Raw genomic sequence first — 60,948 nt, 5'->3', positions numbered from 1 at the left:
TTTAAATTATTGACAACTGAAGAAACAACAAATAGGTGCTGTCAATATTAAGTTAGCTAAAACCCGCATCTAAGCTGAAAATCGCAACTTTTCTTATTAGATTTTTGTTTTGATCAATTTCAAAGGGGAGACCTGAATTTCGTTATTATTTTGTATAATTGGTGCATTATTTATTTACATTCATTTATTTTACCATATTTGCAGTATGGTTAGCTTAATATTTGTTTTAAATAAATCATTTACGATGTTACGCAACAAAACAAAGATAAAAATTAAACTGAGTCGAATAACCGACTCTCAGCAATTGCACGACACGATTCACTCAACAAAAAAACGTAAGCAAAGGAGCACCGGCACCACTTTGCAAAGCAAAAATTAAATTAAAATTTTAAATAACAAACGAAAATGTTTGCATTTCACTATTATTTTGTTTTAAATGTATTAAATTAACATACGTTATGTTATTTCATAATTTATAAACATATGCATTTCTTTAAATTAAGCATTTGCGATTAACGAACGCGAAATCGACCGGCCGACAGTTAAAATTGTTGACAACTGAAGGAATACACGAGCAAGTGTAATAGTGTTGCTAATACTACATTTGCTTAAGAACGCCAGTTTAAAAAAGGAGATAATATATTGACAATGACAAATTTATTTAAAAAGGTCAATGATCAGCATTAACATACTTGAACTTAAGTTTCATGAACATGTGTAAGCATGGTAGAAGAATATAGGTAGACGCGTCGACGCAGCTGCTGGGACAATGAACTATCAAACCAATTTTGGAATTGAAAATGTTGAATGAAAAATTATTTAAATTTGTAAAAATTGTTGAAAAACGCAAATTATAATAGCCTCCGAATGACGTAGTATAAGAAAACATATAAAAATCTATTTATATTTGAAAAAACATTTAAATTTTTTGACATATCAATGCCCCCAAGCGTTGATGCATCTACCTGTATTCTTCTGCCATGTGTGTAAGCTAGGGCATAAAATATAATAGCTTTTATAAATTTAAGCAGAATTTTTAAATAATTAAAATTTTCAAAGAATTTTCATAGAATTAAAAACCCAAAAAAATATCATTCAGTAAATGGGCGAAAATATCGTATGTGTTCAATATTTAAACTTATTGCGAATGATAATTTGTCAATGTTCAAAAAATTGTGTGTAAACATACTATTATAGCCGTTAATAAACTAAAAGTTTATTTCGGTCTTTATGAAGGTATCATGGTAGAAGAATGCAGGTAGTCGCATTATTGAAATTTGTAAAAATTGTTGAAAAATGCATATTATAACAACCTCCGATTTGCGTCGTATAAGAAAACATATAAAAATGTACTTATTTTGACAAAACATTTTAAAAGATATTAAATATTTTTTCTGAACATATTTTTTTTATTTTTTAACATTTTTTTTATTATAGAAGTTGAATATTTTGTTAAGCATATTTATGTAAAAATGCCTCCTTATTTTAGTTATTGAGAGAATTTCCCCCATATATTGCCGAAAATACTATATAACTAAAATATACAGATTACTCTCAATCCAAAAATATCACAGTTTCCAACTTAGTTATGTATTTTTTAGGCATTTAATTGAACGGAAGTCGAGGTAAACATGTCACAGTATAAATAAATAGGCTTGCGATCTGTCTGTTTTATTACTTATTTGTACATATGCTTCAGATAGCCTTACCTCTTCGATTGTAGCGTCCATTCAATTCAATATTTGCTCCTAAGCGAATCACCGACCGAGTAGTTCAGATTTATTCCTTAAAAATTATGGTTGAAATCCTTGATAATAATCGCATATATAAAGAAATTGCACATACATTTGTCCACGATGTTCTATGATATGGTCCTTTTTCAACATTATTTTAATGTTAGTTTATATTTTTTTAAATCGTAGATCATCCTCTTATTAAATTCCGTAATTTTTGTCTAGCCCATTAAAAAATTCTATACTTCACAATAAGAAAATTGTTGTCATTCAGTTCATCTTAACGTTTTTTATATTCTATTGACAACACTGATATTTTGTTGACATCGTCTGGTTTCTCCAGTTACGGTTGATACTCGGCGTTTGATATTGTTATTTTTTGTTTTCTTTTTTTTTTTCTTTTTTATGGAAATTTAAAGAAAAAATGTATACATTTCCAAAATTCTATTCGGAGACTACTATGAATTAATATTTTAAAATGATTTTGATGAAATCCATTTTTGTTCTACTATATATATCACAATATCATGGTTTATAAGTACAAATCAAAACTTCAAGTAAATATAAAAATGCATCAAATAATTTAAATATTTAAGAGTATTTATCTTTATTGAAAATAACTATAGGTATAATATAGATATATTAGTTCCATTAATCGTATATAGACTCATTGTGGACCGTAGTGAACTAAAGAACGCAGCAAGGAACGAGTAGAAATATTGGTCAATCTAAATGAAATTAATTTTTTATGACAAAATTGAATACAACATATCGTTCTTCATTATCATCATAGTAGGCTATTCTATGGAATAACCCACAGTTTGAGAGTAACTAAAAATCTAAATATACATGCATTTTTCATTTCAGTCGTGTATCCAAAAAAACATTTTAGTTTCCCTGTTTTTTGTTGTTGTTTCAAATTGTACAAAAATTGCTTTTAGCTTGTGTTCGTAATGATATAATTTGGAATTCCAATTTTGTTTATAATTTATATATATGTATGTATGTATATGTAGATATATCTAAGGGAATGACTCTATAAGGCTAGAAAATCTTTTAAAGATTAATAATATATTGAGGAATAAAAACTATCTCATCAAATAGCAAATACACGCAACTAGGCGTTATTGTCTTTGTTTAAAAAATATACTACTTTTTTGCAAAATAAAATGGGATATGAAACAAATAAAAAAATAATAACAAAACAGGAACAATTTGCGAGTTTACATAAAATTATAAATCCAATTCGGGTTCTCTTAATCCATCCGAATGCATATTGCGACCCGACAACTCCAACATAACACGATCTTCTAGATTTTTATCCAAAATTGAGCGTTTATTGGTGCCCTAAAAGTGAAAAATAAATAATAAATAGCATATATTTATAGGGAAGAAGTGAATATTGGGCTTACATCTCCCTCCTCATCACTGTCATCGCCTTGCTTGGGCTCATCACCAATACCCCAAACTTCCAAATTTCTAATACGAAAATCTTTACGCTTACTCAGCTGATTGTAATCTTTGAATGTGGTACAGCTTTCACAACTCTGTCCGATACCGTATTCACAGTCTAGCCAAAGGCCCCAGTAGCCGAATTGGCCACCCATACCCTATAAAGGTAATGAAGAACAAAATTTTAAAATTAAATTTGAAAAGATATGTTTTATGTTCTAAAACATAGTAGGGAATAGTTTTCTTTATGAAGAAATACTTTTGGAAATGTATTCTTAGTAATTCTACTTACCAAACCATTGGGCATTGTCTGCTGGCCCAAATTCAAATACTGATAATGATCGTTGTAACCGGTGGTATTAAAACAACGCATGGCAGGACTTAAAGTAAAAAGCATGGCGCTATCATCACCTAGAAAGAAATTGGTTTCATGAATTGTCCAGAAGTCGTAAGGAGTAAATTTTTAGACACAAAATATTGGGGAATGTTTCTGTGTAACGATACGAATTAATCCTTTATATGGTAGAAGAACAAGTAAATAGTATCAGTCGGTTATAAAAATATTGGTATATGCAAAATTTGAAGGAAATCAAACATTTATATAAAACTTTATGCGAAATCATATATTTCGATAAATTACATATTCATATAAGATTTCTGGTTTAGAGAAATACATATTTAGATGTGTGAAATTTTAAGAGAGTTGGATGTTCATTTCGCTTTCTTTGAGCGTTTTTCAAAATCTTGAACCCTATGTGGGGGATGTAGAAATGGTCCGATCTCTTCCATCTATATAACAGATCTTGTGTTGATGGAAAATAAAATATGTAATATAATAGATTTAATGGAATCCGATGTTAATTTCCCGTTTTACGAGCTTCATGAACATTCAAAATTTTGATCCTTTGTGGGGGAGGTACCAGAAGGGATGAACCGATATATTCCATATTCACATCAGACCGTGGGTTAATAAAAATATTGTGATGTGTGTAATATGAAGTCCGGTTGACTTATTTTTGGATTTTAAAATCGTTTTGGTTATTCAAAACTTAGACCCTTTGTGGGGGAGGTACCAGAAGAAATGTTCCAATCTCTACCATCTTTATAACAGATTTTGTGTTGATGGAAATATTGAGATATGCCAAGTGTGAATAAAATCCGATGTTAATTTCGCGTTTTATGAGCTTCGTGGATATTTAAAATTTTGACACTTTGTAAGGGAAGTACCAGAAGGAGTTGACCGATATATTCCATCATCACACCAGACCTTGGGCCAATAAAAATATTGCAATGTGTGTAATTTGAAGAGAACGGATTTTAAAATCGTTTTGGTTATTCAAAACTTTGACCCTTTGTGAGGGAGTTACCAGAAGAAATGGTCCGATCTCTACCATCTTTATAAGAGGTCCTGTGTTGATGGAAATATTAAGATATGCCAAGTCTGAATAAAATCGGATGTTAAATTCGCGTTGTATGAGTTTCATGGATATTCAAAATTCTGACCCTTTGTGGGAGAGTTACCAGAAGAAATGGACTTGATTGAGTGGACCGATATTATCCATTTTCGCACCTGACCTAGCACTGATGCAAATATTAGGATTTGTAAAGTCCGAGCAAAATCGGATTACCCTCTCACTTTCTGTGCAGTAAATTATTTTATTTGAAAATGTTGACATATTGTGGGGGAGGTACCAGAAGGAGTGGACCGATATTGCCAATCAAAAATTTCAAATTTTAGATTTTCTCTATTTAATCAGAAGCTTCAAAACCGCAATTCCTTTGTATTGTCATACAGGAACAGGTCCCATTTTCTTCTTGCAATTTTCAAATACATGATGGGAATTAATAATCTGATTATTAAAAAGAACTCAACATTATATTTGTTTGGTTCGTTTTGGAGAAACAGACCATATATAGTTATATTAAAAATGTCATACCTATAAAATTTGGACCCATTGCCCATGAATGCGGTGCATAACCCGCAAAAATATAATGATCCTCGTCTTCAACTACCAATAGGGTTGGTCCCTTTTTCAGCAATTTTCCCAACATTGTGGAAAAACTTTCACCCATAATTTTTGAGGAGAACAAAAAACGCCACTTGTGTTGCAGATCCACAGGCACATTGCTATTTACAAATATAACATGGGGTATATCCAGCATGGGGGAATAGTTGGTGCCAAAGGGTAAACCTGTATTTAAAAGAGGAATAATTAATCAATATTTGTTCATATTGTTTGAGATTACAAACCTTCCTGCATTGGCAGAATTTGACTGCTGGGTGGATTACCCAATTTACTGATTTTCCCATTGCCCGCATAACCATATAGATATGAGAAAACACAACGCCATATAATCAGAAACGTGGGATTGACCTGCAGCCACTTTTCCAAATCACTTGTGGAGGCTGTGGAATCCGAATCCTTTTTGCATAGATGCCTTACCAAGCCCTTGGCAAAACACTGAGCCGAACGATCATTACAGTGATAGCCGAATTTGTGCCATGACTCAAATGCAGGGGTATTTTGGGATTTCAACATGTGCAAATAGCTGAGTAGTAATGCGGTAATGTACTGAAAAGGAAGATACCACAATTAGGGTTTTTATTCAAAATCAGGGAGGTAAAATACTCTCACCATTTCAAGTTGTTTCAAATCAACATCCTCTGTAGATCTATTATTCAACGAGGTCTGAATAAAATGTATCTGTTCATCAATTGTACCCCGTTCAACAATGTAGTAGGGTTCTGCATATTTGCGAAATGTTATGGTACCAATATGCTGTGAATGATGATGTGTGAGGGTCTTTTGTGGCGTCGACTGCGGCGTTTGGGTAAAGAGAAAATTTGCTGTGAACTGAGCTAGATTTTTATCAATGATTGATGACCATGATTCCTGAAAGTAAGCAAAATAAAAAAAAGGATTTTAATTAAATTGTTAAGACATTATTTCACCAAAAATTCGACAAGGAATACAGGGTGAGATGAAAAAACTGCAACTAATTTCAGACTGCTGTCATTTCTAAGCCACTCGTCCGACAGCTGTTAAAATTATTCCAGTGCCAGCTCATTATATTGTTTACAAGCGTACAAAAGCATTATCGTGATAATTTTCCAGAAAAAAAGTTTTTCGTAATGGAATTCAAGCATGATAGTGTGATTTCTTTATATTTGGCTGGAAAACCACAAGTGGCTATCCCCAGAGCACTCCAGCATTTAAATGTGAATAAATCTTTTGTGTCTCGTACCATCGCTCGTTACCGTGATAATGGTAATGTAGCCCGACGTCAGGGAAGTAGACGGAAGAAAACAGCACCATAAGCAGAAATGGTTCTAAAAGAAATGAAGCAACTTGATCGAAACCCAGCTCACAGTGGCCAAAAAATGACTCGTGAGCTGAACATATCGCAATATTCCATTCGGCAAATATTGAAAAATGAGCTCGGGGTAACGCCATTGAAACTCCAAAAAGTGCAAGAAGACTTACAACACAACAGAAAGAAAATAGACTCAAAGAGCTAAAGAGTTACTTCGCTCGAAAAGTGGTGAAAGTGGTGAACTGTCAAATTTGGGTTTCTCTGATGAGAAAACATCCGTTGTCCAGCAATTTATAAACAAACAAAATGATCGTGTTTACTTGCCAAAGAGGTCAGCTGAAAATGTGCACCTTCTGTTGGCCACCAGAACTCAAGCGCCGGCCATGGTAATGGTGTGAGCCGCCATAACAGCCGATGGTCGCTCTCCGCTCGTATTTATCAACTATGGCATCAGAATAAATGCCGAATATTATCGCGAAAATATTCTTGGGCAGGAAAACATTTTGGCCACAGTCCTTGGACATTCCAACAGGATTCAGCACCATCGCCCTCAGCACGCGCCACCCAAGAATGGTTACAAAATGAGGTTCCTCGCTTCATTTCCAGCGCACAATGGGCACCAAAATCTCCGAATACCAATCCGTTGGACTATTGTGTCTGGAGTATTTTGGAAAGCAAAAGCCCTAAAAATACCAATGTGTCGATCACCCCAAGCAAGCGCTTCGCTGGGAAATGGGCCAAAATACAGCAGGCCAACATTCGGGCAGCCTATGACGGTTTCATTGGCCATAATTCGTGCCAAAGGTGACCATTTCGAACAAATTCTAAATATTCTAAAATTTGATGCTATTTCCGACATATTTTTGCATTCATTCAATAAAAGTTAAATAAAATGTAGAAATTATGGCGTTTAACTTTGTTGCATTTTTTTTTTATCTCACCCTAACGTCCTTACTGATACGCCTAGCTGGCGGTATTTTATCCACCAAATGACGGTTTCGAGGACTTCCTCGATAACACCCAAACAGGTACAAATGGTTATGCTGACGTACAAGAAGGACTTTCGCCTCCTCATATGGGTGATCCACTAGTGTCATGGGGAGGCATCATGCTGCAGTTCTAAGGTCTGCATTCTGGCAGTTCTGAATGTTCTTCCACTGCGTAGCACTTACATTCGCAGACCAGACCGACCAATCGCATTATTCGCTGTCCTTATTTTTTGCTATTATTTTTCATAAAAATTCAATTTATTTTTTTAATTCAAATAACTAAAAATATTTTAAAAATATTTATTTATTTTTTAAAAAATAATTGTGAGTTTTCTTACTTCGCAGAAAACCTATTGAGAGAGGATAAAGACCCGAATACGTCTCCTTCCTGTCCATATTAAAATGGCCTTGACCGCAATGAAATGAAAATATGATCTACAAACCACATCAACAAATCCATTTTCATACCTTTCCTCAAAATCTCCCAGACTTCTCCCAATTAAAAAATCACATGTTTACAGAAATCCCCCTATTCTTAATTCTGACACACGTTTGCATTTGAAAATTTATTATAAAATAAATTATCTAAATTAATGGCATTCAAATGCCATCAAGTACCTCTATTTAGTTTAGTCCGAACATACAATAGAGTTGTTAATTATTCAATAAATGTTTTATTAACTAATCATAGTCAGCGTTATTTTTCGTTTGTTTATTCGCTTGCTGCTTCTCCATACAACTGCATACACTGTCAAAGTTGTATAATACCTATTATCTCTGCGAACTAGACCATTTGTACACACACACGAACAGCGGGCGGGTAGGTATGTAGTCTTGAACTTGCAAGGAAAACTTATCTGTCAACGACGACGACGGCATCGTCGACAAAGCAAATCACAGTTGCCGACAAATCAAAATAAACAAAAAAGAGGAAGGAAACTCAAAATGTGCAAATATTGGGTAAAATCGAAATAATTTCAACGCAATACATTGATGTCGAATGAATTTGGTGATTTTTTAAGGGAATTCCTTCCATTCAGTAACATAAAAACCCAGAAAGGAAAAGACAAAAATCGGACGCGGCGACTGTGTGAAATCCTATACTATACTTAGAGGAGATTTTCGTAAAAACTGTATGTTTGTATAGGCTTTTACAAAATGCTTATTTCGGATAGACTATGTATGATATATACAGGTTGAGATAAAAAAACTGCAACAAAGTCAAACCCCATAATTTTTACATGTTTTTTTTTTAAATTTTATTGAATGAAACCAAAAAATGTCCTAAATAGCATCAAATTTTGGAATAAGTTTAGATTTGTTTGGATTAGTCACCTTTGGGACGAAAATGTTTACGTGCCCAAGGCTTTAATACACCCTCCAGAATATTTTCGAGATAATATTCTGCATTTATTCTGATGCCACGGCTTCATGGGTATTCAATATTTTGACCCTTTTTGGGGGAGGTACCAAAAGGAATGTTCCGATCTCTACCATCTTTATAAAAGATCTTGTGTAGATAGAAATATTGAGATGTGCTAAGTCCAAATTGAATCGGATATTAATTTCTTGTTTTATGAGCTTCACGGAAAAAATTTGACCCTTTGTGGGGGAGGTACCAGGCCGATATATCCAATCTTCACACAAGACCTTGGGTTTTTAAAAATAATGTGAGGTGTGTAATTTGAAGAGAATCCAACGCTTATTTTGGATTTTATAGTCGTTTTGGTTATTCAAAACTTTTACCCTTTGTGGGGGAGGTACCAGAAGGAATGGTCCGATCTTTACCATCTTTATAACTGATCTTGTGTTGGTTGAAATATTAAGATCTGTCATGTCTGAATGGAATCAGATGTTAATTTAGGGTTTTATGAGCTTCACGAATATCCAAAATCATATTATCCTTCCTCTTTCTGTGCAAAAAAATATTTTTTTTTGAAAATGTTGACCTTTTTCTGGGGTGTTGGAGGATTTGGTACAAAGAGACCTAGGTTCTAAAACCGTTATTTCTATGAGACACGTTTTGGCCGTATCAAATGATATATACCATGTGAGGGCATAATAGTTTGTAATACACCAGTGGGAGATTATCGTGCCGTCTTTAGGCACTTTAATATTTGGCTATGTTGCAGAATGAAAACAGATCGTACATAATTTGCGCCCCATAAGCCTGTGCCTTACATTGATGAGAGTTGGACAGAATTAAACACATTGCATCTCAGAACCGTATAGACTGCTACGAGTTACGAGTCCAGACGTTCCTATCAGTATGTGGATATCAAGTGGTTCGAATTTCAACCGTGGTGATATGTCTTCCTCGCCTCCTATACATTCCACACGGAATGTAATTATTTATGAATGAAATACCCAATATTCTTTCATAAATATGATCCAAACTGTTGAATCTTTTAAGTGCATAACAAAACTGGTTAATATCTTCAAAGCGCGCCCGGAATGAACGTTTCTTCCAATCATTAATTTTGAAAATTTGTTGGAATAAGAATCTTCTCATGTAAAACAACATCTCATTTGATTACACATGCTGTTAAGACACTAAAGCTACCTTAAATACGACGACGGTCCACACACGGGTACTTTCATGAAATAAGTATCATGAAACTGCGAAAAACACGGCCTCCTTTACCTAAAAATCCATACCTTTGGTCTGCTCCAGAACTACAACAATGTAAAAAATTTTACTACGATAACCGATTTTCCCTCTATGATATCAAAGAAATTTCTAAAACTAGTAGAATCTTTTATGTACTGGAACAGAGCCATTTTTTCAAATTTTTCCATGTAATTGCTTGTGTGTGAAACCAGATTTTATGAAAAAAATGCAAACAAAGAAAGGTTATTCTCCTTTCTGTTCATGATTTCTAATAAAATTTTCTTTGTGTGAATCCCTAACTTCATACTGCAAAGATAATGCGTAGATCAAGACAACGACAAATGATTTCCAAGGCTATTTATGTTTGACGACTGCCAAAAATAAACCGGTTTACATTGAAGCACGACATGGTATGTAATTGTTGTCTGTTTAAATATACAAATCTTGAAATGCAAGCGAATGATAAAACTCGATTGATTACTCTTATCGCTGCAAGGCAGCTGAAGTGCACACCATTGTCTTGCATTTAATGCCAAGAAATTAGCAATGGCCAATGAGCCCTTTGTTTACTTGGAGTTTGAGTATCCATAATATCCGTTCCACCCCAATCCACGCTATCAACAACATAAACAAGCCCATAACTTTATGGCCGTGCGAAAGCTTTGCACACATCAATCAGCCAGCCATGCCAGCAACAACAACAAACACATATGACTGACGACCACGGCGGCGATTGAAAAATCCAAGTTATACCCTAAAGAAATAAAAATACGACGCGCTGCATATAAGGAAAGGAGTCTTATGACTATGAAATTTCGTATTACGACAACGACAATTGATCCGCAACTAAAATACACTGAGCCAGCTTTTTTTCTTTGTATTGTTTATCAACATTTCATTCATGGTATTCGATTACATATTCAAATATTCAATGCAATGCAAAAACACACAGGAAAACATTGTTTATATTGCTTGCTTACCACCAATTTATTTTCGGTAATTTTTTCCGTATTTCCTCCATTGGCCAGGCGAAAGGATGTTTCCAATATTTTCAATTCTTCGCCGGTAAATAGATTATCACCTCCACCTTTTTTGGTCTGTTGATTGCCCATTGCTTAAGCTAACAAAAAACGTTTCGTTTAATTCTACTTCGTTGTGTAAACAAATTAAATTGCTACAAATGTTCCGCACCACCGATTTTTTACAAAACAAAACACAGAATGAAAAGTTCTGCTAGATTACAAAGTTCCATTTGAATAACGCCGTCGTCAATGAGAAACACAGACCAATGTGGGAATGAGTGATAAAGATGAAAACCAAAATAAAAACAACGATTGTATACAGGGTTCTAAAGATCGAAATGGATTCGGTGTATTAGGGGTTTAGAAGCGCAACTGTGATATTCAATGAATGGAACAGATAAACAAATCACCAAGTCGTCGTGCTTTTCTCATTTTTTAAGAAAAATTCCCCAATGTCTGATTACTTTTCCTGCAGGAATGGTCCAGCAACTTCTTTTTGTGATAATAAGGTACTTTTGTTCTCTTTTGCAAGAAATCTGTAAAAAGTAAACAAACGAAATTCTAGCATAAACTTGCAAGAAATCAGCAGATTTGTCTCAATGAAGCAGTTAGTGCAATCATAAACAGAGATTAATCATGCAGAAACTAAAAATAAGTCGAAAAACAAAACAATTGCCCTTGCGATTTCCAAAATAAAGATGTTATAGTTTGCTTGTCCGAATATTAACTACTGAAGTAGAAGAAAAAGAGTTGCAAGAAGAAATTTGTCCAACAAGAATTTGCAAACTCTTAGTAAATGAACTGTCAAAATTATTCTCTCAAGTCGCTCTCTTTTTAAGATCTTGTGCGTTAAAAGACTTCCAGTACCAATCGACTTCCAATCCAGGAATCTTATTACTCTCACCTTTAGGGTGTAGGTACATATGAAGCTTGAAGTCATATTTTGTGACATTTTTTAAAGGGATTACAGAGCTGTACTTAAATCCTGCTGTCGTTTTCCATTATAATTTGACATTATATACCTAGCCATGACTTTAAGCTTTTTATGTACTTGCACCTTTAAGGGCTAAGTCGTCGTTGTCCATTATAATTTGACATTAATATACCTAGTCATGACTTCAAGCTTTTTATGTACTTGCACCTTTAAGGGCTAAGTACATAAGAAGCTTGAAGTCATGGCTAGGTATATAATGTCAAATTATAATAGAAAACGACGGCTGGATTTTAGTGCGGCTCTGTAATCCCTTTGTGAAATGTCACAAAATATGCCTAGCCATGACTACAAGCTTCTTATATACTTAGCCCCTTAGGGTTACAAAAAGAAATTTGTTTAGCACAAATTTTGAGACCGTCAGTGAAAGAACTGAAAATTTCTCTTCCGAATCGCTTTCCAGTAACAATTTCGACATTTGTTACAAATTTTGACAGACACATCTATTATATCAATAATAATGACGCTACCGAACAGATGATGAATATAAAATAACAAAGATGAATATTTTGCGTTTTTCCAGATTTTATGATAAATTCCAATAAGAAATTGAATTATTTTGTTTTTTTTTACATTTTTCGCTGTCATTGAAATGTCAAATTCCATTTTTCCATGTAATAAGATGTAATAAGTTTCCAAAGGGAACATGCAAATAGTAGAAAGGAACGCAATTTTTCAACCCTTTGGAACTGCAAAAATGTAAAATCTTTTACTACGATAACCATTTTTCTCTTTACGATATGGTAAAAATGCAAAACCAGTTGATCCTAGCAGATTCTGGAACAGAGCTCTTAATAGTCAGTATGAAAGAGAAATTTGACCTCTGAAGTTATTAAAAAGTTAAAATTAGGCAGTCCTTCCAATAATAATCAAATTTCGACAACAATTATCTGAATTTCCTAAAGTTTACATTAAAGTTTTACTAGTCTTTCGCATAGTGGAACGTTGAAGAATTTTGGCTATAAAGGAACAAAGCTTATATCGTTAAAAATGATTCAAGTTCAACAATCGTTGATTTGGTTGAATGTCGATAAACGATAAATTTCGATTAATCGAAATAGGATTGTATTTTTTTATTTATTTCAGGCATTTTCGTTGTGAGACCTCTTAAATTTATTAAAAAAAAAGTTATTTAAAACCAAGAAGCTCTCCTAATTCCACAAATCTAGAATACAGTAATGAAACGGTGGTAATCTAGAAGTATAAAGGTAACAAGATTTCCAGTTTATAAAAGCAATTTCACGTCGCATATGACAAGAAGAGTGTATGAATGATTTGGAAAAAATTAAAGAACTTCAATTGGAAAATTAAAATATGTTTATACACAAATAAACTGCGGACACCATGAATATTAGACCAAGGTGTCGGGAATGGCTGCCACTGAGCACACAACAATTGCGTTTGAGAAATTTATCAGCCATACAAGGGATTAACATTGAATGCAATCAGACAGATTGTTGTAGCTGCAGTCCCTCCTCCTCGTCGTCGTCGACGTCCGTGTCCCCAGAAGCAGCGCAAGCAGATACGTATTGTGCCTGCCCAGCAACCTTAGTATATTTTACCCTACATGATCATCCGGAAAACGAGCCATTTTATGAAAGTGAAAAACTCCCATTACGTTTATATTTGCCCGTAAAATGGGCGGAGATTCATTGTCTGTCGATGATCAAATCCAATGCTAATTGTGTTTGCATTAAAGTCTGGGCAAAGGTGAAGAAGTCGTCGACAGCAACAGCAGAAGGCCAAAACAATAATAATGGGGCGGGTTTGGAGGATAATACAAAGCAACGAAATAAGGAGCCCATTAGGTAAGCTAGGACAATATTTCATAGGTTTTCCAATTTTGTGATTTTTTTATTTAATTATTATAGTGCCTTATCGCTGGAATTTGCAAAATCCAGAAGACAGAATATACCTCCCGACAAACTGCTCTTTACTTGGGGCGTTTTCTTTTCCGGACTCATTCCTTTGTCACAAAACAGTGAAGCAAAATTAAATAAGAACACCTTGATTTTCCAAATGAACGACGAGCTGTTTGCTTCACCTGATAACTTCACCACGGAAAACTTAAGGGAACAACTGGCCTTAAACTATGAACGTTACTCGGCTAGTGTGCCAAAGTGTAGCATACCCACACCCGACGAATTTACCATAAATTCTCCACATGTTAGTCGTAGCTCCAGCCCCACGTCCGTGGATTGGCAAAGGGACTTACTGCGTATGTCTCGCACCCGTTATGCCCAGTTGAACTGTGTGCGTACCGAGGTTAGAACCAGCTATGATTTAGTCAAACTTTTGAGATTACAACAGCTGCAACGGCAAAGGCTACAAACACAGCGAGAATGTGTTGAGTTGACAGCCGAAATAAAACGTCTGAGTTTAAGATGCATAACCAAAGAACAGTTATTACGTAAGCCAAGGACAACATCGTTAAGTTCATCGTCCGCATCATTGTCGGGAACTGCCTCTCAATACCATTCCATGGGACGTACCTTGAGTCTCTTGTTGGCCGAACAGCAGCGCATTGATCCGCATCAATTGTTACATGCCCAGCAGTTGCAGCAACAATTGGAATCTTTAAAGTCCAGACAAAGACTCTTACACAGTGTTTGTGATACTTTTTCTAAACGCATTGCCTACTTAAGCGAAAAACTGACGGCGACCATTGCGACGAGACAACAACTGGAAGCATGGCTAGAGAAAAGCCGACAGAATCTTAATAAAGAGAAGGCCGAACTGGAAGACCTCAGCGTTCAGCAGTTGGAACGACGACAACGTAAGCGCTCGGTAACGCAACATGTTGAGAGACGTATGTCCTCGCTGTGCATAGAATTAAGAGAAATTTATCCGATATGTGAAAGTGGTCGTGGCGTCTACACGATTTGTGGTGTTCCTTTTCCTTCGGTCGAAGGATATGTATACGATTCCAATAATCCCAATAGCGTGTATATATCAGAGAATATAACACCAATGGCCATAAGTGCCTCGTTGGGTTATGTAGCACATTTGGTAGAAATGATATCGGTGATAATAAATCGTCCTTTAAGGTAGGTCTATATCCAACAACGGCTTACAATTAAATACCAATCGTTTTGCTTTCTTTCAGAAATCCCATAATATATGAGGGCTCTCGCACACGCATAAAGGACATTATTAAAGATATTCCAACTTATACATTAAGAGAGTGAGTATATAAAATCGCGGCGGAATTCACTTTTTCTATTAATTTGTGTTTTGTTTTCAGATATCCCCTATATAGCCGATCATCAATACCAACAAAGGCTATGAAATATGCTATAAATTTATTGAATCAAAATATAGCTCAATTAAGTTATGAAATAACTGGCAAACGCTGTGACATACGCTGTACCATTGGCAATATTTTACATATTTTCGAAATGTTTGTTGAGATCGAACAGAACAAACGAGAAATACATTCAAATATACGAACATTGCCGCGTAAACGATTGATCATAAACGATAATACAAACGAATTATATTGTCTAACAAATGAAAATCATCATCACCATAATGAAGATCCTTACATAAACACCTCCATTAATAATGGCAAAGACTATTCATTGTCGAAATCACATTCATCTGTAGATATGAATCATATGCAACCCCCAACTATAACCATGCATCGTCATAATTTAACAAATTTCCCACTAACAGCAGAAAATTTGCGCTTATCTAGCCATTTGAATTCCAAGCCGATCGATATACAAAAGGAACACAATATAATGCTGCAAAATAATCAACAAAGGTGTGTAGATAAGATTCGATAAATTTGCAAAACATAATGAAGTAATTGTCTCTTTTAAGAATTTGCCGTTCTGCTGGCTCGTACACGGACAGTGAAGATGAAAGAGAATGCCATTCGTCAATGGCTAAAGGTTTTTCTAATTCAGACTCCAACTTAACACTGCAAAGTCAAAGTGGTCATATTTAAAGTTAATCTTTATGTGATATTATATTCTTTATAACTATTATTTGTTTATTTTTCTTGGACTCCTGCGACCCCCTCTTTCTTCCCATATATATATTCTGTAATGCATTATACATTATGCTTCATTTTTTAAAAGCTTACTTAGCTTTTTATGTTCTTAACATGCAAACAAAGTAAAGTAAAATATAACAAACAAGAAAAACAATTTGTAATATATAAATATTCTATATTGTATTTTAATCCCATAACTAATTAACTTGTAATAACTTGATTGTATTTATAGCAAATTTATGGTATTAAAATAATGAACTTTCAAACAAGAAACGTGGAGCGTTTGAGGTTTTGTTCCACATCTTCTGGGAGTGCTGTAAAAAAATTATCTTGACTCGAAAACCGGTCTATATACTAATGCTTTCGTTGTCTCATGTAATGCTCATTATTTCTTATTTGTCATTAGAAGTACCACTTCGAGGAAGCAAAAGTCGATTAAAAGTCTTAAAATAAGAAAAGAATAAAAAATCACTTTAAAATATTTTTAAAAAATCCAGCCGCCAAAAAAAAATGGAAAGCGCGCCGACTGAGAGGTGCAATGAGCCACCGCAGCCAAAAAACAACGTTCGGCTTCATTGTCTGCTCATCAGCTGTTGCGACATGTTGTCTCTTACCACTTTCTATACATTGTAAGTAATCGACGCGTTGCCTCTTCCTTACATACGCAATGCTCTGCGTGTGTTCAACAAATATGTTTTTGCCAACAATGTATATCATGATATATTAAGGAACGACTTTGATTGAGCTAGGCCAGTAGTTCATAAATGTGAATTGTTCATTTGAACTAGGCCAATCGAGAAATAATACATCTTTTCACATAATGCTAAGTTCACATGGCACGTGATTCGTTCTTTATTCGTTTTTCGACCATTAATTATGATATATTTACTTGATTCCCCACACAAAAGATGAGAACAATGATTTTTGTTCCATTCAAATCACAGACAGACATAAAAGCCCAATAAGGCAAAGTCTTAAATCATTCATGAATGAAAATTGTTAAATGAAGGATAAAGTAAATCTTTGGAGGAAAGACAATATCTTCTTCTATTATTTTTAATGCTAATTTCACGTATTTTCGTAAAAATTCCTATAAAAATAAACAAACAAAAAATTTGAAAAAAGGAATTATGTTACTATGAATTACGAATGAACGGGTTAATTTGTGTACCTAATTTTGAGAACGAACAACGTGATTGAAATTGGAATGAGAACATAGCATAAGTCGAAAAATCGACTATGAATAGTAGAGTACTCGGTTTTCACCCCTGTCCATAGTCGAGTTCGAACAAATTTAATTTGTAACTAGTTCCGCGCTCTTTTAGTGAATGTGTTCAATTTTCCTCATGTCTCATTCGTAAACAACAGGTCCCTTGGGGATTTTACTTTCTTTGTTTTATCAAGTATTCCTTTGTGGCCTTCATATTCGTTTTGTTGGGGACGACTTTCATTTTGGTTTCCCCCAGGCTCATTCGTTCTTTTCTGCAACAAAACAATAAATTAATAAATAAATAATTAAATTATATAAATAATTGCAAAAATGCAAATAAGATATCTGATACGACTTTGTGATGGCAGCAACATTACCCGGAATATACGATACATGGCCCATGTAGCCAACAGTGCGACACATGTTACAGCACCACCACCAATGACCAAAGATGTTATGGAAACCACCAAATCCAAATTGAAAATGAAAGGATGGCAAATCCACAGCTATGGCGATGTGGAGGAGCTGCAGTATTCCGATAAACTTAAAATGCCCCAGATACGTCAAGCAGATCACTGTTTGGTAAAAGTGTTGGCCACATCTGTAAATCCCATTGACGTTGCAATGTTGAGTATGATAGTCTAGAAAAGTAAATCCTTGACAATATTTAAAAAAATTATATTTTTACAGGTGGTTATGGCTCCAAGGTTTTGAATGCTATGCGTTGTCAGGGTAATTCCATTGAATTTCCATTAACATTGGGAAGAGAATTCTGTGGAGTTCTGGTACAAAAAGGAATGAACGTCAATGACAATTCCCAGCTGCCCCTCGGCCAAAGGGTATGGGGTGTTGTTCCCGTTCAAATGCCACAGGGTGCCCATGCCGAATATGTAGCCGTCCCAAAGCATTGTGTAAGGCTCGTAAAACTATATCTAAATTATTTACCTCCAAGGATTTCTAAAAGCAAAAGAGAAACTTAATTTGATGTGCGACCAATACGTTGTGTTCTAAATGACCTCTTATAAAGGATTATCTCTCAAGTTGAGTTATGAAGAGATGTATTATTCTTGTAAAATCTCTTCTGATAACTCTTAAAAACCCTTAAGACATATCCTGAGTTATAACGGGGATAACTTTGAAATTATAAAATAATTTCACCACTGAACGATCTTGAAAATACCCTTATAGAATGCCCATGACTTGTAAAGATTATGATGGAAAAATTGCTAGACAGTTTGATTAGAGAATACATTCCAAACCCCGACAAAGTACGACGAGGACGTATTCACAATCATAAAGAAAGGGACATAAATTCAACTCTGGACATCTTGAATTCTTATACTCCACAAATTCAATTTCAGATGGAAAAAGGGTAATAGAACGTCATTCTTAAATAGTGTCATAATCAGAGAGACGGCTCAATTTCACATCAAAATATTAGTGATAAAGGGTTTCATACTGACAATTTAAAAATTATTAATGATATTCTCAGGAAAAATGACCACCACCAAAACCATCGATTATGTAATTCATTGTGTAAAAAAGGCATAAGTGTATGTGCGGAAAAAGAAGAAAAAGATCTACAAAACTATGACATACACGACGGGGCTCTCGGAGATGTTAAAGGCATCGGATATGTAAAGGGTGAGATGAAAAAACTGAAACCAACTTTAGACTGCTGTCATTTCTAAGCCACTCGTCCGACAGCTGTTAAAATTATTCCAGTGACAGCTCATTATATTGTTTACAAACGTACAAAAGCATTTTGGTGATAATTTTCCAGAAAGAAAGTTATTTGTGATGGAATTCAAGCGTGACAGTGTGATTTCTTTATATTTGGCCGGTAAACCACAAGTGGCTATCGTTAGAACACTCCAGCATTTAAATGTGAATAAATATTTTGTGTCTCGTACCATCGCTCGTTACCGTGATACTGGTAGAGTAGCCAAACAACAAGGAAGTGGACAGAAGAAAACAGCAACATCAGCAGAAATGTTTCGAAAAGTAAAGAAGGGACTTGATCGAAACCGCGAGGCAGTGGCCGAAAAATGGATCTTGAGCTGAATATTTCGCAATATTCCATTCGGCAAATATCAAAAAATGAGCTTGGGGTAAAGCCATTGAAATTCCAAAAAGTGCAAGAACTTATACCGCAACAGAAAAAAAATAGACTCAAAAGAGCTAAAGAGTTGCTTCGCTTAGCCGAAAATGGTAAACTGCCAAATGTGTGTTTCTCCGACGAGAAAACATTCTTGTCCAGCAGTTTGTAAAAAAACAAAATGATCATGTTAACTTGCCAAATAGATCAGCTGAAAATGTGCACCTTCTGTTGGCCACCAGAACTCAAGCTCCGGCCATGGTGATGGTGTGGGCCGCCATAACAACCGATGGTCGCTCTCCGCTCATATTAATCGACGTCAGAATAAATATTGTTTTGCTTTCATTCAATAAAATTAAAAAAAAAAATTAAAAATGTTGCAGTTTTTTATCTCACCCTGTATTCTTAAGGTGTGGGTACATAAGCAGCTCTGCATAATGGCTATCTATAATAATGTCAAACTATAAGGAAAAACGACTGTAGGATTCGAGTGCGGCTTTGACATCCCAGTTTGATATGTCCCAAAATATGCCATATGACTTCAAGCAGTCCACACTTTCAAAAATGAACAAGAACTTATCACCACCATTCTTAAAATCTTAAAAATCTCTGCTAACCATTAAGAATATTCTTAAAAATATTTGAGAATATGGATCCAAAAACCCTTCGAAAATACTCTTTAAAATTGCACAAGATATACCCTTAATATATTGTTATAGAATTAGTACAACCATTCACGACTGCAACTCTCATAAACTATTCTTAAAAACTATCTTTGAATATTGTTCAATATTCCACAATCTTTGGCTCAAGACGTGATAATCTTCCAAATAATATTCCTTAACATTAATATAAATAATATAGTTTAATTCCTTATATCTCCCTTAGCTTTCTCCAGCCCCCACAAATCTCAACAACGAAGAAGCCGCCTCTGTATTATATGCCGGATTAACCGCTTGGTCGGGTCTATATGTGACAGCAAACTTGGGTGGTATATGCGGCAGCTTAACGGGCAGTGGTGCCAATTGCAACAACAAACGTATTTTAGTCTTGGGCGGATCAGGCAGTGTCGGTTCATTGGCCATACAAATGTTAAAGGCCCAGGGGGCCCAAGTGGTTTCCACCTGTAGTGAAAATGCACGTGAGTTGGTACAAAATTTGGGAGCTGATATTGTTGTGGATTATCAGAATCCCGTTGAAATGGAAACACTGCGTCAATATGCTCCCTATGATATTGTGCTCGATTGCAGTGGCCAAGGCCCCAATGGGGCGGAGGCGTTAAATTTCAAATATCAACAATATGTTACATTTTCATCACCACTTTTGCGAAATATCGACAGCTCTGGCATGGCTTTGGGCCTGTTGAAAAATTTCGGCAGTCTTTTGGAGACAAATGTTAAGTCCATAACACAGCAAAAGGGTTTGATCAAATGGGGTTTCTTTAGTCCAGCGCCACAGGGTATAAGCCATCTGAAGCAGTTGGTCGAAAGGAAAAAGGTGAGTATATTCTAATAATGGATTTTTGTACTCCTATTGCTATTATTTGTTTTAGCTTCTACCTCTCGTTGAGAAAACTTACAAAATGGAGCAAATGCCTGAGGCTTTTCAGAGAGTTAAAAATGGTCATTTGCGTGGCAAAATAGTTGTTAATGTAAATTAAAAAAATATACGGTGCAGTGACTTAGTATTTTTTTCGAATTCATGTGATATATGAAGGTAATCGCTATCAGGTATAACCTGGAAAAATGGAGTGGTATGACCTGAAATGGAAAAAATATAGATTTTTTTAATTTATTCAAAGCTTTAATTAAAAACACTTTTATAGTGGTCTGAATGAATGTAAATAAATGAAAGAAAATTAATCCTAAACAATTGTAGATCTGATTGTACAATTAATATAAAAACTCGGCGCAATTATCTGTCTTTAAAGTTGTATAAACAAAAAAATCCTATTGGTGATAATTACATTGTGTACAGGTTCAATTTGATTGTAATATTAAAAATCAAATAATCCGATTTGTGATAGGAATACAATTGACGCAACCACTGATCTCCTATGAGTCCACAATGCTTATAGAAGTACGTAAGTGTAAAACCAAAAACCTGCTATGAATGAAAGATAAATAAAATACAAATATCGAACGTTTGCTTCTTTAATATTTATAATATTTTATGCGACCTATATAAAATATAACCCAAAATATTGATTTTGAAATATATAAATATCCATATTGTTAAGAGATACTTTTTAAACTACCCTTGGCTTGGCATTATAAGATTTTATTTCTCGTTATAAACCGCTTGGCGAAGCAAAAGTTTCTGGGTTCCTTGACCAATATTTTCCTAGATAGAAAAATAAATGTAAGCAATAAATAAAAAGGGGCACGGAAGAATTTTCTGGTCCTTTGCTATACAATCACCTATTTGTATTGATAATTGATTTGAATACCACTGACGTTCATCGTGATGCGATAATATTCACCTTTATTTTGACCGATTGATTGATAATCACAAGTTTTTTTTTCACCAAAAGATTGATAAGAAATATTAGTTTCGGAAAACAAAAAACAAAACATAATCAGAAGTAGTTGTTTTATTTACATAAATATGTTGTTAAATTTATTATTTGCTTGAAAGAAAGAAGAACAAATAATTGTCAACAATTTTTAGCGAATGTCTGGCGATGCATCTTAAATTAGACAATTCCATAGTAGTTTGTTAGAATTGTTATTTTTGTCACAAAAAATGAACAACTGATAAGGTACTCAAAAATATAATGAAAATTGATTCCATTTACACGAATAGTGGCAATTACGTACCCGTTACTTACTATTAGTTCATGTTAATCCAAAGGGGTACTAATATTTTTAGAAATTTCGGAATAGCACGAAAATTCTGCGATTAAAGCATTAATGATCCTTGAAAAAATAATCTTAAAATAGTACATGATTATATCACTAAAATTCCTGATAGTCTTTAAATAAATATTCTTAAAAACCGCGATAGCAGCTCCCACTGTCCTTGAAAAAACATTCTCTAAAAAATCGAGATAACAGTTCCGACCGGCCTTGAAATTAATTAAAACCCCAAAAACATACACGATTTATCCCTGATTATTGAAAAAGTACAATATTATATCGCTGATGATAAAAAATGCACGATTTTATTCCTGATAGTCTTTGAAACAATCGCAGCTCTCACAGTCCTTGAAAAAACATTCTCTAAAAAACCGCAATAACAGTTGCGACAGTCCTTGAAATTAATGTAAACATTACCATCGTTCTCCACTAATAAGCAAACGTTGTTTATATAGAAACAACAATAAAGGGGTTAAACCTGACCATTTTGCAACAACAAAGCCCAAAAACGTCCACGGGGGTCAGTCCTGGATATTTGGATTTTTGGCGGGTAATAAGGCCGGGTTTTTGGGAATTCGTGCTAAAGGGTTAGAAAACTACTAAAATGTACTAAAAATGTAATGCTTTGTGTTGGGCAAACGGAACGAACTAGAATTCTGGAAATTTAGAATTATAGTCGCTGGTGGTGTGCAGGTTAGATGTACAAAAGGGTTTTTGAAAATTTTATCTTTTAGGTTACGAAAAGTTCTAAAATAGTGAGATAAAAAAATTGCAAAACACCATGATTTCTACACTTTTTTTTTTAAATTTTATTGAATGAATGCAAAAAATGTTGGAAATAGCATTAAATTTTAGATACAATTGGTCATCTTTGGCACAAATTATGGTCTTCAAACAGCAAATGAAACCATCACATACTGCCGAATGTTGCTCTGCGGTATTTTGGCCCATTCCCGGCGAAGCGCTTGCTTCAGTTCATCGACATTTTAGTATCTTTTAAAGCCAACCATGCTTTCCAAAATACTCCAGACACAATAGTCCAACGAAGCAACTTTTAACTCTTTTGAGTCTATTTTCTTTCTGTTGCGGTGTAATTTCTTGCACTATTTGTAATTTCAATGGCTTTACCCCGGGCTCATTTTTCTATATTTTTGTCCGAATGGAATATTGCAATATGTTCAGCTCACCGGCCACTGCGACACGGGTTTCGATCAAGTCGCTTCTTTACTTATCGAACCATTGTAACAGTTGTCGGATGAGTGGCTTAGAAATGACAGCAGTCTGAAATTGGTTGCAGTTTTTTCATCTCACTCTGTAGAGGTCTATGGATTACATATGGAGAAATAGTTTTGAAATAGTTTTGGAAAGAAATATTAGATGTGAGTCCATTGTGATATGGTTTTACTAATATTTTCCCCGATAAAATTCAAAATGAAAGATTTTGAAAGCTATTTGGCATTATTCTTTCAGAAATAGTAAATACTTAAATAATTTATTAAACCTTAAAGGTCTGAATATTGAGTACAATGTATAAAGTTTTTATAAAAAAATCTAACCGAATATATTGTGCATTTTGAGTACTAAAAAAGCCTAATATGAACGAATCTAAAATTTGATGGTGGCGGGCACTTGCTAATGCTCTATACAACATACGTCAATCATCGCCTTTAGAAAAGTATTCATAAAAAATCCATGATTTTTTTGTGATGGTTCTTTAAAAAATATTCTTAAAAAAATCCACGATCACATTGCTGGCGGTCCTCGAAAAATACGTGATTATAGTCTTTAAAAAAAAATTTTTAAAGGATTACTTGATTACAGCTCTATAGCCTTTAAGTGATATTCTGACAGTCCCTGAACGAAAATTCCAAATAATCTACGATTATTCCTTAAAAAGTCTATGACTGATCGTTTTTAAAAACTTAAACAGTTCTTCAAACACTCTCTTCAAAAAATTCATGGTCGTAGCTATGATTATAGATTAGTGTCAGATCCAGAAATATTTATAACAAAAATTCATCCATTATTGCTCGAATAGATTTCAAAAGAACAAAAAATAATATTCTCATACAAATCTTTTTTTGGTTAGTAACACATACCATACTGCATTTCAATACGCACAATTTTGAGTATGTGTACGCGTACATATTTTTCCCCTGCTTTATAATATAATTTGGAATTGTGCTTTATCAATTAATTAGACGATGTTTATACCTTGTCGCGTGATCAGCAGTCAGCATTGTTGCCAATGTTTTTTTCTTCTTTGGTTTAATATCAGCTATCATCCCACCATCACATCACACCATTCCGTAATATATATAGCAATGCCTGGCTTTATTGTTATTAGTCGGGTGTTATTGTTATTGTCAATTGGAGATCGTTTCGGTTCAGGGCAAATCTGTTGTGATGGAAAAACGATGTATATCAGTTATAGAAACGTGAGACACAAATACAAATGTACTTGAACCCAAAGTTATCGTTGAGAATTATAGCCAGCCAGGCAAGCTCTACCTAAGGCAACAGACAGACGGATAGAAAAAAATCGGCAGCGACACAAGCCACTTCATCCAGCATCTAAGTCAATACCTGCTGGTCTAATACAATTATGATTTGCCGGAAAAAAATTCATTTTTATTTTTTTCACAGCAAAGTTCATTCGTACAATGATCTCGAAGAGATGAAATAGAAAGAGAAAAGAAAAATAATTAAAAGAAAAAAAAAATAGTGGACAAATGAAATTGTTTATTCTTTTGAATTGTGATCTTTTAGGAATACAGGCTTAGAGGACTAGCAGAACTTAATCGTGGACTATTAAAGGATGAATTGCTAAGGAGAAAAATAATGCAGAAATTTAGTTTCAAAGGCTTGCCACAATTTTCTTAAAAATTATTTTTAGGACTATAGGAACTGAAATCGTATTTTTAAATATTTTTTTGGTTGTAAGATTATAATTTAATTTAAAATTTTAGAATATATATTTTTGGAATATTTTTTAGGACTACATGACTAAATTCTTTTTAAATATTTTTATTTTATTTATTTAACATCAATACAAAGAAAGCCTTGAAGGCCTGGGAGATTACAATTTAAATATGAATATTGCAAGAAGGAAAAAGTAAAAATGATTATAATCCTAGATCTTTTAAGGATATTTTTTAAAAATTATAATAGCTATGATAATGGACCTTTTTGTATATTTTCAAAGATTTCAAGATCTATGTTCGTGAATTTTTAAGAATATTATTTAAGAACTCATACCTATAATCGTTGATCTTAAGATTAATCGTAAGTTTTTGAAAGAACATATCGTGAAGAAGTGTCGGAACTGAAATACCCTGGAACGTTTTTAAAGTACTTTTTGGATTCATTTATTTATAATTCGTCATGGCTTTTAGATCTATTATGTATTAAAGGATTACCAGAGCAATGATGGTGAACTATTTTGAAAGTATACTTTTAAGAATGTCAATGTTAAGGGCTACTAGAGCAATTACCGCATTTATACCCTCAGCTATATATCTAGAGAGGGTATATATCAAAGCCAAAAGTGCCTTATCGAAATAATGATTTTAGATCCTAGATCTATTTGACCGAATCCGTTTCAGGACATTTGGAGTCGATTTAGTGATGTCCGTCTGCCTGACTGGTGCGCACGAAGGGAGTATCCAATTTGGTCCAAACTTGGTATATCGTAATACTATTATCAAACTTAGATCGAGTTTGCATTTAAATGTGAATAAGTCTTTTTTTGTCTCGTACCATCGCTCGTTACCGTGATACTGGTAGCGTAGCCCGACGTCAAGGAAGTGGACGGAAGAGAACAGCAACATCAGCAGAAATGGTTTGAAAAGTAAAGAAGCTACTTGATCGAAAACTGTGTCGCAGTGGCCGAAAATGGCTCATGAGCAATATTCCAAAAACTGGAGGAACTTACAAAAAAGTGCAAGAACTTACACCGCAAGTGGCCGAAAGTGGTGAACTGCCGAATTTGGTTTTCTTCGATGAGAAAGCATTCGTTGTCCAGCAGTTTGTAAACAAACGAAATTACCGTGTTAAGTTACCAAAGAGGCCAGCTGAAAATGTATACCTTCGGTTGGCCACCAGAACTCCAGCGCCGACCATGGTGATGGTGTGGGCCGCCATAACAGCTGATAGTCGCTCTCCGCTCATATTAATCGACCGTGGCATCAGTACAAATGCCGAATATTATCGCGAAAATATTCTGGAGGGCGTATTAAAGCCTTGGACACGCAAACATTTTGGCCGCAGTCCTTGGACATTCCAACAGGACTCAGCACCAAGAATTGTTACAAAATGAGGTTTCTCGCTTCATATCCAGCGCACAATGGCCAATGTGCCTGAAGTATTTTGGAAAGCAAGGTTGGTACTAAAAAATACCAAAATGTCGATCACCTCCAGCAAGCGCTTCACCGGGAATGGGCCAAAATACCACAGAGCAACATTCGGGCAGCGTGTGACGGATTCATTGGCCGTTTGAAGGCCATAATTCGTACCAAATGTGAACAATTCGATGCGATTTCCGACATTTTTTTTTTGCTTTCATTCAATAAAATTTTAACAATGTAATAATTATGGCGTCTGACTTTGTTGCAGTTTTTTATCTCACCCTGTATTCTGATCAGCATAAAATTCTGGTACCTCCTTATTTTCGGTATTTTGGTTATTTAAGCGACATTATTCATCGAAATTGTTTCAAATTTGGTATTTGAAGTTCGTAATGGATATTTCGGCCTAAGACAGAACATTGTCTGTACAGGGCCACGGCTTCGTATAGCCCTCATATAACGGTACCTCCCCATATTCGGTATTTTGATGATTTTAGCGACATTATGCACCGGAATTTTTTCAAATGTGTTATTTGTGGTCCACGTCTCCCATATAACGGCACAACCCACTGAGACTGTTTAATTTTAGCTCTACTTTTCTAATCTGCTGGATTTGAACGTAATTATAAATTTATTTAGCCGCCCATTAATTTTGTAAACATCTGACAGAAAATGGGCATAGCCTCAGATCTGCATTTTAGCAGTTTTACGAAACCCACATCTGATACTATACTCCAGTCTTATCCGCATTAAACTAAATCTATCACGTTACTCCAAACAAGCACACCCAAACGCAACGTGATATGTGTGGGAAAATGTTTACCTTCTGTTGCTGCAGACTTATTGGAATATTTTTGTTTATTGGAACCCCTTTCCTTATCTTGAGCCGTTTTCTGTTTGTTTTTTTTTTTTTTCAATGGGCAATAATTATATGGGTACTTATGTTCAAAAATCACAATAAAATTAATCATCGCCATGTCTTGAAGTGGAGAAATCCCCATGCCAACTGGTAAACATCTGATCAGTTGTCCAGACACGATAAGGCAGCAGCAATATCGCGGAAAAACACTGACAATTTTGCATGTTTCACACCGAAGTGTGTTCTAATGGTTGGTCGGATGGATGGATGGATAAGGAAATTTTTATTTAAGATTAGAGCTCGTATTATTTATGGCCTGACATAGCCTCCAAAAAAATAATAATATTTCTAAATTTGATGGTGGTGTGATGGTGGTGATCTACTTAACAACAACAACAAGTAAAACAAAATCGAAATATACAAATTAGCAACAATAATTTTAAACTTGAAGAGGCTAAAAATAAAACGCTTAAGACATGGTGGCATGATTTTAATTTCAACAACCTGTGCAGCTATTAATTGATAATGTTTTTCTATCAAACACACATTTTGAAGTAATAATCGTACTTTTTTTGTTGTTTTCCGGTGCAAGATAAAGTGGGACGATTGTTTTTTTATTGGATCAATAAATTATCAATCAAAACGTGGATAATTTATATATAACGGTATTGATCTAATAATATGCTTACAAATTTAGATAATTTGTTTAAAATTAGATCATTTGTCGGATAATGTAAACATTTATCTGAGTAAAGATTGCAGAATGAAAGAATTTTTTATATTGGGATTTTTAGAGCCTTGAGCGGTGATTTTTATTATATCCTGAATCTTAAAATAGGGGAGGTCATATAAAATTTGTCATTCCCATAAATCCTCTCAAAAACATACAACATAGGTACAGGCGTGGTACAATAAGGAGGTAGAACAGCTTCGTAAAACTAAAGAAATGCAGCCTTGAGGCTATGCCCACTTCCTGTCAGAATTATTCAAAATTATAGGCAACAAGTTGTTTTCTTTTTTTTTGATGTTTTTTGTTCGTTTTTTATATGAGTCAAATAGCGCGAAAGATGAATGAAATGCCTAGATGAATATAGGTAGTCGAATCGACACAACTGGAATTGAAAATGAAAAAATATTTAAATTTGTGAAATTGTTGAAAAATGCAAATCGTAACAACGTCGACTTATTTTTATACCCTCATCCATGTGGCTAGAGAGAGGGTATATATCATTTGATACGGCCAAAACGTGCCTAATTTAGATCCTAGGTCTCTTTGGACCAAATCCGTTTCAGGACCTTTGGAGTCGATCTGGCGATGTGAGTCCGTCCGTCCGGCTGGCTGGTGCCCGTCCGTCCGGAGGTAGTATCCGATTTGATCCAAACTGTGTAATATTATTGTCAAACTTAGATCGAGTTTGGAGATGGGCAATATCGGTCCACTCTTTCTGGTACCTCCCCCACTAAATGTCAAAATTTTCAAAGAAAATAATTTACTGCACAGAAAGAGAAAGGATCATCCGATTTTGCTGCAACTTTGCAAATCCTAATATTTGCATCAGTGCTGGGTCAGGTGCGAAAAGGGACAATATCGGTCCCTCCATCAAGTACCTCCCCCACAAAATTTTAAATAATAATAACTCTTATAAAATGTGATGTAAGAGTCCGATTGTTTTCAAATTTCACACATCCCAATAATTTTAATAATCCAAGATCTGGTGTGAAGATAGAATATATCTGTTCACTCCTTCTGGTACCTCCCCCACAAAGGGTCAAAATTGTGAATATTCATGAAGCTCATTAAACACGAATTTAAAATCCGATACAATTCAGACTTGGCACATCTCAATATATCCATCGACACAAGATCTGTTATAAAGCTTTTAGAGATAAGATTATTCCTTCTGGTACCTCCCCCACAAAGGGTCAAAATATTGAATAACCAAAACGATCATAAAATCCGAAATTACAATCCGGTTCTCTTCAAATTACACACATCACAATATTTTTATTAGTCCAAGGTCTAGTGTGAAAATGGAGTGTATCGGTTCACTTCTTCTGGTACCGCCCCCACAAAGGGTCAAAATTCTGAGTAGTCATGAAGCCGATTTCATTCAGACTTGGTATATCTCAATATTTCCATCATCAACACAAGATCTGTATAAAGATGGTAGAGATCCCACCATTTCTTCTTGCACCTTCCCCAAATAGGGTCCCAGATATTGAAGAACAAAACGCATAAAATTGGATATATAAGAGTTCGATTTCCTCAAATTTTTGCGCATACCATTTTTTGACATACCAAAATTTTGCACATACCAATGAGTCTCTAGTACAGAGTTGTATTATTCCTATTTCCTTTGAAGTTGCTTTCTGGTTGTGCCTTTGTAATTACATATATATTTTGGGTATGTCCATATGCTCTATATTTTCACATTCCCAGAGCGCTCAGTCTTGCAGCATTACATGCCGCATTCGATTTAATTAATTAATTCTATTTAACATTAATTCTAAGATGAACAAAATGGTACGTTTGCGTCGATGACGCGTTCGTGTGTATTTTTATTCTCTCGCTTTCAGTCGTTGATGAGACTTCAACGGATACACACATGCCTGGGTGGTGCACGCATTGTTTTGCCGTGAACACTCAGAGAAAACAAATTACAGATTTAATGAGACTGGATGCGTAGGGAAATATGAATATGTTGAGTTCTTATTTTATGCTTTTTAATGCTTTTGGACATGTACAGTGCCTTTTATTGTCATCGGAAAACATCCCGTTTTAAGTCAAACTGTATATAACATTATTACGTATATTTTTTAAACCTCTTGAACCCTAATCAACTGAAATTTACTTCTTTTTGAAACAAATCTACATTTTCACACATTTCTTGAAACATTATATTACAAAAGAAGTTATTTCATACAAATTCAATGTATTTTTAATTTAATTGATATTTTAATTGGAAAACCTCCATACTTATATTTTCCTAAATAATTTGAATTAGAAACCCAAGTACTTAAACACTATTTTAATGTTTTTTTTTTTTCATAAAAACAACATATCTAGTCACGCATGTGTTCGCTGTCCAAGTATCGACCGCTTGCTGTAATCAAAACTTTCTTTACGTGCATTTTTGTTTTCTCTCACACATACAAGCGCAATGTTCATTTTGTGCATCTATGACTAAGATGAACAAAACAGTACGTTTGCGGTGATTTCAGTCGTTGATTAGACTTCAACGAATGTAGACATGCGTGGGGGATGCACGCATTGTTGCTCCGTTAACAATACGAAAACAAATTATAGATAGTTTTTGTAGAAAAATATAAATATATGGTGTTAATATTTAATGTTTTTTGATAATTTTGCTAACATAAAATTAAAATTCTTGCTACAAAACGTCCAAAACAAGAAGGGAGATATTTTTTACGTGCTTTTTGGTTTCTCTCACACACACAAGCGCAATGTTCATTTTGTGCATCATAGATCTATGACTAAGATGAACAAAATGGTACGTTTGCGTCGATGACGCGTTCGTGTGTATTTTTATTCTCTCGCTTTCAGTCGTTGATGAGACTTCAACGGATACACACATGCCTGGGTGGTGCACGCATTGTTTTGCCGTGAACACTCAGAGAAAACAAATTACAGATTTAATGAGACTGGATGCGTAGGGAAATATGAATATGTTGAGTTCTTATTTTATGCTTTTTAATGCTTTTGGACATGTACAGTGCCTTTTATTGTCATCGGAAAACATCCCGTTTTAAGTCAAACTGTATATAACATTATTACGTATATTTTTTAAACCTCTTGAACCCTAATCAACTGAAATTTACTTCTTTTTGAAACAAATCTACATTTTCACACATTTCTTGAAACATTATATTACAAAAGAAGTTATTTCATACAAATTCAATGTATTTTTAATTTAATTGATATTTTAATTGGAAAACCTCCATACTTATATTTTCCTAAATAATTTGAATTAGAAACCCAAGTACTTAAACACTATTTTAATGTTTTTTTTTTTCATAAAAACAACATATCTAGTCACGCATGTGTTCGCTGTCCAAGTATCGACCGCTTGCTGTAATCAAAACTTTCTTTACGTGCATTTTTGTTTTCTCTCACACATACAAGCGCAATGTTCATTTTGTGCATCTATGCATTAATTACAAAGCAAAACTTTTGAAGCTAAAATTCTCTTTAGTTTTTGGCAATATCTCTCTTATCTATTACATACACTCTTTTACAACAGCAACATTCTCTTAACTAACGAAAATTTTCCAATCTCTCAGAGAAGTTATCGTGAAAAAAACAACAACAAAAATGAAGCGTCGCTTTTTGATTTTCGCATGCTAACGCTTCTGAAAAAAGTTCGCACGACTCATACACGTGTACTCTCAAAGAACCAGACATAAATATGTATGTAGTCTGTATGTGTTTTTGTCTGCACGAAATTGCTCGGCTGATGTGCGGAAAAGAACCAAACAATTGCGAAAGTACAGTGGTTTAAAAATTAAAAGGTATGTGTCTACATATGTAATATAAATAAACTGCTGATCGGTCCCAATTTGTTATCGATTATATATATAAATTTTTTCAAGCCTTTACCTTGTAATTTATTTGACTTAAAATGTAAACCAATAAATGTCAAATAGATCTTAATAGAACAATTATAATGATAGGGCCCTTAAATAGATTTAAATTATTAATTATATTTAAATATGGTACAATTAAATAGCAGAAAAAATACAACTGACTTGACTCTACAGTAAAACTAGTTTGAACTTCAATATGTACCTTTGTGTTAAAATTTCGTTCTTTTTTTATATACATCATGGTATAATTAAGAAGGTAAAGTAATTTAGCTTGTCAAATTTCACTCCAAGGAAAGAAGGTTCCCATCTTTGGCAATGAGATATTGGCAAATGAATAATTTTGAAAGAAAATTTCAAACATATGATTGCATGATTTTATCTTCTTAATTCTACCGTGATTATAGCCATGGTAAAACTATGAAGGTAATGTAATATGTTTGAATTTTTTTTCAAAATTGGCCATTTGACAATATCTAGTTGTCAAATTGTTGGTTTTTAAATCCATTGTATACCCACAAATCAGAGATGCGAACAATTGAAAAATGAAGTAAAAATTGACAACGTAAATTACGGAAAATGTAGAGCCGGTTTTTATTTTTTTGAAATAAAGTTACCTTGATTTAATTCTACCACGATTATACCATTAAGTAGCTTATTTGTCACTCTAAAAAGTGTAATTTTTATACCATTTTAATTTATACAATGAAAATTGTAACCACGGCTGCCAACAATATTTCAGGAAAATCGTAAATTTTTTAGAAAAAAAAATCGCCAACGTATAAATTATTAAATTAAATCATTGTTTTGCTCATAATAAAACAAAATTGATTATTTTATCTAAACAAAAAAATATATACTAAAAATGTTGATTTTTTGATATTGCACAAAGCGTATTTATTAAAAAAGACCCGTGTTTTCGAAATGAGTATTTTTTTTTTTTTTGAAATCTTATCTCCGTGTGGTTAGTTTTTCTACTGAACTCTAATTACGTTACAATTTATACACGTTTCATTCCATATTTTAAGTAAGTTATTGCCAATTTTTGTTATTAAAACAAGTTCTTTAATTTTAGGTAATCTTTAGAATTCTCATGTGGGCTTTTAGTTTTGTAAAGGTTTACCTAACTAAAAGCTCGTTCCTCGTTTGCAATAATTTTTTGTACAAATTTTGGATAAAATTGAAAAGGGCAAAAATCCCCATGTATTATTTCGGAATAGGTTTTTTAAATTTATTTAAAATCTTCAAAAATTTCTTTAAAATGTAGAAAGTTGAACTTATAATCAGATTCTGAAGTTAGTTTCTAAAGTAAAAGAAGGGTAGTCTTTAAATATCTAACAAAGAATTATTTCTCTTCTTCATTGCTATTTCAGGATCTATATTCAATTCAATCGATTTTTATGAAGTATAGTTTAATTAAGTTTTTGGTGTCCATAAAGTCAGTTAAATAAATGAAATTATTTAAAATGTGGAAAAAATTTGGTTTGCTCCAGAACTGCAAGAATGTAAAAGTTTTTTCTACGATAATTCCCTTTTATGGCCTTTAAAATATCGTCTTTTTGGAGGCAATTTCAATTTTTAAGTCAAAAAAATCGTCAAAGTGCCGATAAATCGGCAAAAATCGCAGCCCTGATTGTAACCCAAAAGTTCAATAAATTAGAGCAAAATGAAAGAGACATTTTGACTTTTGAATTGCAAATTCTTACGGAAAATTTTCCCCATTAAAAATTATCCAGTAGCATCAGCTGTTCAATAACCAGTTCCAGCTAAAAAATTGGGCATCCCTGGAACACCATTGCCCATGCCTTTATCAATTGTAGATGCAGGAAACGTTTGAAAATGGATGGAAACGGTATATGTTTCTTATTATCCATGCATCTTCCTGTATACTTAAACAAATAAATTGCATGAAAATATTTTAAATAAGATTTGCGCCACAGTTGTTTTGATGGATCAAATGTTTATATTTGTTTACTTTTTGGATTTGGTTTACTTTTGGAAATGTTCAGTAAATTTGCGACCAAAATTAACTAGTCGGTAAGTCCTACACAAATCAACCGTGCTGTCAACTCGAATTTAGAATTTTCATTCAAAATTTTGCGTTTTAATTTTACGCATATTTGTCGGTAATTTAATATATATTTGAGTGGAACAATTTTTATTTTGCTGGGATTGGCCTTCCTTTACACTGCAAGTTTCAGATCATTAAGCTCATCTCAAAGGAATAATTAGCATATAATCTTCACCTTAACAAGGCAAAACATAAAAATTTATTTATATTCCCATAGTTAAATGCCGTGCAAACCACTGTGCCTACATAGCAATTTTCTCGTTCGGCTTATCATATGTTGTTGCATCTCGTCTCATTGTTGACACGACATACGACAATATTTCCTCCTCGGCCTCGTACGACACATCGACAACACACCATACGAATGAGAGAGAGAGCGAGCGAGCGAGAATGAAGGAATGAGAAACTTGCGCCCAGCAAAAACTATGCCCCGTTGCCAACTTTGTGCGCGTTGTTGCGTTGCCATCAATTTTCAAATTATATTTATATTTATTTATATGTATATAAATGCGTTGGCTTCGCTATTTTTTGTATTAGTCTTTCAGATTTCATAGCGAATAGACGTTTCACTTGGAAAGGAAGTTAAAAACCCCTTAAAAACGCCTGTTCCAACTGTGAATTCAATTTCTGGATATTCTTGAGGAGTGCAAAAGAATTTTAAAGAAAAAATAAATTGAATAAACGTGTGAAAAAAGAAAGCCAAATTTGCAAAAAAAATTTGAAATTCCTGTCAAAAGAAACACAAATAAAAAACTGCAAAGAAGAACAAAAAACATTGCAAAAGAAAAGTTTGTCAAATTTGCAAAAAGAAAGAAGTGAAAGAAATATTAAATAACGGTATTTTTTAACAAAAACCGCTACAATTACCCAACATTGAAGAAACACGAAAATAAACAAGTGTTTCTTTATCGAGATAGACTGTGAAAGAACAAAAATTTACGTTAATAGTTTAAATTTAAAAATTTAAACTAACGAAAATTTGCCGAGCACACTTTTGTTGTGACATTTTGGAATTAGCTGGATTTGGAGCCTTACTTTAATTGGACCTACGGTGGGGCAAAAATAAAAGTTAATTCTTTCTACTACAACAAAACATCAGACAGTGCAAAAAAAAAGGACACAGCCACCTACGACGCTAAAAAAGGAAGTATCCTAGGTAGTAAAAACCGAACATCCATCCCTTAAACTAAAGGACTTTGCCGACACAAGCAGTAGCAGCAGCAGCACCAGTACTTGCAAAGAAAGCTTAACACACCAACAGCTTAAAAGTCGCCTGATTTTAAGGTATGTATCATATAGTAGTGTGGCGGCGTTTGTGTGCTTATAATTTTGATGAGGTTGGTGTGGTTGTGACGACGACGTACACATAACCTCTAAACAAGAAATTTATACTTAAAGGAAGAGAACGAAAGGAAAATTTAGGAGTGTTGTAATAAGAAGAGATGTTATCGCTCATTTGTGTCTGTGTTTCTGGTTTCTGTGGTTACCAATGAAAAGTGGAAAAAAATGTTGAATGTCCAAAAAAAGATTATAGAAATGTCCTTTACTGGAAAGTTTTTCAAATTGTGATGTAGATTTTATTAAAATATGAAAGAGGGATCAAAACAGAGTCCAAAAAAGAGAATTTGTGTCAAAAATTTTAAAAGATTTTTTAAAGGGTTTTCTATAGGAGGAGTGACATTTCCTTGGGGAGTATTTCTTTTCCCCCGGGCGTGTCATGTCAAGGCATGTTAATAGACCCCTAATGAATTTGTAGCTATATATTCAAGCATTGGATTACTATCCTTTAGGGACAAATATGGAGTCCAGTTATCCAATATATTGCTGGAGGAAGTTGGTAAACAAACTCTGAAAGTTACGATCTAAAAATGATTTATTTGAAATTGAATTCAAATTATCTGCTGGATTGTTGCAATATTTCGAGATTTTGTGCAATATTAGAAAACGGACATCATCCCGCTTCAGGCATTGTTCAACACTACTAATAAAAGACATTTTGGTAAATATTTACTTTTATTTTTCTTTAAGTTGTAAAATTGTTAACCATTTCTAATATTGCAGAATATCGAGATTCATTAAAGCCTTTTGCAAAGATTTGGACAGGAGTGTTAGAGTTCCTAACTCAACTTAAAATTTATTCCAAACAAAAAATCAGAAAATTTATAAATTAGAGAAGTAAAACTCAAAAGAAAATTTGCTCAGGAACCTCTTAGTGATATAAAGCCCTATATAATCCAATAAGTTTTCAAAAGGCAAAAAAGGGAGGTACCATTATATGGGCGCTATACCAAAACGTGGACCTACATCACTCATTTTCAATACCAAAAGTCCTGCAGACATAATACAAATTTGAGTAAAATTTTATCAACCCACTTCATTTCCTTCGTAAGCTAGATTGATTTCCACAGACGGACGGACATCGCTAAATCGATATAGAATTTTATGCTGATCAAGACCCTCCATACTATGCTGGAGAGTATAATAAGCCTGGAAATAGTTATCCTCCAATAAAGCTAAAAAATTCAGCTAGGGATTTTTTAAATAAGTATGTACCAATTAACCATAATACGACACATGCTGTTTAATTTTAAAATAGGTTTAGTCCTTTACATGTTTAGATGCATTTGTGGGCTTTTGGATGCGATTCCGTTAAAGGCCCATAATGTATTGTATGGTTTATATAAATCACCGACCGAATTCGATTATCCTCGTATAGTGGTTATTTTCTCACGTTTTATCCAAAATATACCCACCAAGAAAGGCTTCTCCTTCTTTATACTTAATAATTTCATGACTGCAAATCTAAACCAAAAAAATTCTCAATTTTATTAGCATGCATTTTATGACTACTTCCCTACCTTCAGTTCTACATATGTACGTATGCATACGGCATATGTATGCTTGCTTTTGTTGTCATTCATTACACATACAAAACTGACATTTGTATAATTTTGTTCTGGAAAATGTACGAAGACCAGATAATTGAATTCATTTTGAATTCATTCCTTACAAATTGCAGATTTCTTATTTACGTATTCAAACGTAAAGGTAATTTTTTACGTAAAACGACGACGACGACAAAACAACAAAAAGACAGCAAAACATTATTTGAAGTAAAAAAGAAAGTGCCATTGATTACAAATTATACAATTAATTCAATTAAAATAATTATAATATAATATATACAAAAAAATATTGAAATGCGTAACAAAAAAAATATATATGGACAGGTATTTGTGTCGGGGAAAATTAAAAATTATTATTGTGGTTTATTTAAATATTTCATCTTTTTCTAAACATTTTTAAAATTTGATATTTTACATTTTTAAAATATTTTTTATATAATTTTAAAATTTGTGTGTTTCCACAATTTAAAAATATTATATTTTTGTTTCATTTTAAAATAAATTTGAAAATATTTAAAATTAATGTTTTTAATGTTTACAAATGTTTGATATTTTTTTTTAATAATTTTTCTTTTTTTTAATTCAATTTTTCCTACTTAAATTATAAAAATACCTCTTTGTACATTTTTTAAAATTTAATTTTGTTATAATTTTACTATTTTTTCTTAAATAATTCGTCTTTATTTAAAATGAAACTGGTAATTTTTTGTTTTGAATATTATTCTGGTTAAGTTAAATACTTAATTTTTTTCTAAACTTTTTTAAAATTAAATTTTTTGCATTTTTATACCCTCCACCATAGTAGGGTGGGTATATTGAGGTTCTCATTCCGTTTGTAACACCTAACATTTTAGACCCCACAAAGTACATATGTTCTTGATCAGCCTACTTGTTAAAACTCATTTTTTGGCATTTTTAAAATCTATTTTTTATATAATTTCAAAATTGTATTTTTCCATAATTAAAAATTATAATTTTAAAATAATTAAGAAAATTTGAAAAAAAATTAAATTATGTTTTAAATATTTTTAAATTTTTAATATATTTTTTAAACCGATTTTTTATTGTTAAATTCAAAATTTCCTTTGAAAATTATAAAAATACCTCTTTGTACTTTTTCAAAATATTAATTTGTTATAATTTTATTTTTTTTTTAATGTTATTTTTTTTTGTTTTGAGCCTGTCCTTCATATTCTACAACGTTACTATTGAAAACTTGTTATTACCTTTTTTATATCTTTCAAATATTGAAATATTTTCAACGTTAAATTTTTTTAATTTTTGAATATTTTTTTTTGAATTTTTTACAATTCTGTTATTAATTTGAAATTTATTAAAATTTTGAATTTAATTTCTTATGCTTTAATCGAACATAATTTTGCTAATTTTCATTTTTTTTCGATTTTGCTTAAATATTATTTTTAATGTTCCATATTTTACACTTGAGAATAGAGCTTGAGATCATTATTATGCTGCATATGCTATATAAAAGAAATATCCCCATTACAAAATAAATGGGTCAGGATATTAGTCTTTTTTTAAATGCCAACAAACCATTGACTAACTAAACAAACTACTTGGACAATTAAAGGTTTCATTTTTTGTAAGATTTCTTTTCATTTTTTTATTGTCATATATCTATAGAAGAGAAAGCAATACCAAAAAGCCAAGTTAATTAAAATCATATATTGGTTGATGTGTTGATGAGGATGATGATGATGGGGTGATAGATACCCTACAACTTAACACATGTCATCCAATTCAGCCAAACCATATGCAGCAGCAGTCATGGCTAACAACTAACCCATATAGCCTGGCACTTCAAAGCAATATGTCGTCTTCCAGCAACTCACACCAATAATAGTTTTTTTTTTATTTTGCCACTTTTTACCCCATTGCTACATTTTCGTTTTGGTGGCGTGATGTGTCTACAAGAGAAAGAAAAAAAAAAAAGAAAACAAAAAATACAGTTGTTAACAAAAAAAGGCAAAAGACAAAACAAAACTATAAATGCAAAGCAAACGCCAACAAAATATTATTGTTGTGGATGATAATGATTTTTACAAAAATTTATTTCGTAAAAATCCAATCTAAACACTCGAAAAAAATAAACCAAAAGAGAAAAAGCCAATGAACTTTTATAAGCTTTGCTTTGTTGGTAGGTCGGGTTTGCTAAATCGACTGCGAAACAGAGCAGCATAAGCAGATGTGAAACTAAATTACCATAAAAAGAAATTATTATTATTAAAAAAAAAACAAGAAAATGAAAATAATGATATTAGGTGTTTCAAATTAGTTGATGGGGTTATTTGAAATTGCGAGGAGGAGAAAGAGGAAGAATAACAAATTTTGCAGACATAAAAATCGAGGATTTAGTGATTCGCATATTTTCAAAGGGTCTGGAGTGTTTTTGGCTCTCTCAATGAAAAGTGGGATCGAAATCCCATGGGCTCTGGGAATTTTTGCTAATTGCAAAATATTTGAAATTATTTAACGATTTTTTTAACATTTTACGTTTTAAAATTATTTGAATGACTATAATTCCTGTTAATAATAATAGTACTCATAATGAAAAAGATAATAACAATAGGTTTGATAATAATAAGAATTATAATAAAATAGAGAAATTTAATTGAGCCTTTACACCCTTTGTTTATGACTCGCTAAAGACTTACTCTCTCTTTCTCTGTTGCAATTATTTCATTCTTAAGTCTCAGATATTCACACCAAATAATCAGATTTGGATAGACATTTAGTTATTGCTACTTAATAATCCTTTGTATATTTGGATATTGAAATTATATTTACCTCGTTTGGAAGACCCAAAGTGGCTTCGACTTATGTTGTATGAATTTAGGAGGCATTCGATTTGTCATTTCCTTACGTTTGCGACAAAAGAAAATAAAGAGAATCACCACCACCCTTCTATGTCATTACTCATACAAGCCAGACAGGCGACGCAGGTGGGTGGCAAAGACGTGCCACTTCCCTATCCGAAATCAATAAAAATAAAAATGCCAACAATCAATCTTATCAGTTTTACAATCAATTAGTTTTGTAAAAGGTATTTTAGTCATAAAAAAGAATCGATATTTATACCCTCGCCATATGGCTAGAGAGGGTATATAACGGTTTTAGACCCTAGGTCTCTTTGGACCAAATCCGTTTTAGGACATTTGGAGTCGATCTACAAATGTCCGTCCGTCCGTCTGTCTGTCTGGCTGACTGTTGCGCACGATAACTCTCGAAGGGAGTATCGGATTTGATCTAAACTTGGTACATCGTAATATTATTGTCAAACTTAGAGTTCGGAGATGGACCATGTCGGTCCACTCCTTCTGTTACCTCCCACACAAAATGTCAACCTTTTCAAAGAAAATAATTTACTGCACAGAGAGTGAAAGGATAATTCGATTTTGCTTCAACTTTGCAAACCCTAATATTTGCATCAGTGCTAGGACAGGTGCAAAAATTAGTTGTTATTTTTACTTAATCAATAAGAAACTGCAAACTTTCAGCTGTCAAAATGGCTCTTCCAATTCACTCTCATTTTATCGATTTTCAAGTTATCGGACATCTAATAGCAGTTCGAAGACGTTTTATAAATTATCAGGGTTTTCATTTTATTCATTAATCTTTTACCCATTAACCCAGTTTCGTTCCACATGCCTACAATTTTCTGGGTCTCCACCCCAGACTTACAAATTACAATTTTTCCCGTTCGATTATTATCATCCAATATTATTATCCCATTAAATAACAATTCACTTTACTACGTTTTTAGAAATAATATCCATACCTAACCTGCGTTTAGCTTAATTTATATACCTACCTATTCTATTTCTACTCATATCAAATCGAATGATAACTATTAAACAAAATATATGTACTAGGTGTGTAGGTATCTCCCCATATGCGATAGTAGTAGGTAACAATATTAAATTAATAAACCACTTGCACAAAACTTGATAAGGCAACGACTACTCATTATTTCGGAAGTTATTTCGAATGTCAATAGAATTCTGAAATCTATTGATAGACTCAGAGAAATGACTGATAAGAAGCATTGCTAGAAGTGCCATATGCCAATGCAGCCATCCAGCCATCTATTATCATTTGCTGCGATATTTATGGCCAAAAAAATGTATGGCACGAGCGTGATGATTTCTTGTTAAACTTGGACATAGAAACAACACACATATTTTTTTGTATACAAGCAAAACCGGCAGTAGCTAGCTTGATCGATCATACGATACGATCAGCAGGCAGGCATGCAGGCGACACAGACCAACTCGGCAAGCAATCTCTTTTTTCTTCGCTCTCTCTGTTATTTGCTAATTTTGTTGTTGTGTGTGAACAGTAAACTCATATTCACATCAATTCTTATGGGAATTCCTCTATGTATGTTTTGTTTACATCGGAGAAAAAGAGAGCATGGATTCCGCGTCATCATATAAAAAATAGAGAGAAGGCAAACTAGAGAGTAGTATTTGCGGTTTTATTGGCTGTTTGGTAAAAAAAAAATATCGTACGATGTTTGATGTCTCATCAGGTGATGACAACAACAATAAAACAAACATCCATTCATAATTCAACATGTGTGAATATTTATGGGGGAGTGTAGACTCGGTGATTACAGTGATGCCAACTGGCTTTACCAATCAGAACGGCCAATTGGAACACAATGCAAAGAATTTGCGATTGTAATTGAAGTTATAAAAATTGAGTTTTTTTTATTGATCATCCTTAAGGTGTTTTATTTATTGGCTTTACCAAGAAGAACGACAATTTGATTATGAAAATGTTGAGATAAAATGCGAAGAAGTCACATTATTAAATGAATGGAAGATTTGGAAAAATTGAAATAAAAACGGTTATTATTCAAAACGACTGCTGATTATTATTATAAAATCGTGTTTCTTTAAAGAAAAAATGTAATGTAAAAAATGAGCACGCTTTTTTGACATAAAAAGTAAAAAAAAAACTTAACATCACATAAGCTTTGTAGAAGAGGAGGTGAAGTAAATGGCCTTTCTCATACTCAATTCATATTAGTGACACTCAGTTTCCCTTTCATTAACATTTTTAGCCAATTTTGTACAAGTTCATCCGTATGTCTTAGTTGGCGTTTTTGAATTTGTTATTATCAAGATATTATAAATAATTTGGTGTGAAAATACTTTGTTGTGATTTGAAATCAAAGCGGGGGGAAATAAGAATATTTAGATGGGTATTGCAAGTTTAATAAACAAATTCTTCAAATGTCAAAAATTTCAACATATTAATATTAATTGATAATATTGGTGACATTGAAACTGAATCAGCTGTTTTGTCTACCAATTACTATCATGCAAAAATTGGTACAATATAAGTTTTTCTTCGATTTCAAGTAAATTATGTACACAGACAAATTTATTCCAGCCAGTCTTCTCTACTATTTATACTATGAATTTTTAATCTTTTTTTGTAGTGTAGGTCAATGGCATTGTTACGATATGCATTTACAGACCTGTTTAAGGTTTCAATAAACTTTTACAAGCGCAAACCTTGGCTCTTTATTTGCACAACACAATGTTGTTGCTGTCAAAATGTAATTTGTTGTAGTTTGTATACCCTTAGTCCAAGCGATAGTTGGCCAACCCCTGTGAATATTTAATTTATTTTATTACATATTGAAATGCGTTTCGATACAGTATTTGCATTGCCTATTTTTAAAACATTTTTCAACAATATTTGGAAACGTTTTAATTAATTTCCTTCTTAAAATTGTATTTTTTGTTGCTATCTGCTAATATTTTTTTTATTTATATTTAAAAAAATAAAAATTATGCCTGAATATTTTTTTGTTCTAGGAAGAAGTTTTATAACAATAAAATGAATTGTATGCTAACTTGGAATGCCACCTTTCAATGGCATTGTTACGATATGCATTTACAGACCTGTTTAAGGTTTCAATAAACTTTTACAAGGGCAAACCTTAGCTCTTTATTTGCACAACACAATGTTGTTGCTGTCAAAATGTAATTTGTTGTAGTTTGTATACCCTTAGTCCAAGCGACAGTTGGCCAACCCCTGTGAATATTTAATTTATTATATTACATATTGAAATGCGTTTCGATACAGTATTTGCATTGCCTATTTTTAAAACATTTTTCAACAATATTTGGAAACGATTTAATTAATTTCCTTCTTAAAATGGTATTTGTTGTTGCTATCTGCTAATATTTTTTTATTTATATTTTAAAAAATAAAAATTATGCCTGAATATTTTTTTGTTCTAGAAAGAAGTTTTATAACAATAAAATGAATTGTATGCTAACTTGGAATGCCACCTTTCAATGGCATTGTTACGATATGCATTTACAGACCTGTTTAAGGTTTCAATAAACTTTTACAAGGGCAAACCTTAGCTCTTTATTTGCACAACACAATGTTGTTACTGTCAAAATGTAATTTGTTGTAGTTTGTATACCCTTAGTCCAAGCGACAGTTGGCCAACCCCTATGAATATTTAATTTATTTTATAATACATTGAAATGCATTTCGATACAGTATTTGCATTGCCTATTTTTAAAACAATTTTTGGAAATATTTAGAAACGATTTAATTAATTTCCTTCTTAAAATGGTATTTTTGTTGCTATCTGCTAATATTTTTTTATTTATATTTTAAAAAATAAAAATTATGCCTGAATATTTTTTTGTTCTAGGAAGAAGTTTTATAACAATAAAATGAATTGTATGCTAACTTGGAATGCCACCTTTCAATGGCATTGTTACGATATGCATTTACAGACCTGTTTAAGGTTTCAATAAACTTTTACAAGGGCAAACCTTAGCTCTTTATTTGCACAACACAATGTTGTTGCTGTCAAAATGTAATTTGTTGTAGTTTGTATACCCTTAGTCCAAGCGATAGTTGGCCAACCCCTGTGAATATTTAATTTATTTTATTACATATTGAAATGCGTTTCGATACAGTATTTGCATTGCCTATTTTTAAAACAATTTTTGGAAATATTTAGAAACGATTTAATTAATTTCCTTCTTAAAATGGTATTTTTGTTGCTATCTGCTAATATTTTTTTATTTATATTTTAAAAAATAAAAATTATGCCTGAATATTTTTTTGTTCTAGGAAGAAGTTTTATAACAATAAAATGAATTGTATGCTAACTTGGAATGCCACCTTTCAATGGCATTGTTACGATATGCATTTACAGACCTGTTTAAGGTTTCAATAAACTTTTACAAGGGCAAACCTTAGCTCTTTATTTGCACAACACAATGTTGTTGCTGTCAAAATCTAATTTGTTGTAGTTTGTATACCCTTAGTCCAAGCGACAGTTGGCCAACCCCTGTGAATATTTAATTTATTTTATTACATATTGAAATGCCTTTCGATACAGTATTTGCATTGCCTATTTTTAAAACATTTTTCAACAATATTTGGAAACGATTTAATTAATTTCCTTCTTAAAATGGTATTTTTTGTTGCTATCTGCTAATATTTTTTTATTTATATTTTAAAAAATAAAAATTATGCCTGAATATTTTTTTGTTCTAGGAAGAAGTTTTATAACAATAAAATGAATTGTATGCTAACTTGGAATGCCACCTTTTCTTTTATTTTGCGATAATATTCCCATAATTACATCAGCTATTAGCATCACTTTTTTAATAACAACTCCCCCCTCCAATTTGTTTTCTTTTTTTGTTTACAAAGTAAACAGAGCAATCGTACCGGCATATTATTTTACTTGCAAGATCCTTCTCCTCAACTCTACTCTCTTTCCCGTCACACAATCACACACTACTAACGTGCAAGAAGAGCAAAAGTAAACACGATAATGTGGCGTGATTATTAAAAATTTCAAGTTCAATGCAACAACAGCAAAAAAAAATGTGTGTTTCTCACATGCATTTGAGAGCCATTCACTCACCTAGTTGATAAGTAAATCTTTTTTTTTTCTATATATGTTCATACGTATACATATAGGTATGTGTATTTAAGTAGATGCGTGTGATTGTTTTTGTTTTCTTTTTAATCGTATGATTAATAAATAACATGATATGGCATGGACATGCCGACGATGACAATATGACGTGTTATATTTCTCTCATCCATTATTGACATTAGCTGCTTTACGGTTATTGTTGTTGTTCTTTCTACCTATCATAGAGGGATTTACCTATTTAAAGCACGCCACATTCATTGAACATAAATTCATATATACATACCACACATATCTGTATGTATGGTATGTTTACACAGACATTAGCAAATATAAACTTGCAAATTATAAAAAAAATTGACATTCATTTGCAAATTAGTTGTACTCTTGGGTAAATGGGGGGAAACCAAACATTTGCATAGAGACAGTGAGAGTAATTATGTGTAGGTTTCCTCTTCTTGTATCAAAGAGAGAGTGTGCCAAAAATAAAAACGTTAACATATGGCATTTTTCTACGATATTTTTGTTTGTGATAAGACAATAACAAAACCGGGAAATACAACATTTCACGTTTGAAATTTGTTGTAGGTTTTTTTTTTGTTTATTTGTGTGCTGTTGTTGTTTTATTAATATGATGCCTGTTTGTGGAAATATACCCCACAATATCAGGCGATATTCCCCAATTACGTCAGCCTCTTTAAGAACGAACACACAACGCCGAAAGCGTTAAAAAAATGTATCTCAAATTAAAACGTTTGAATTCGGATGAGATAATACAAACAAATAAGGAATCACCGGACGGCAATGGCGAATCTTCTAGACCCTATTATTGTTTTGCAAATTATTTTGGGGTAATTTTAAGATCAAAGCAATTTTTTTTAAATATTCTTCAGAGGTTTAGAAAACAGTCTTGTGTTTTTAAGAGTATTTTTTTCAGTAGGTATCAGCGTTATCAGAAAGCACTCGGGTTTTTAGGAACATTTTGAAGAAATGTCTGAGCTACAAACGAGGACATTTTTTAAATATTCTGAATTAATACCAAAAAAATATATTATAGTTAATTAAAAAAAATTGATTGAATTATGTAAACTTAAATTTTTCTAATTTTTCGGAAACATGTATTTGAGCATTAGAATATTTTTCTTAGCGATTTATTTGAGTATCTCATATTTTTTGATGAAAAGGTTCGTATCGATCTAATTTCTTTTCATAAAATGGTGAGTCTGAATATTCAGATATTAACCTTCAAAATAATGTCTGCTTAAAATAATATACAATAAAAATTTTATATATTTTCTCCCCTGAATAATAATAAATCAACACGAGAAGAAAATAATTATTTAAATTATTTAATATTCACTGCACATTTGTTTTTGCAATTTCAAACGACAATAAACCATTTTAGGAACCGCACTCCTTCCCAACAATCAAATTTTTTTGTATTATTACTCAAAACATTCGCAAATTTCCATTCCACGAGGTGGTTAGGTAGGTTATGGAATTAGAATTTAAAACTGGATAACTTTCATTGTTTGCAATAACATTAAAAGCCGGCTCCTCCAATCGGCACGATGAACTTCAAATATATTTATGACACACTTTTTTATCGAACGTTTTTTTTTCTTTCTTTCGTTTGTTGCTAGAAATTAAAGTTGTTTGTTCTAGGGCATGGCTGGCTGGCATTTAACATAAATTTAATAATGCCGGGAACATCTGGCTGCAAACATTTGCTTGGTTTGGCGATTGTGCGCTCTACTATCGCTATACATACATACCTACATACACAATTTTTATACAGCAAAGAAAAAAAAAAATAATACCGGCATCCATTTACCAAACCAAAAAAGAAAAAAATCATGCCATATTCTTTCCCCAAAACTACAATGGGCATCAACAACAACAAACCTCACACATTGTGAAAGCCGAAACAAAAGCCACAGTTGTTGGCGGCGGCGTCGTCGTCCGTTACGTGTTTGTATTTGTTGTTAGCCCAAAAATCACCTGATTTTCTCAATGTATACTACTAACGTTTTAATTCCCGACTTGAAAAGTACCTATCAAAGAAATAAACAGAGAGTGAGTGGTACAGAAAGAGAGATGGAGCGCAAGAGAAAGTTGCAAAAGAACATTGCAAAAAAATAGGGGAGCCCCAATGCTCAACTAAATTTAAGGGGAAAGGCCTGTGTCTCTTTTTTGCGGACGACATGTGTTTTGACCAGAGTGAAAGAGAACTATTTTAGCTCTTCATACTCTGGCTTATGTGGGTTCTCTTTGTTTTGTAAAACTGCTATAAAAATGGGAGCTCACTTCTCAAGTAAATTTAACGGGGGATAGGTCATCAAATCTCTCTTAACATTACATTTTTCACCAGAGTGTAAGAGAAAACCTCAATGTTCTCATTGGTGTGGATTTATGTGGTTTCTCTGTTTTATTTGTAACAGTAATGAAGCAAAAAATTGAACACAATAGGGTGCAATGACATGTTTGAAAAATTTTATTGGGTGTTACTTAATTTATTGGGTATTTAACAACATTTTTGTCTATTTTCCCAAAGCTTAGACGAAAGTGACGCCTTGCAGTAGAATAAATAAATGTAGGAAAAACTAGAGTCTGATAGAAAAAAATATATAAAAAAAACGTAAATGTCGATAAATTCTATAAAGTAAAAAATTCAATTATTTACTAATAAAATACCCCTTATTTTTAATTATTTTAACTAATCCATACATTTTTCCCATTCTTCTCATTTTAGCTCATCCGGCAAACTGTTGAAAACCGAGAACAACAAAATTAATTCATTACAAGCTGTCGCACAACAAACACCGCAGCAAAATCATAATTCGAAAAATAATAAAACCCAACATAATTCATCGCCAACGTTACAAAAGTCTGGCAAATCTTCCAATCGACGCAAAAAGAGGCGTAACAAACAACATCAAAATCAACAACAACAGCCTAACACTGTTGCCCCACAAGAACAAAACGGCCAACAACAACAACAAAACCATCATCAACACGACGGCCCTTCACAGCAGCAGATAGTAGTAGTTAAAGATTCACTTTCGTCATCTTCATCTGCATTTTTAAAACATTCTTCTACAACTTCGCCAGCGGCAAATTTAGTTAATCACAACAGCAACAACATGCCCGCCCGTTTTGCTGATGATGTCATTAATGACACCACTGAGCACACCGTGCCCATGAATATGCAGGGCCATTACAGCAATGGTCCTCGCGCCTTGCCCACTGCCAGTGACATTGCCATCACTGGTTTCTCTGGTCGCCTGCCAGAAAGTTCCAACATCGAAGAGTTCAAAAATAATCTCTTCGAAGGCGTTGACATGGTCAACGATGATCCCAGACGTTGGGAGAAGGGTCTGTATGGCCTACCAGAGCGTCTGGGCAAAATTAAGGATGAAGATTTGGAAAATTTCGATCAGCAATTCTTCAGCGTTTCAGCGAAACAAGCCGAGTGCATGGATCCCCAGATGCGCATGTTGTTGGAAAGTACATATGAGGCCATCATTGATGCCGGTGTGAACCCCTGTGAAATCCGTGGCTCACGTACCGGTGTCTATGTTGGTGTCTCGTCTTCGGAAACCGAACAATATTGGATGGCTGATCCCGATCGTGTTAATGGCTATGGTCTAACGGGTTGTGCCCGTGCCATGTTTGCCAATCGCGTTTCCTTCACCTTCGACTTTAAGGGTCCCAGTTACAGTGTGGATACTGCTTGCTCCAGTTCTTTGTATGCCTTGGAACAGGCCTTTTCCGATATGCGTGCCGGCAAATGTGACAATGCCGTCGTTGCTGGTTTGGGTGTCCTGCTAAAACCCACCATGTCTTTGCAATTCAAGCGCCTGAACATGTTGAGTCCCGATGGCATGTGCAAAGCTTTCGATGAATCCGGTAATGGTTATGTTCGTTCCGATGGTTGCGTTGTCATCTTCTTGCAAAAAACCAACAATGCCAAGCGTGTTTATGCCACCGTCTTGAATGTCCGCACCAACACTGATGGTTACAAAGAACAGGGCATTACCTATCCCATTGGAAAAATGCAAAACCGTTTGATCCGTGAGACCTATGAAGAAATCAATTTGGATCCCAATGATGTGGCTTATGTAGAGGCTCACGGTACCGGCACCAAGGTTGGTGATCCCCAGGAAGTCAACTCCATTACCGATTTCTTCTGTAAGAATCGCCAGACTCCATTGTTGATTGGTTCGGTAAAATCGAACATGGGCCACTCTGAGCCTGCATCCGGTGTATGTTCCATTGCCAAGGTGTTGATTGCCATGGAAGAAGGTGTCATCCCCGGCAATTTGCACTACAAAAATCCCAACCCTGATCTATATGGTCTCATGGATGGCCGTTTGAAGGTCGTCGACAAGAACACCCCCTGGGAAGGTGGTATTGTTGGCATCAACTCCTTTGGTTTTGGTGGTGCCAACGCCCACGTTATTTTGAAATCAAATCCCAAGCCCAAGGCCATTACCCCAACTGTGGGACCACCAAAATTGGTGGTTTGCTCCGGTCGTACTTTTGATGCTGTGCAAGATCTGCTCGAAGATGCCGTATCACACCGTGACGATGATGAATACTTGGCCTTGATCAATGACATCTACTCGAAGAATATTCCCCTGCACTACTACCGTGGCTACTGTGTCATGGACACCAAGGGTTCCCTGCAACGTGAGGTCTTGGAGATGAACGACGAAAATCGCCCAGTCTGGTACATTTACACCGGTATGGGCAGTCAATGGGCCAGCATGGCCAAGGACTTGATGCACTTTGAGGTCTTTGCCCAATCCATTCATCGTTGTGCCGAAGCTTTGCGCAGTGTTGATATTGATCTCATCGAAGTCATGACCAAATCTACCCAACAGAGCTTTGAAAACATTTTGAACTCCTTCATTTCCATTGCTGCCATGCAGGTGGCTTTGACCGATCTCCTCAGCTCGTTGGGCATTAAGCCCGATGGTATTATTGGTCACTCAGTTGGTGAATTGGGCTGTGCCTATGCTGATGGATGTTTCACACCTGAACAGACTGTTTTGGCTGCCTACTGGCGTGGCAAGAGCTTGCAAGACACCACCTTGGCTCCTGGCAAAATGGCTGCCATTGGCTTGGATTGGGAAGAGGCCTACAAACGTATGCCAGCCGACTGCTATCCCGTGTGTCACAACAGTGCCGACAACTGTACCATCTCCGGTCCCGAGAAATCCATTGACGCCCTGGTGGAACAACTCACCGCCGAGGGCATTTTTGCCAAGGCCGTCAACTCATCCGGCTATGCTTTCCACAGCAAATACATTGCTGAGGCTGGACCCAAACTACGCAAGAGCTTGGAGAAGATCATCCCCAATGCCAAGAACCGCACCTCGCGTTGGATCAGTACCAGTATCCCTGAGTCGGCATGGAACACACCTGTGGCCAAGCAATCTTCGGCCGCCTATCATGTCAACAACTTGCTGTCTCCCGTGCTGTTCTACGAGGGTTTGCAACATGTGCCCAAGAATGCTGTGACCATTGAAATCGCCCCCACTGGCTTGTTGCAGGCCATTTTGAAGAGAGCCTTGGGACCTGATTGCACCAACATCAGTTTGGTGAAACGTGGCCACGAAAACAATGTGGAGTTCTTCCTCATGAATGTGGGCAAATTGTATGCTGCCGGTATCCAACCCCAGGTCTTGACCATGTTCAAACCCATCACCTATCCCGTGGGTCGTGGCACCCCAATGTTGAACTCCAAGCTTGGTTGGGATCATTCCCAAAAATGGTTTGTACCCAAATATGGCAAAGTGACAACATCGGGAGAAACTGTAGTGGAGGTTGATCTCTCCAAGGACGAAGATGCTTTCTTGGCTGGCCATACCATTGACGGCCGTATTCTTTTCCCCGCCACTGGTTACATGACTTTGGCCTGGAAGACCTTTGCCAAAATGAAGGGTATGGAATACCAAAAGTGCCCTGTGGTCATGGAGAATCTGGTGTTCCATCGTGCCACAATTCTCAACAAGGACAGTGTTGTGAAATTCGGCCTTAACTTCTTCGATGGTACCGGCAACTTTGAAATCTGCGAAAGTGGCAGTTTGGCCATGTCTGGCAAGATTTCCCTGGCAGAAAATGTTGAACGCGAAGAATTGCCCTTGGATCCCTTGGTCGCCAATACCCAGGCCAAGGAATTGAACACCAACGATGTCTACAAGGATTTGCGTTTGAGAGGCTATGATTATGGTGGTATCTTCCGTGGCATTGTCAATTCGGACACTACCTCCAGCACTGGTAACCTGCAATGGGTGGACAATTGGATCAGCTTCATGGACACCATGCTGCAATTCAGTATCCTGAGCAAGAACTTGCGTGAACTCTACTTGCCAACACGCATTGAGAAGGCTGTACTCAACCCCCTGAAACATTTGGAGGAGTTGTCGAAACTCAGTGCTGAGGAGCAGACCCAAACTGGCCTGCCCGTCTACATGTACAACGACATTACCGTCATCAAGAGTGGTGGTGTTGAAATGCGTGGCTTGAAGGCCTCGTTGGCCCAAAAGAGACCTGGTTCCCAAAATCCTCCCACCTTGGAACGCTACACCTTCGTACCCTATGTCAATAACGCTGCCGAGTTGCACGAAAACACCGAGAAGGCTCGTCTCCATGCCCTGACTGTGGCCCTCCACCTGATTATTGAAAATTCTCAGGGTGCCCTGAAGATAAAGGGTGTCGAATTGGCCAATGGCCGCAATCCCGATGTTTTGATGGCCCCCAAATTGTTGCAAATCATTGAAGGTGAACCCACAATTACCGCTGACATTGCCGTGGTCACTTCCAATGGCAATGAGGAGACTATTACCTCCGCTCTGGGCTCGGACTCCGGAGTACGCATTGTATCCAAGAATATTCTCGAAGAACCGGTAGAGCAGAACTGTCATTTCCTATACGCCTTGGATGTACTCTCACGCCCAGACACCATGATTTTGACCAATGGTGTACAGACCCTTAAGGAGAATGGCTTTTTGATGTTCGAAGAATCCGTCGCCACCTACAACAAGACGGGACGTGAATTGTTGAAGAAACATGGCCTGATTGTTATCACCGAACAATTGGTGGGTGGTTCCCGTGTCTTGGTTATGGCCCGCAAACCAGTCGATGTCAAGCAAAGAGATGCTGTCGTGGTACGTGTCACCGAAAACAACTTTGAGTGGTTGGAAGAACTGAAGGAAGCTTTGGCCAAGGCTGCCGAAATTGAACGTTACGTCTATGTGGTGTGCCAAGGTGAAGAGCTCTTCGGTGCTGTTGGCTTCATGAACTGTATCAAGAATGAAAATGGTGGTAAATTGGCCCGCATGGTCTTCATTCAGGATACCAATGCCGAGAAGTTCTCTTTGTCCAGCCAGTTCTATGCCCAACAATTGGCCAAGGATTTGATTAACAACGTCTTGAAGGCTGGCACCTGGGGCTCATTCCGTCATTTGAAACTGGAAACCGATGTGGCCACTTTGCAGGTGGAGCATGCCTATGTCAATGCCCTGGTCAAGGGTGATTTGGCTTCACTGAAATGGATTGAGGCACCACAAATGAACCCTGGTCTGTTGAGTGATGATCTTGAGCTGTGCAGTGTCTACTATGCCCCCATCAACTTCCGTGACGTCATGTTGTCGTCAGGCAAGCTCTCTGCTGATGCCTTGCCCGGTGATTTAGCCCAACAGGATTGTGTTTTGGGTTTGGAATTTGCCGGTCGTGACTCCAAGGGACGCCGCATTATGGCCATGGTACCCGCCAAGTCGTTGGCTACCACTTGTGTGGCTAGCAAGAACATGATGTGGGAGATTCCCGACTCCTGGTCCATGGAAGAGGCCTCCACAGTACCCTGTGTATATGCCACCGTCTATTATGCCTTGGTGGTGAGAGGACAAATGAAGAAGGGTGAAAAGATTTTGATTCATGCCGGTTCCGGTGGTGTAGGTCAGGCTGCCATTTCCGTAGCCTTGCATCATGGCCTTACCGTCTTCACCACTGTCGGCAGTGTGGAGAAACGTGAATTCTTGAAGAAACGGTTCCCACAATTGAAGGATTCCCATATTGGCAACTCCCGTGACTGTTCCTTCGAACAAATGATTATGCGCCAGACCCAAGGTAAAGGTGTTGACTTGGTACTCAACTCCTTGGCTGAAGAAAAATTGCAAGCCTCCGTACGCTGTTTGGGTTTGAATGGTCGTTTCTTGGAAATCGGCAAATTCGATTTGAACAACAACTCCCCCTTGGGCATGTCCGTCTTCTTGAAGAATACCTCGTTCCATGGTATCCTGCTGGACAGTGTTATGGAAGGTGAAGAGGCTATGCAAAATCAAGTCGTCTCCCTGGTAGCTGAGGGCATCAAGTCAGGTGCCGTCCGCCCATTGCCCACTTCGGTGTTCAACGACCAACAAGTGGAGCAGGCCTTCCGTTTCATGGCTTCGGGCAAACACATTGGCAAGGTTGTCATCAAAGTCAAGGATGAAGAGGAGGGACGCAAGTCGCTCAAACCCACACCCCGCCTGGTAAATGCTATTCCCCGCACCTACATGCATCCCGAAAAGAGCTACATCATTGTTGGTGGTCTTGGAGGTTTCGGTTTGGAACTTACCAATTGGTTGGTTTCCCGTGGTGCCAAATTCCTGGTTCTGACTTCACGTTCCGGCATTAAGACCGGTTATCAAGCTCTCATGATCAGAAGATGGCAGGAGCGCGGTGTCAAGGTGGTGATTGACACCAACGATGTCACCACAGCCAAGGGTTGCCAATCGTTGTTGGAGAATGCCAACAAGTTGGCTTTGGTTGGTGGTATCTTCAATTTGGCTGCCGTACTTCGTGATGCCCTGCTGGAAGATCAAACCGTCAAAGACTTCCAAACTGTGTGCGACTCCAAGGTCCAAGGCACCAAGTATTTGGATCAATACTCGCGTACCATGTGCACGGAATTGGATTACTTTGTGTGCTTCTCCAGTGTGTCGTGCGGTCGTGGTAACATTGGTCAAACCAATTATGGTCTGGCCAACTCAGCCATGGAACGTATCTGTGAAATGAGACAGGTCAGCGGCTTCCCCGGCTTATCCATTCAATGGGGTGCCATTGGTGATACTGGTTTGGTTATTGAGAATCTCGGCGACAACGACACCATCATTGGTGGTACTCTGCCCCAGCGTATGACCTCATGCTTGCAAACCATGGATCTGTTCCTGCAACAACCTCACCCTGTGTTGGCCTCAATGGTGGTGGCCGAGAAGCGTAAACAAGACACAACTGGCGGTGTCAGTTTGGTGTCCTGCGTTGCCAATATTCTTGGTCTGCGAGACCTTAAGAATGTACAAGATTCCGCCACATTGGCTGATTTGGGCATGGATTCTCTGATGGGTGCTGAAATTAAACAGACCCTGGAACGTAACTTTGATATTATCCTGTCCGCCCAGGAAATCAGACAGCTAACATTCGGCCACCTGAAGGAGTTAAGTGGTGGTTCGGAAAGCAATGACCAAGCAGCTGCTGCCTCACCCGCCCGTCGTACCCCCAGCCCCAGTGCAGCCTTTGGTGATGGCACCCAGGTTGTATTCTCCACCGAACTGATGCCCACATTGCCCATTGTACGTTTGCCTTCGGCCGCCCCAGAAGACAGCAAGAAACGGCCATTGTTCTTTATCTCACCCATTGAAGGCTTTGCCGATGCCCTTAAACAATTGGCCTCCCGCCTGGATTGTCCCGTCTACGGTCTGCAGTGTACAGCCGAAGCCAATGTCGAGAGCATAGACAATTTGGCCAGTTTCTATTTGGAACAAATCCGCACAGTACAACCCAAGGGTCCATATGCAATTGCTGGCTATTCCTTTGGTGCCTTGGTGGCCTTTGTTATGGTCCTGCAATTGGAAAATAACAAGGAACAGGCCCGCCTCGTGATGTTGGATGGTGCTCCCAAATATGTCAACTGGTATACCACGAATTTCAAACAACGTCTCAACACCTCCGATGATCAGAATGAAGCCTACGGTTTGGCCTATTTCGGTATGGTTGTGGCCAATATCGATTACAGTCTGGTGGCCAAGGTTCTGCTGAATGTGCCCACGTGGGAGAGCAAGGTGGCCAAGTGTGCTGAAATTGTTGCCGGTGAAATTAATCAACCCGTTGAATTGGTAAGTTGAAGGAGGGAGGAGAGAGAGGGTGGAATATATTTCTAATGATTTGTTTTTTTTTTTTTTTTTCTTGCAGATCAAACAAGCCGCAATCTTCTTCTACAAGAAATTGCTGGCCGCCGACAAATATGTGCCCTCTGGCAAGGTATCTTGCGATGTAACCCTAGTCAAACCCACTGAAAATTACGCCAAATTGGAAGAAGATTATGGCCTCAATGAGGTAAGTTTGGAGGGGAAAATTGAAAGAAAATAATTTTTTATTAAAGAGTGAAATGCTGGTTAAAAGATATTTCAAAGAAAAATAGACATTGGATAATGGAAATATGGGATAAGAATATTCTTACAAAAGTTCCAGAAAATATTCTTTAGAAAATCTTAAAAACAAGAAAAATAGTATCAGTCGGTTTTGCCGACAGATGTATACCCCCAGCCTTGAGTATTGATTATTCAAACTGTTGACGCTTTATGGGGTATGTTCCGAAGCAATTGTCCAATTCATATCTGACCTAAGACTGATATACAGGGTGAGATAAAAAGACTGCAACAAAGTCAAACGTCATATTTTTTTCCCCTTTTTTCAATTTATTGAATGAAAGCAAAAAATGTCGGAAATAGGATCAAATTTTAGAATAGGTTTAGATTTGTTAGAATTGGTGATTTTTGACACGAATTATGGCCTTCAAACGGCCAATGAAACCGTCACACGCTGCCCGAATGTTGCTCTGCGGTATTTTGGCCCATTCCCGGCTAAGCGCTTGCTTGAGGTGATCGACACTTTGGTATTTGTTATGTCCAAGGTGTGAATGTCGATAACTTTGTTTCTTTACAAACTGCTGGACAACGGATGTTTTCTCATCGGAGATCAAAGAAAACCAAATTCGGCCAAGCGAAGCAACTCTTTAGCTCTTTTGAGTCTATTTTCTTTCTGTTGCGGTGTAAGTTCTTGCACTTTTTGGAATTTCAATGGCTTTACCCCGAGCTCATTTTCAATATTTGCCGAATGGAATATTGCGATATTTTCGGCTCATGAGCCAATTTTCCGGTCAGAGCGACGCGGGTTTCGATCAAGACGCTTTTTTACTTTTCGAACCATTTCTGCTGATGTTGCTGTTTTCTTCCGTCCACTTCCTTGACGTCGGGCTGCGCTACCAGTATCACGGTAACAAGCGATGTTACGAGACACAAAAGATTTATTTACATTTAAATGCTGGAGTCCTCTAACGATAGCCACTTGTGGTTTTCCCTTGAATTCCCTTGAATTCCATCACGAATAACTTTATTTCTGGGAAATTCATCATCATCAAAATGCTTTTGTAAACAATATAATGAACTCTCACTGGAATAATTTTAACAGCTGTCGGACAAGTGGCTTAGAAATGACAGCAGTTTGAAGTTGGTTGCAGTTTTTTCACCTCACCCTGTAAAAGAAATATCCCCATTACAAAATAATTGGGTCAGGATATTAGTCTTCTTTTTTTTTATATAAATGTAGATACTTTTCTGACTGGCAACTCTTTGAAATATCTTTATTAATTAATTTTGGATTTGGATTTCCTTTTAAATTTCTCCACTAATTTATCTTTTGTTTTTCCTTTTTCACAGGTCTGCAAAAAATCGGTGAATGTGTTTACAGTTGTAGGCAACCATCGTACCTTCCTGCTGGAAGAGAAATCACTTAAGCAAATCGAAAGCCTCTTGAATAGCATCTAAAAAATAAAAACAAAAAACACAACGTCATTATCATCATCGTTAAGCGGATAGACTAAGAGAAGAGCAAACAAACGTCCACACAAAAAACAAAAAACAAAAACAAACACAAAGTTATTTACAAATAACTACATCATCCTCATAATTTTTAGAAACAAAAAGAGACGCACATACATACATAAATACTTATATATAATGTTATGGCACTCCTTATTATAACAACATCACCAGCTTAAAAAAAACAAAAACAAAACAATTTTGTTGTAACTTATTGATGCACTTTTATTATTCAAAAATGCACTTCAATGTTCACAACAACAAAATTGCTAGCCGCCTCTTTTTGCATCTGCCCCCACACAACTTCATTAAACTATTGCGTGATACCAAAAAAATCCAAATGGCTTTACAACTTGCCTAGCTTGTCCAACATTGATGGGGAAAATAAGTAGGTCCAAAAATAATTATATCCCCTCAATGTTTTACAAGCTATGTGACCTGTAAACCATTTGCGGATTTTCTTGTTCGAATGTAGACATTAATTAAAACCATTCCATTAGGAACAAATTGCTTAAACAAAAAACCAAATATAACAATCAACCAACTACTCATTAAATTTTCTAAACTATCCTCTCCTCTATCTCCACCACCTTATGCATGTAATAATAAACATAGTTTTGTATGTAACTACTCTATTCTCGGATCACCAAAACTATAACTAATTTTTATATAAAATAATTTGTAAATCGTTATGTGATTAGTTTTTAGTTGAATTTTGTTTATAATTCTCTTTTATTTTTTTTTTTAAATATTACTATTATTGTAAATGTTAGAACACACACAGAGGAGCATTTTTCTCAATTTATAAAAGAAAAAATATAAAAAAAGAAAGAAAGAAACAGAAAAATCTTAGTAGTTTTAAGTTATTTTTAAAACACATAAACTATTGAGACAAACAAATACAACAATGTATGTGTAACTACTCTAAATTGATTACTTTAAATGTTGAAATGCTGCTTATATAAGCTCTCCACAAATACACACACACACAATGTATGTAGTTTATTTTTTTTTATATAGAAAATTCAACATATATTTGTAACTTTTGCACCCTCAAAATTAAAAATTTGATATTTATTTTTTATTAATTATATAATTGTACTACTACTACTCCCAGTAATCAACATTGAAAGAAATTGTAGAACAACAACAAACAAACATGCATTAAACAATGAATTTATGTAATATGAGAAAACAAAAAACTAAATGAAACCAAATTATTATATAAATGTGTATATTTATAATAAAAAACAACAAATAAAATAAAGGATATTAATTAAAAAAAATTAAAACGTACTTTTTATTCTATGACATTGATACTTTCCAAAAGAAAAACAAAATCATAATTTTGGACGAAGTTTTGTTGTTTAAACTCCCAGTGGATGGGTCAAGGCCAAAAAATTGTCAATCCTCCATATTGTTTTTTTTTTCTTTACCCGAATGGTTTCTTGAAAATTCATGAAACTACCAGGCCCCCAGAAAAGAGTAGCAAGGATGTAGCATTAAAATGCAAAATTTTAATCTGGCAACACCCCCCAGATAATTGAACTAATTTAATATGCACCTAAAAGTATGTTATGGATTTCGATGTTTTCATGTTGTACGTCGTTGCCAAGCCAACTGTTTTTGATTTCAATTCCATATTTAACAAATGTTGGAAACATTCTTAGAAGATCCCATCATGTATTTTGTCTTGCTCAGCATAAAATTCGGAGTCTAATTATCGAGGTCCACATTATTTAAAGTGGAAGAAAATGGAATATCATTCACAATAGGAATAGCCGTCATATTCCTATTTGGTACCTCTCTGTTTAAATTGCTATTATGGTTATAATAAGGAAAACGAGGTTCCACTTTTAATTTTTATACCCTCCGTATCTCCCTATATTCGGTATTCGGATTTTTGCCACACTTTTCCACGGATTTGTCTAAAAATTGCAGTTCGCAATGGGTTCTAGCTCCAGTGGCGGAACATAGTATGTATAGGTCCACGTATTGGTATAGCGCTCATGTAATGGCACCTAACAATATTCGGTATTTTACGGATTTATTTAAAAATTGGTATTTGTAGTTCGCAATGGGTTCTAGCTCCGGTGGCGAAACATTGTATGTATAGGTCAATGTTTTTCTATAGCATTCATGTAACGGTGTCTCCTGATATTCCATTATATTTTCAAAGAAAATAATTTACTGCACAGAAAGTGAAAGGATAATCCGAATTTGCTCCAACTTTGCAAATCCTAATATTTCCATCAGTATTATGTCATCAGTATTCCATCAGTATTATATTTTGAAAATTTATAACTCTTATAAAATGTGATGTAAGAGTCCGATTGTCTTTAAATTGCACACATCACAATATTTTTATCTATCCAAGGTCTGGTGTGAAGATGGAATATATCTGTCCACTCCTTCTGGTACCTTCCAAGCAAGGGTCAACATTTTGAATATCCATGAAGCTTATAAAAAGAGAAATTAACATCCGATTCCATTCTAAACTTGGCACATCTCAATATTTCAATGAACACAAGATCTGTTATAAAGATGAGAGAGATCGGACCATTCCTTCTGGTATCTCCACCACAAAGGGTCAAAGTTTGGTTATTCAAAACTTTGACCCGAAATAAGTATTCGGATATCTTCATATTTCACATATGCCATTATTTTTTCAAACACAAGAACTGCTGTGAAGATGGCATATATCGTCCATTCCTTCTGATATCTGTCCCACAAAATGTTGAAAATCTATGAAGCTCATAAACCGCTATAATAACAACCGATTTCATTCAGACTTGGCACATCTCGCTATTTCTACCAACACAAGATCTGTTATAAAGATGGTAGAGATCGGATTTCACACATCCCATTATTTTTACCAACACAAGAACTGCTGTGAAGATGGATTATATCGGTCCACTTCATTAGTACCTACCAAGAAAGGGTTTACTTTTTGAATATCCACGAAGCTCACAAAAAACGGAATTAATATCTGATTCCATTCAGACTTGGCACATCTCAATATTTCTATCAACACAAGATCTGTTGTAAAGGTGGTAAAGGTCGGACCATTCCTTCTGGCACCTCCCCCAACCAAGATCATTTTTACTTCTTAACTTGTTTGTGAACTGATTTTGATTGTTTTTTTTTTTTTTTGCCAAATATAAAGTAAGTAACTAAAATTCGATGTACAAAGCTATTTTAAAATCTCTTTAAAAATTTAGGCGCGTAATTGTTATAAAAAGTAAATAGTTGTGTGACGCTTTAAAAGTGCCTAAAATCATGCTTTATTTATTTGCTTTTATTATAATTGCGCTATAGGGCGTGATTACATTGCATTGAATTGTCTTTGTGTAGTGAGCCTACATAACCGAAAAATTGGTCATTTTTAAACTCAAACTTTTTATGTAAAAAATGACTTTTTCGGTTTTTTACAAGAGCGGAACAGTTACTTGAATGCAATACGAGCAATTTTTTGTAAACATGTTTCGTTTACTCCAAATAACCAATTTCTTTTAATTCAAAGACGATTTAGGTGAGAGATGTAGCTTAAACTGGCGTATTACTTTAAATTAGACCGGAAGGACTATCCCCAAGCATAGACCTATATAGGCCACTTCGAATTATTATTTTGTTTTAATCAGCTTAGGTCTCTAAAATGAATATTTAAGGAGTTACAAACGAAATAACAAAGTTAATATTTCCTCTATACGATGATGGAGGGTATTAAAATAAATCTCGATGGAAAGAAATATACTCTTAAAACCCAACTGAAATTATACGTTAAAAGACTATAAAGAAACAATTCAAACCTTTCTCAGGTATGACTCGTTACTCCTCTTTTACTTTATAATACGAAGTTCTTATATGTACGACATTCGAACGACAATGTTAACCAGTATTACTTTTTAAGAGAATTTACTAAGGAGAATAATACTTTCATTACTTTAAAGAAATTTACATGTACAGCAATATGCATGTGACTGGTCTTTGTTCAGATGTTTGGA

At 34.9% G+C, this 60,948-nt stretch overlaps 4 protein-coding genes and 1 long non-coding RNA gene across 5 annotated transcripts; 3 read left to right on the top strand and 2 right to left on the bottom strand.

Annotated features, from left to right (window-relative positions):
• Positions 1–2,315: 2,315 nt before the first annotated feature.
• Positions 2,316–11,366, bottom strand: LOC101895745 (MTOR-associated protein MEAK7). The gene is made up of 7 exons (XM_005188735.4): positions 11,081–11,366; positions 5,822–6,079; positions 5,437–5,758; positions 5,123–5,377; positions 3,478–3,596; positions 3,146–3,343; positions 2,316–3,080 (listed from the first exon to the last, which is right to left on the bottom strand). Exons 1-7 carry the CDS (start codon positions 11,210–11,212, stop codon positions 2,967–2,969), a joined length of 1,398 nt encoding a protein of 465 aa, XP_005188792.2. The 5' UTR covers positions 11,213–11,366; the 3' UTR covers positions 2,316–2,966.
• A 1,838-nt stretch (positions 11,367–13,204) lies between these two features.
• On the top strand, positions 13,205–16,267 carry LOC101895570 (UV radiation resistance-associated gene protein). Its single transcript, XM_005188734.4, has 5 exons — positions 13,205–13,921; positions 13,985–15,160; positions 15,220–15,297; positions 15,358–15,879; positions 15,939–16,267. Exons 1-5 carry the CDS (start codon positions 13,458–13,460, stop codon positions 16,063–16,065), a joined length of 2,367 nt encoding a protein of 788 aa, XP_005188791.2. The 5' UTR covers positions 13,205–13,457; the 3' UTR covers positions 16,066–16,267.
• Positions 16,268–17,541: 1,274 nt separating this feature from the next.
• On the top strand, positions 17,542–21,108 carry LOC101895392 (reticulon-4-interacting protein 1, mitochondrial). Its single transcript, XM_005188733.4, has 4 exons — positions 17,542–17,954; positions 18,014–18,234; positions 20,310–20,918; positions 20,974–21,108. Exons 1-4 carry the CDS (start codon positions 17,654–17,656, stop codon positions 21,079–21,081), a joined length of 1,239 nt encoding a protein of 412 aa, XP_005188790.3. The 5' UTR covers positions 17,542–17,653; the 3' UTR covers positions 21,082–21,108.
• Positions 21,109–36,713: 15,605 nt separating this feature from the next.
• LOC131801981 (uncharacterized) lies at positions 36,714–37,387 on the bottom strand. Its single transcript, XR_009341995.1, has 2 exons — positions 37,016–37,387; positions 36,714–36,959 (listed from the first exon to the last, which is right to left on the bottom strand). It is a non-coding gene; the product is annotated as an uncharacterized LOC131801981 (long non-coding RNA).
• A 10,382-nt stretch (positions 37,388–47,769) lies between these two features.
• On the top strand, positions 47,770–58,171 carry LOC101888614 (fatty acid synthase). Its single transcript, XM_020038884.2, has 3 exons — positions 47,770–55,180; positions 55,257–55,400; positions 56,783–58,171. The coding sequence occupies exons 1-3, from the start codon at positions 48,161–48,163 to the stop codon at positions 56,888–56,890; spliced, it is 7,272 nt and encodes a 2,423-aa protein (XP_019894443.2). The 5' UTR covers positions 47,770–48,160; the 3' UTR covers positions 56,891–58,171.
• The last annotated feature ends 2,777 nt before the right edge of the window (positions 58,172–60,948 follow it).

Source organism: Musca domestica, unplaced genomic scaffold, assembly GCF_030504385.1.
Source record: "Musca domestica strain aabys unplaced genomic scaffold, Musca_domestica.polishedcontigs.V.1.1 19, whole genome shotgun sequence".
NCBI classification, from domain to species: Eukaryota; Metazoa; Arthropoda; class Insecta; order Diptera; family Muscidae; genus Musca; species Musca domestica.
Note: the sequence above shows the minus strand (reverse complement) of the source record. Positions and strands in the feature narration are given on the sequence as shown.

Bases quoted from the DNA above. Each gene is read 5' to 3' on its own strand.
- LOC101888614 (XM_020038884.2), top strand. From the start codon at position 48,161: ATGCCCGCCCGTTTTGCTGATGATGTCATTAATGACACCACTGAGCAC. The intron at 55,181-55,256 runs GTAAGTTGAAGG...TTTTTCTTGCAG, and splicing joins TTAATCAACCCGTTGAATTG to ATCAAACAAGCCGCAATCTT. The intron at 55,401-56,782 runs GTAAGTTTGGAG...CCTTTTTCACAG, and splicing joins AAGATTATGGCCTCAATGAG to GTCTGCAAAAAATCGGTGAA.
- LOC101895570 (XM_005188734.4), top strand. From the start codon at position 13,458: ATGAATATTAGACCAAGGTGTCGGGAATGGCTGCCACTGAGCACACAA. The intron at 15,161-15,219 runs GTAGGTCTATAT...GCTTTCTTTCAG, and splicing joins ATAATAAATCGTCCTTTAAG to AAATCCCATAATATATGAGG. The intron at 15,880-15,938 runs GTGTGTAGATAA...GTCTCTTTTAAG, and splicing joins CTGCAAAATAATCAACAAAG to AATTTGCCGTTCTGCTGGCT.
- LOC101895745 (XM_005188735.4), bottom strand. From the start codon at position 11,212: ATGGGCAATCAACAGACCAAAAAAGGTGGAGGTGATAATCTATTTACC. The intron at 5,759-5,821 runs GTGAGAGTATTT...CTTCCTTTTCAG, and splicing joins ATTTGAAACAACTTGAAATG to TACATTACCGCATTACTACT. The intron at 3,344-3,477 runs GTAAGTAGAATT...TTACCTTTATAG, and splicing joins AGACAATGCCCAATGGTTTG to GGTATGGGTGGCCAATTCGG.
- LOC101895392 (XM_005188733.4), top strand. From the start codon at position 17,654: ATGCAAATAAGATATCTGATACGACTTTGTGATGGCAGCAACATTACC. The intron at 18,235-20,309 runs GTAAGGCTCGTA...TATCTCCCTTAG, and splicing joins TAGCCGTCCCAAAGCATTGT to CTTTCTCCAGCCCCCACAAA. The intron at 20,919-20,973 runs GTGAGTATATTC...TATTTGTTTTAG, and splicing joins AGTTGGTCGAAAGGAAAAAG to CTTCTACCTCTCGTTGAGAA.